Raw genomic sequence first — 72,089 nt, forward strand, 5'->3', positions numbered from 1 at the left:
CTCTCCAGGCCTGATCCACAGACCCCTCAGCAGTCAGTGCTGGGTCACTGCGGCAAGCCAGCACTGACTGCAGGACTGACTTCCTGTCATTCGAGCCTTCAGTCACTATGTACCCTGGGTTTTTATATATTAGGATACTTACCTTTGTTTAGGAGGAAACATATTTTAACTGCCTTGCCTTAACCATAGTTCTAAGAGGAAACAGCAAAATGGAAATAAAAACAGAACTTGAGAAACAAAACTGGTATCTATAAATTAACATGGTAAAACTATTTTAAAATTATATTTCATAATACTTTGTACTAAAAACTAGCAGTATATAGAAATGTCTAATAGAAAATTCATACAGACATGTGGTAGAATAGAGTGAGCTTTGAAAAAAACTTTCTACCCTATAATTCTGTGAATGTATATTGAGAGGCCACTTTTGTAGTCACTGACTGGGAAAAGATTACGGTTAAGAGGTAAATATACCTATCTATCAATCTATCTATCTACAGATAGATAGATACATGTATATGTACATAGAAAAAGTATAATTTTGTAGATATTTGAAGTTTCTATTTTTTATTTTTATTTATTTTTTATATAAATATAGGGCGTAACGTCACAGGAAGGTCATGGTGTCCTGCCACCCGTGAGGAGTAAGCCCAAGTTGCTGTTGGATGTGTTATACACAGGAGCCATTCTTCTGGCACTCTGCTCTCTCCACATCCAATCTATTTCTTTTTTTAGAAGTCACTTCTTTTACCTCAGAAACTCCATGCTTACTGTAATTTCCATATATAATCTATATCTATATCTATATCTATATCTATATCTATATCTATATCTATATCTATATATAAAAGCCTAAGCAACCAGAATGACAGGAACAACTGGAATGACCAGTCACTATGATGTGCACTGACCACCAAGGGGCAGATGCTCAATGCAGGAGCTGCCCCCTGGTGGTCAGTGCATTCTCACAGCCAACCTTCCCTGGCCAGTCAACCTCCCATGGTCCTTCCCCCAGACTGGCAGGCCCAGATCGTCCAATCGGGGCCTGCTAGCCAACCTTCTTTGGTCCCTCCCCCTCAGCCAGCCAACCTCCTGTGGTCCCTCCCCCCATCTGGCCGGCCCTGATCACCTGATTGGGACCCACCCTTGGGCTGGGATGGGGAACTGGGGGTGGGTGGTGGTGGACACAGCCCCTTTCCCAGGGGGGCCAAAGGCCAGCTCCCTTCTTGGGGCTGGTGGCCAACCTCCTGTGCCCCATCCCTTCCCTGATGGGCCCACCACCCACCTGTCACAGTGGCAGTATGGCAGTGAGGGAAGGAGGAGGACGGAAGTGGGGGAGGTGGGCGACCGCACAGTGGCAGGGCACCAACGATGGCGGTGTCGGCATATGGCATCCATTCCTTCTGCACCTGGCCCAGCGACTGTCACTTCCTCTCTAGCCCGGCCCTGATCGTCCTGGCCCCAATTGGCCCTGATTGCCGGCCAGGCCTAGGGACCCCACCTGTGCACAAATTTCATGCACCAGGCCTCTAGTCATTAAAATAATAGGGCAGATTCTTACCTCACAAGTTTATGGAATTAGCCTACTCTGAGTGCTGATGAACTAGGCATTAAAGAAAACAGAAATCTGACTAATATTTCTTGATACCACTATTGTGCATAGAATAAATTTGGGATTTGATAATATGTTGCTTTATATTAACTTGTTTTTATATATTGACTTGGAGCTTATAAACTCAGAAATAGCTAAGTTTTGTATGGAATAATGCTATTCAGATTAAAGGCACCCAATAATATCTTGTTATTTGTTAAGGAAAAAAAAGGTTATAAAAATCTGGAAATGAACAATTTAAGAACATAACCATTGCCAAGTATATAGTGGATGGATAATTTTCTGGTTCCTCCATGTCATGTTAACTTAAAAAAAAAAAGGACACATGTTAATTATGACTATTCACATCTTTTCAGCCACATTTTTCTTCTCATAATTCTTAAGCATATTGGTTTTTGCTACTCCTGATTAACATACTATTTTTTATAGATTACTTTTTTAAAATCAAAAACTTTAAATTCTACTTAAGACTTTCTAACATTTTCTTAGATATTACCAAATCTGTTGAAACTATTCATTTGCTACCTTAGTGCTAATCATTTTATGCCCGGACCATAGTGACAGCCTCCCTGATACATGATCTCTAGCCTCCAACTCTAAAATATCTTCTACAAAACTTTAAAAGTAGGGGTTTTTTAATGGACTTAATTTTCTTAGGGCAAATCTAGGTCTATAGAAAAATTGGCAGAAAATACAGTTCCCAAATGACACCCCACATACATACAAGTACACTCAGTTTCTTCTATTATTAACATCTTGCATTAGTGTAGTACATTCATTACAACTGATAAATCAATATTGATATATTATTATTAACTAAGCTCTTTGTGTTGTAACAAATGCATAATGTCATGCATCCAGCATTATAATATCATACAAAATATTTTCACTGTCCCCAAATCCCCACCACTAAACCCTGGAAACCACTGACCTTCTTAATTATCTCTGTAATTTTGCCTTCTAAATGAAATTTTGACTGTCACTTAAAACCTCAATCTCTGAAGAGATCCATATGTGTGAGAAAAAACAAACTGCAGAATATATGTATACTATCCTATTTATAAAACTCCATATATACACATATTTGATTACACATAGGTAATTTCTAGAAGCATATATAGAAAAATGTTTACTTCTGTAGAAAGGAAAATGGGGAAAGTTGATGAGAATTTTACTTTTAAGTACCTTCTATTTTGTTTGAATTTCTTACCATGTACAAATATTATAATTTAAAATATTTTAATTATAAAGTAAAAAAAGTCTCTGGATGAAGGTTTTTTTACAAATATGAAAGCACTGAAACCACAAAGGAAAAAATTCTAGAGATTTTAATTACATAAAGGTTAAAAAATTCTATACCTTAAAAACGTAATAAAATCTGAACTACCCTATTACTTATCTGTAACATTCTTTAAACTCATATTTTCATACCTAATATTCTCACATGACTTATTACTTCTTGTTTCTTCTTTACATTTTACTAACCTCCCACTCAGTTTCTTGACTCATACTTTAGGTTTAGTTTTGTTTTTAAATTACCCTGCTTTATTTTTCTAGCAAGTATTACCATCTAAAATAGCTTGTTAGTTAATTCATTTTTATCTCTGTCCCCAGTGCCATTTTTCATCACTAGAAAGTAAGTTACACAGAGTAAAACTTTGTCTATCCTATTCACTGCTTGGTAGGTATTTTGTTTTTTTGTTTCTTTGTTGCTTGGTAGGTGTTTAATAAAAATTTGCTGAATAATATAATTGTTTTTTAAATTATTGATTTAATTATAATTTATAATTTAATAATTTTTATAAATTATAAACTTATAAATTTATATATTCCTAGAGGCCTGGTGCGCAAAAATACATGCACTTGCGGGGGGGGGGGGGCCCTCAGCCTGGCCTGCACCCTCTTGCAGTCCAGGAGCCCTCAGGAGATGTCCTCTGCAGGATGCGACCAGGCGGGCTGATCAGGGGACAGCGCCGGTCCCCTCCCCCCCGATCGTCCCTCCACCCACTGCCCCCCAATCACTGTCCCCTCCCTCTGCCCATTGGCATGCACCTTGGCTGGCCTGGTGCTGTCTGCTTGCCAGCCCAACCCCCGCTGACCCATTGTTCCACCGTTCGATTTGCATATTATGCTTTTATTATATAGGATTGTTCCTTTAATCTGTTCCTTTTATTTTGCTTCAATTGGTATATGTTAATTAGCTGTATTATATAGTAAACATACTCCTCAGGTATCCAGATATTTTGATTCACAAACTCATGTTCTCTACTACCTTTTCTGAAAATGGGTATGGAAGAAGAGCAAAAGGGCAGACCTTAGTTTATCCCTTCCCACAAGTTTAAGAATCAGAGAGTAGAGAGCTCCAGGCACCATAGAAGAGCTATAGTGTTCTATTACTGTTTGCTGCTATTTCAGTGGACAACTCCTCTGGTAAGAATTGCCCTCTAGCAGAGGGTAATTGTAATCCACCAGTACCCTGGAGGTTTAGGGAAGCAGTGGAGGAGTGAATGTCCCAATTCTCAAGAGTATCTGGTTAGCCCACACTCTCACCACCAACTCCAACAGGCCCTTTATATTATTTTATAGTGGGAACCCTGATATGTTGCTGATGATTTCTGTATCAATGAGTTGTCCGGCATTGATTGTCCCAAAACAATGTGGGGGAGTGGCAGGAACAATACTTAAAAATGTATCCCTAACCTCACCTAGGGTTTCCTCATGGTTTTTGCTTTCTATTGAGTTCTTTATAGCAGCGGTGTCATTTGTCATTTCTTCTTGGTTCGTTTTCATTTCCTTTTGGTTCTTACACATATTGTTGAATTTGTCTTCCATTCTTTTCAGCGACCTTATGACCAGTGCTCTGATTCCTTTCTCTGACATATTGCTTGCCTCCATTTAATTTATTTTCTTTTCTCATGATGTGTCCTTTTCTTTCATATGCGGGCTGTTTCTTTGTCTCCCCATGATCTCTCTTCTCCGGGTGTCTGGTTATGTAGCTCTCTCTCTCCTTTCCCTAGGTGAAATCTGACCTTTCCATGAGAAGGTGCAGAGTTCGTCCAAGTCCACCTATTCACGCTGCTTGAGATCTGGTGTTCCTGGGTTCTCAGCTGGTCCCTGGGTGTTGTGGTGGATGTATAGGCTTCTGATCACAGCCACTATCCCTTTCAAGATGGCGCAGTCTCCAGTTTGTTGTTTTCTCCTCGTGACGCAGGGGGGTGACAAAAGGCCTCTAGGACGAGATGAAGCGAGGCCTGTGACGCAGGCACCATGAGGCAGTGTCAGGTGACTCCCGACCTCCTGGTGACACTTACAAAAGCACTTTAAGGTTTCTCTTTGGCATATCCGAATCGCCAACACGGCCAGTCTTGCACTTGGGAACCATTATTAAGTAAAATAAGGGTCCCCTGTATGCCAGCATGGAGACACTGTCAGAGTGAACATTCGCTCTGATAACCAAGATGGTGACTGCCCTCACGGTTTTTTATATTATTCTTCAATATCAATTCTTTGTTTCTGTAGTTACTCAAAGTTGACTACAACTTTGTAGAACATCAGTGAGGTTATAGTTGAACTGTGTAGTACCATCAATCAATTAGATCTAATTGGCATTTATTGAATACATACTTCAACCAACAACAGAATATACATTCTTTTCAAAAAAAATTATATGCAAAATAAAAATAACTTGTGTTATTTTTATAACTGGCTGGGTGGCTGAATTGGTTGGAGCATCATCCAGTACACCAAAAGGTTGCGGGTTCAATTCCCCTAGGTTGTTAGTTTGATCCCTGGTTGGGGTGCATATGAGAGCTAACCAGTTGATGCTTCTCTTTCACATTATTGTTTCTCTCTCCCCCGCCTTTCTCTCTCTCTAAAATCAATAAAAATCTTATCCTGGAGTGAGGATTTTAAAAAAGAATAATTAGTTGTGTGCAAAAAAAATAAATTAGTTGCGTGCAAAAAAATAAACAAAATTATTAAGAATATAATAAACTTAGAAAAAATATTTGCAGCGAGACTGAAGATCTACAATAGAGAAAGAGCTCTTAGAAATTCACCAAAGGTAATCACTATTCTGACTTCTAACACCAAAGATTAGGTTTGCCAGTGGTTAATCTTTAAACAAACTGACTACAAAATGTATTCTTATATGTCTGGCTTCTTTCCGTTAACATTGTGAAATTTATCCATGTTCTTACCTACAGCAGTTCATTCATTTTCATTGCTATACAATATCTACTTTATGAATATACCATAATTTATCCATCTATTGTGACAGATATTAGAGATTTTTTTTTTTACTATTATGAATGTTACTTGTATGAACATACTTGTATCGTCTTTTGGTCTACATATGTATGTACTTTTGTTGTGTTCTCTATTATACCTAATGACCTATTTGAAGAATTTTTTGGTCCTAAAACTTTGGAGTTAGTAATTTTGAAGGTCTTAATACTCAAGGAAGGAATACTTCTTAGGAAAAATGATTTCAATGAATTAGGACTGGATACTGCTCACTGGCAAGTTTGGTCTCTCTATCACTAACCATGGGGGAAGAGGTCACTCTATTGGCAGGGGTGAGGGATCTATTTTATTTATTTATTTTTAATCCTCACACAATGACATGTTTTTATTGATTTTAGAGAGGAAGAGGGAGAGAGAGAAACATTGATATAAGAAACATCAATCAGTTGCCTCTTATACTCGCCCTGACCAGGGATCAAACCTGCAACCCAGGTATGTGCCCTGACTAGGAATCCAATCAGCAAACTTTGGGTGCACAGGATGACAATCAACTGAGCCACTCCAGCAGGGTGAGAACTCATTTTCAATGTCAGAAATTTTACTGGATGCTCCTTGCCCCCTCTCCATCAAAACACACAGGTAGTAGTTATATATATTTATATATTTATATATTTACATATATATTTATATATATTTACAGAATATATGTATATGCTATAAACTATAAATATGTAATAAACATAATGCATTTATGTATGTTCATATATATTATCTATACTAATAATCTATATTAATAAAAGGGTAACATGCTAATTAGAACAGACATCTCCCAGACATCCTCCCGGACAAAGCCACGGTGGAGGAGGCTGAGGCAGAAGCGGTTAGGGGCGACCAGGCCAGGAGGGGAGGGCAGTTGGGGGCGACCAGGCCTGCAGGGGAGGGCAGTTAGGGATGACCAGGCAGGCAGGCAGAGTGGTTAGGGGCAATCAGGTAGGCAGGTAAGTGGTTAGGAGCCAGCAGTCTGAAATTATGAGAGGGATGTCCGACAGCCAGTTTAAGCCTGATCCCACAGGCATATCTATACTAATAAAAGGGTAATATGCTAATTAGACTGGACATCCTTCTGGACAAAGCCATGATGGCAGGGGCCAAGGCACAGGTGGTTAGGGGCCAACAGGCTGCAGAGGAGAGCAGTTAGGGGCAACCAGGCTGGCAGGGGAGGGAAGTTAGGGGCAATTAGGAAGGCAGGGGAGGGCAGTTAGGGGCGACTAGGAAGGCAGGCAGGTGAGTGGTTAGGAGCCAGCAGTCCGGATTACGAGAGGGATGTCCAAATGCCGGTTTAGGCCCAATACCTGCAAGATTGGGCCTAAACCGGCATTTGGACATCCCCTGAGGGGTCCCAGAATAGAGGGGGTGCAGGATGGGCTGAGGGACCCCCCCCCACCGTGGATGAATTTCGTGCACCAGGCCTCTGATTTATCTATTTATATAAAAACCCTGGGTATAACATCATGACCTGAGGCTCGACCAACCGGAAGGAAGTCAGTCCTGCAGGGGTTGTCTTAGAAACAGCTGCACCCTCCTGGAGCTGTTTCTAGTAAGGGTGAGGTCTGAGGCAGGAACTCGCCCTTGGAACGTGGAGGCATATCTTTATAAAGTGTGCTGCACCAGCACGGCCAAGGGTGAACCTGAGTGGGGGCAGCTGAAAGGCTTAGAAAAGACAGACAAGAGAATGAAAGCTGGGTCTCGGTGGGACGCTGCTTCTCTGAGAGACAGTGACCATGCCCACAGCCATGCCTTTATTTTATAGCAGATGCCACGAGGCAAAGTAAGGGCGTGATCAAGATGTTTACAACATTCTCCTGGGTTCCAATCCTACTCAACTACATGCATCTGAACTCTATCAAGCCTACATCACTCAGGCATGTGGGGCCACGTGTTTGGACCATAGGTTCAAGCTTACAACTATAGCTGTTGGCTATAATTGTGCTGGGAGGACCCTGCCCTCCAAGCTGGGACTTGCACATGGCAATGAGAGGACTGTGCCCTCTCATCAGTCCAAGGCTTGAACCTGTCCCAAACACTGTAGCGGCTCCCCACAATAAAGTTTTAATACATTATATTAGAGGTTGTGGTGGTACTGTTTTACCCACAGCATCTACAGGATTGGTAAATTGCTGCAAATTTACTTTTCGGTGGAAGAACCTTTCATTCCCAATATAAATGACCAATTCCATTAAATGAAACTTCAATTTCTAGACTTGATATAAACAATGAAGTTGCTAAAACTATTAAAAAGGCCCACCTTCTCATTGGTGAAGGCATCATGGCACCCAGTCATGCTATAAACGCCATAGACAGATTACTAAGAGAAATTATTAATTTGAATGTTGTATTTGGTGGGAAAGTTCTTATTGAAGGGGATTTTCAACAATGTCTCAGTATTGTACTGGATGCTATGGAATCAGCCATAGTACAAATGAGTTTAAAGTACTGTAATGTTCAGGGATGTTTCAGAAAGTTGTTTTGGGTTTTTTTGGTTTTTTTAAAAAAATATATTTTATTGATTTTTCAGAGCGGAAGGGAGAGAGACAGAGAGTCAGAAACATCGATGAGAGAGAAACATCGATCAGCTGCCTCCTGCACATCTCCTGCTGGGGATGTGCCCGCAACCCAGGTACATGCCCTTAACCGTAATCGAACCTGGGACCCCCCAGTCCGCAGGCCGACGCTCTATCCACTGAGCCAAACCGGTTTTGGCCAGAAAGTTGTCTCTTAAAACAAATATGAGATCAGAGGATTCTGCTTATAGTGAATAGTTAGTAAAACTTGGAGATGGCAAACTTGATAGCAGTTTTCATTTAGGAATGGATATTATTGATATCCCCTGTGAAATGATTTGTAATGGATCTATTATTGAAGCTACCTTTGGAAATAGTATATCTATAGATAATAAAAAGTTAATATCCAATCAACTGAATGGCAGAACGACCAGTTGCTATAATGCACACTGACCACGAGGGGGGAGACACTCAATGCAGGAGCTGCCCCTGGTGGTCAGTGCACTCCCACAGGGGGAGCACCACTCAGCCAGAAGCTGGGCTCATGGCTGGCAAGTGTAGCAGTGGTAGCAGGAGCCTCTCCCATCTCCATGGCAACACTAAGGATGTCCAACTGACAGCTTAGGCCTGCTTCCTGGGTGGAGTGGGCCTAAACTGTCAGTTGGACATCCCTCAAGGGCTCCCAGACTTCGATAGGGCGCAGGTCAGGCTAAGGGACAACCCCCGAGTGCATGAATTTCGTGCACTGGGCCTTTTGTCTATAGATAATATTAAAAATATATCTAAACATGTTATTCTTTGTCCAAAAAAATGAGCACGTTCAAAAATTAAATGAAGACATTTTGGATATACTCGATGGAGATTTTCACACATATTTGAGTGATGATTCCATTGATTCAACAGATGATGCTGAAAAGGAAAATTTTGCCATTGAATTTCTTAATAGTGTTACTCCTTTGGGAATACTGTGTCATAAGTTAAAATTGAAAGTGGTGCAATCATCATGATATTGAGAAATCTTAATAGTAAATGGGGGTCTTTGTAATGGTACCATATTTATTATCAAAAGATTACGCCCTAACATTATCAAAGCTGAAGTATTAACAGGATCTGCAGAGGGAGAGGTTGTTCTGATTCCAAGAATTGATTTGTCCCTGTCTGACACTGGCCTCCCATTTAAATTAATTTGACGACAGTTTCCCGTGATGTCAGCATTTGCGATGATTATTAATAAATCACAAGGACAAACTCTAGACAGAGTAGGAATATTCCTACCTGAACCTGTTTGCACACATGGTCAGTTATATGTTGCTTTCTCTCGAGTTCAAAGAGCATGTGACATTCAAGTTAAAGTTCTAAATACTTCATCACAAGGGAAATTAGTCAAGCACTCTGAAAGTGTTTTCACTCTTAATGTGGTGTACAGGAAGATATTATAATAAGTTTAATCACTTTATCAGTCATTGTTTGCATCACTGTTGTTTTTATATCATGTTTTCGTTGTTTTTATATCATGCCTCTGTTGTTGTTATATCCTTTTGTTACTGTTTATTAATAAATTTACATATTATTTTCATATACATTTTACTAATTTCCTTTCATCTCATACATCTATTATAGAGAAAGGGCAAATAGCAATATTAAAATATTTCCATGAATTAATTCCCTTTTAATGTGCATGAATTTCATGCACCAGGCTACTAGTATATAATAAATGTCCAGGTCCCCTGCAGTAACTCTTAGGCATTTGTTACTCAAATAAGGGAAATACTGTTAAAAACAAAAGCATTGTGCTGGCTGTTGTTGCTCAGTGGTTAGAGTGTTGGCCTACACACTGAGGGGTCTTGGATTCAATTCCCAATCAAAGGCACCTACCTGGGTTGCAGGTTTGATCCCTAGCCCCAGTTGGGGCATATGTAGGAGGCAACCAATCAATGTGTCTCTCTCACATCAATGGCATTATCTCAGGAAATTTAAAGATATGTTCAATGGGCCAAAGCAGAGATGAAGTTTTTGACTTTTATTCTCTATACAATCGGAAACCACTGGAAATTTCTTTATTGTGATACCTTTTAATAAAAACTGTGTTTAGTCTGATAGTGGTATGCAACATAGACCAGAGAAGAGGCAAAGAAACTCATAACAATTTACAGTCATAGACCAAATATGAGTTAATGAGAGGCATCATAGTGTAATGAAACGAAGGCTGACATAGAATCATAGGACTCTAATTACTGGTCTGGTCAACTTGGAGAAGTCATTTAACCTTTCTGATTCTCCTTCCTATTTACATGACATGCCAGTCACCTTGTAGGCTTTCAATGACATGAAATATTAATAACTTTAGTTTAACTCAGAGAGTGGTTGTACAAATATAATTGAGTATCTTTTAAAATCCTATATAATGAGTGCCGCTCAGCCAGAAGCGGAACTCACGGCTGGCGAATGCAGCAGCAGGTGGTAGGAGCCTCTCCCACCTCCTCGGCAGTGCTAAGGACCCCTCGGGTTTGACATTGCTGGCTTATACTAGGAATGTCAGGCAACTGAAACTCTTGTCTTTACCACGTGCCTGCTGTTAGGCCAGATTCTCTGAGTGCCTCTTCTTTACATTTGTCCCTAACATGTTTCAGATTGTTTTACACATGACTATTACTCTTTATGAGACTTCTGTATTAATATGCACTAGACCAGTGGTCGGCAAACCGCGGCTCGGGAGCCACATGTGGCTTTTTGGCCCCTTGAGTGTGGCTCTTCCACAAAATACCACATGCGCGCACGCACAGTGTGATTGAAACTTTGTGGCCCATGCGCAGAAGTCGGTTTTTGGCCTGGGCGAGTCTATTTTGAAGAAGTGGTGTTAGAAGAAGTGGGGGGTGTCGGGTCCGTCGGTCAGGGGAGGCATGCGCGATTCATGCAGGAGTTGAGTGAGCCAGCCAGTTAACAGTCTCATTGTGGTTAGTGCTAGTCGCGTCTGCAAATCGCGCGTCGGTGACAAAAGTACCTACTCAAAGCATAAAGTTACTTGTATTTTTCCAACCAGCTGCAAATCCTACAGGTATTTTTATCATCAATTTAAGAATTGTAATTATTTTGTGCTGGTGGCTTTATTATTATAAAATGAAACATTTTTTTAGGTGCCCTGTATGTTGAGATGGTTTGGACATATAGAGAGGATGAATGAAAGGAGATAGACAAAACAAATATACAAGACGAGTGTGGATGGGAGAGTTGGAAGGGGTCGACCTCAGCGAACGTACCTCAATCAGATTGAGGACGTTTTTAGCAAAGGCCAGCTTAGGAGTACCCTAATTAAGTTAATAACAATGTACCTACCTATATAAGTTTAAAAAACTTGGCTCTCAAAAGAAATTTCAATCGTTGTACTGTTGATATTTGGCTCCGTTGACTAAAGAGTTTGCCGACCACTGCACTAGACCATTGGTTTTTTTGGTGTTCTGAACCCTAGGGATATCTACAGAACCTTCTGAGGCATCCTGAGTTGGAGTGGAGACTGGAGGTGAAGGGAAAGTGCGAAAGAAGCTGAGTGGGCAAGGCCTCAGCCTCCAACCCAGGCATTATCTTAGTTTTACAGACTTAAGAATTCCTGGGGAAAAAATAAAATATGAAAATCATCTAAGTTTTATCCATGAGCCATGCTCGGAGCCTGATCTACTGAGTGAATATTAAATTTAAAATGCCCCTCATTTCTTTCTGTACTCCCTTTCTTATTTGGCATATAAACTTTTATTCTGACACTTGAGTTTCTTGAGGTGGGAACACTAATTTCTGAGGAAGAGTTGCTGATTTTACATACACAGAAGTACATTTAGATTCATTTATTTATTTATTTATATTTATTTATTTTAGAGAGAAAGAGGTAGGGGAAGAGAGGCAAGGTTAGGGAGAGAACAACAACATTAATTTGTTGTTCCATTCATTTATGCATTTATTGATTGATTCCTTTTTTGTGGTTGTTAATCTTCACCCGAAGACATTTTTCCATTGACTATCGGAGAGTGGAAGGGAGGGGGAGAGATGAGAGAAACACTGATGTGAGAGACACATCAATTGTTTCCCTCCTGCATGGCGCCCTAACCAGGGCCAGGGACCCAGCTTGCAACCAAGATACATGTCCCCTTGACAGGAATCAAACTCGGGACCCTTCAGTCTGCAGGCCAATGCTCTATCCACTGAGCCAAACAAGTTAGGGCTATTAGTTTACTCTTGTATGTGCCTTGACCAGGAATTGAACCTATAACCTTGATATATTGGAACAACCCTCTAACCAACTGAGCTACCTGGCCAGAGCCCCATTTTCTAAAAGGACAAATTTTATATACATATTCACACATTAGCAATGGAAACCTCTATTAACAAATCCTATGGGTATTATACACACAAAAGGGTTCTAAAGGCTGAGGGGTGGAAAAATCATACAACCACATGGAAAATTGCCCCTACAAAATCATGATCTTCTACCTTAGGCCCTTAACAAGGCTTCCCTTCCCTTCCCTTCCCTTCCCTTCCCTTCCCTTCCCTTCCCTTCCCTTCCCTTCCCTTCCCTTCCCTTCCCTTCCCTCCCCTCCCCTCCCCTCCCCTCCCTTTATTTTTAATCAGTATATTTGAAATTTCTATACCATTTGACACTTGATATTTGGAATGGGTGGTCAGATATCTTTTGGGTGACAAGTGGGAATCAATGGAGGGATGGGAAAAGTTGCTCTTAAACTCAAGTACCCAATGAATTATGAATAGCTATAGTAGCCAGAATAATGTACCCTTCCTTCCCTCCCCCCACCAAAGGTGTCCACATCCCGGTCCCTAACCTGTGAATATGTTATGTTACATAGCAAGGGGGTGAGGCTGTGGATGGAATTGAGATTGCCTTCAGATGGGGAGATTATCCTGGATATCCATGTAGGCCCACTATACATCACAAAGGTCTTCATAAAGGAAAGAAGGCAGAAGAGTGTGTCAGACTGATGCAATGTGAGGAAGACGCAACCAGCCTTGCTGGCTTTGAAGATGGAAAGGGCAGCCATGAGCTAAGGAATGCTGGTGGCCTCTAGAAGCTAGAAAGGGCAAGAAACAGATTTTGCCTTATAACCTTCAGAAAAGAACCAACTCTGTTTATACCTTTAGACCCATTTCAGGTTTTTGAGCTCCAAATCTATGACTGGGGTTTTTAAGTCACTAAGTTTTGTACTAATTTGTTACACAAAGAAACTATGACAACAACCATTTCTAATTTTCCTTTAAAAAATAGTTGAGCCCTGACCGGTTTGGCTTGGTGGATAGAGCGTCGGCCTGCGGACTGGAGGGTCCCAGGTTCGATTCCAGTCAAGGGCATGTACCTTGGTTGCAGGCACATCCCCAGTAGGGGGTGTGCAGGAGGCGGCTGATCGATGTTTCTGACTCTCTATCCCTCTCCCTTCCTCACTGTAAAAAAATCAATAAAATATATTTAAAAAATAAATAAATAAATAAAAAATAGTTGAATCTTGTGACTTTTTCTATCAAGTCTAATTTATTTAGTGGGGGCTTTGGGGTGGTGATAAAAAGGAAACCAGGATAAATAAAATGAGAATTCTTTAGTTCTTTATCCCTTTAACTACTCTCCTGCTGACCTTCATACTCTCAGTTGTTTGCTTATGTCATATATAAACAAAAGTCCTAATACCAGAAATAGAAATCCCTATGAAAACTCAGGGTACAAACTTGCTTTAGGAACAAAAGTATAAGGAAAAATTAATCCTGTGAGATTATACTTTACCATAGTGAACAGAAAACTTGTTGGTTCTTGTTAGGAAGCAATTGATAATCGCAGTGGAGGGGAATGTGAGTGAACCAATCTGACACTGAAAGCGGGCCTCAGAGCCAACCTAAACCATACAGTAACACCCAAGTATAAATGTACAGATTCTTTTTTAAAAAAAATATATTTTATTGATTTTTTACAGAGAAGAAAGGAGAGGGATAGAGAGTTAGAAACATCGATCAGCTGCCTCCTGCACACTTCCCACCGGGGATGTGCCCGCAACCAAGGCACACGCCCTTGACCGGAATCGAACCCGGGACCCTTGAGTCCACAGGCCGACGCTGTATCCACTGAGCCAAACCGGCTAGGGCATGTACAGATTCTTTGGCAACCAATCTCCAACTTTTTAAAGCTTTCATCCAACAACTCAATATGATTTTAACCTAAATCCAGTTCTTCCTGCTTTGCTTGAATACTTGACCTACAGTGGTGAGGAACTTCCATGTGCAGGCCCTATCAATTGGTCTGGCCCTGTCAAGGCAACCGCAGGCGGGACTCGAAATTCCATAAATCTTGGAGCTTTTTTCATAGCAACATAATTTTTAAGTTGATAATTTTATATGGCCTGTGAATGATGTTATAAATATTCAAATGACCGTTGGCAGAAAAAATGTTCCCCACCCCTGCCCTAAAGCATAGGAAGTAACTATTAATGCTTCAAGCTAAGAGAATTTCTTGCTAATAAAATAGAAAGGTAGGATGCCTCATTCAGATGGGCAGAGAGGTGGATCATTCCTGCTGTATCAAGGAAACACCGTGGAACATTTTCTCATAGGCTGTAACACATACAGAAGGGTTGGATTTAGAGAAAAGCCCTTTGTGGGTAGACCTGAAAACATAACATTTTTTATTAGTGTTCTGATCCCTGAACAGGAACGAACCTTGAAATGTATCTATGCCCTTTCTTTCTCCCATTTCTTTCACTTTATAATCCTATTTACTTATCTGTCCTACCTGCCCCAGCATTTCTTGGCTCTACTCAGGAGTCACAAGATCAGACAACAAATTTGACTTTAGGTATGTGACAAAAGGATTTTTAAAACCTCTATATCAGTGTTCCTCAAACTAGAATCTTTTAATTCTCTACCAGATTTTTTTTCCTTTTTGTGATTTATTTCATTAATCTATAATAATTAATATAAGCACAGTCCACATCACTTTGATTCCCACTTACAACCAAGTACTGCCATGTGATTCTAGAGCAGTGATGGCGAACCTTTTGAGCTCGGCGTGTCAGCATTTTGAAAAACCCTAACTTAACTCTGGTGCCGTATCACATATAGAAATTTTTTGATGTTTGCAACCATAGTAAAACAAAGATTTATATTTTTGATACTTATTTTATATATTTAAATGCCATTTAACAAAGAAAAATCAACCAAAAAAATGAGTTTGCGTGTCACCTCTGACACGCGTGTCATAGGTTCGCCATCACTGTTCTAGAGCCTGTGTTATGTTTAGATTTATGATCTTGTTGGCACATGTAATAGTACTTTATCTTAGGCAAGTGAGAACAGAAACAGATAATAAATGCTTCTTTCTGGCAATGTGAAAGCCAAATGACACCAATGAAAGAATGAACAAAGGTCTCCTAAAGGTTCTAGTAGAGAAAACTTGTTATTATATGTGGAACACACAGCATGGTAGAGACATGCCAAATTTTAAAAACCTAAATTGTGGTAATTTTTTGTTTCAAGAGGCAATTTGTAAAAAATAAAAATCCAGTAGCTGATATTAATTTTATTAGTTTATATTTTTCCACATTTAATATGTTAATTCCAATTTAAATTTACCTCCTATACTATGAGTCCTTAGCATCTGCAACTATTAATTATTGCAATTATTTTAGGTCTTTCTTTCAACCACATTTTGTCTAGATAATTTTAATAGCATTCCAAGTGGTCTCTTTGCCTCTAGTCTCTACACCAACACACACTTTCATTACATCTGTCACATTGATATCATAGTTATATTTTTGGAATTAAAATCTGATCAAGATTTTTTTTAAGGTATAGATTCAACACTCCCATCCTGTATCCTTCAGAATATTATCTGAGCTCATTAGCATGGCATGTTAAGGCCCTCAAGATATCCATCCAACTTTGTCTTTCAACTTTTGTCTCATTTACTATTTAAAGTATGTTTTTATTGATTTTAGAGAGAGGGGAAGGGAGAGGGAGAGAAACATCAGCTGCTTCTTGCACACCCCCCACCAGGGCTGTTGTCTCATTTAATTTCTTCTTCTTTCTCTCCCCACCACCAATACCCTCCACCATCGCCCCTACTCTCTCTCTCTCTCTTCCTCCCTCCACCCCTCCCTCTCCCCCCCCCCCCACCTGCTTGTAGTTAAAGTACTTTGTAAACTTACTTACCAGGTCAAGTTCTCTGACACTTGTCTTTGTTCCCTTTGTCTGGGAGCCTTTCTCCCTTTTCTTTTTTCCACCTTCATTTGTTTCAAGATAAACTCTCTTCCACAAGAAACTTTCTCTTACTACCCTCAGCTTACATGCATTTATGTCATCAAACACATTATGGTAATTGTTTGATCCTTAATGGTCTCCCCAATTAAAAGGTGTCCTTTTTTTATATATGTAAGAGTTTCTTTGAGACAAACTGACAACATTGCCAGGAAGCAAGATTTTAAATGCTTTCTAAAAGGCCATTCTTAAAGGTGACATCTAGGTCTTTCATCTATGTATCTTCAGCGTTTAGCTCAGGGTCTGGCACATAATAGGCATTCAGAAAAATTTTAATGAACAATTAGGAGAATGGGAGTGCTTCTATCAACAGATCTCTACTATATCAATCTTCTTCAGCCTGAACCTAAAACACCTCTTAGCTTAGTCAAACCTAAATATCACTGACACACTATGACAGTCTCTTGGTTTTGCCTCAACCTGCAGCAAAAGCAGTCACATATTATAAATGGATGTTTTTTTAAACCTGTATTTGTAAGCAGGGAGGCTTTCTGGAAGGCAGAATGCACTATTATATGTGAGCAATGTTATGGTGACTACATTTCAAACTGGCAAGTACACATAAGGCAATTAAGTTATATGAAACTTAACCACAATGGTGGAAGCTTGAATTCTGTTTCCTAGGGTAGGAAACCTTGTAGTGTTTGAGCAAAGAGGAGGAATAAGAAAAAAAGGGCTTCTTTCTCATTCCCAGTTTCCCCAAGAATAGTGTTAGCCATTGACATTTTCCTTTGCACTTCTTTCTGCATCTCTCAGAGTCTCCAATGTCCTACCACTAAAATGCTCCAAAGTAATCTTCCTCTTCTCTCCATTAGTGAGAAGGAAAACTAGATTCATACAAATCTGTGAATATCTAATTATATCTTAACTCTCCCTTTTTGGGGCCTGACTACATTAGTCTAAGAGAGTTGAATTTCAGCACTGTAGCACCCAGGGCTTTTTTTTTTTTTTAAATGGGGTGTTTTGTAAGATGGGGAATCTGTATCATGCTGTTTCTTACCAGGTACATATGGTAAAGCCAATTTCATTATTATGTAATCATTAACTTTGAGATTTCTCATGCTTTGATGATGGGATATCTGTGAAACTGTCACACTTCTTCAACTCCAAATGAAGTGTAATTTTTTTAAAATGTAGTGTAATGTTTCTTAGTTTCATTCTTTTAGTGCCATGTGTTATGTGCAATGAAAAAATTCAACTGGTACTAGATAGTATATTTTTTTTAAAAAGCCTCACATAAGTGGTTTAGTTAAATCACTTAGATACTATATAGATCTAATTCTTTAGAACCAATATGTACAACATTCCCACAATCATTCCTAACTGTAATAGAAGGATTTTAAATTTATCATCACTACTTTACTAAAGAAATCTTGTATAAGCCCGTAAGTAACCCAATCCCGTCAGAGCAGCAGCAGCCATGTGCAGCCTGCCCCTGCCCGCCTGAGGACCAGCAGCCATGCACAGCCTGTCCCCGTACGAGGAGCAGCAGACTCATGAGCAGCCCATCCAAGTCTGGGGAGCAGCAGCTGCGTGAGGAACATGCCTCCGTACAAGGAGCAGCAGCCCCATGAGCAGCCTGCCCCCATCTGAGGAATTGCAGCTGCACAAGCTACCCATGCTCGTCCAGGAGCAACAGCCATGCACAACCTGCCCCTATCCAAGCAGCAGCAGTCTTGTGAGCAGCCCACCCCTGTCCGAGGAGCAGCAGCCACACAAGCAGCCCACCTCCACCAGCCAGAGGAGCCACCACTGTTGCAAGCAACTGCGCAAGCAGTGCCCACCAGGAGCAGCCGCCGCCCAAGGAGCCACTGCCACCTGAGGAGCAGCCCCCGCATGACTCGACACCTAGATCCTAAGGTGAGAAAAAAAATGGGGAGACAAAGAAACCCCCAAAGGAAAGAAAAGGAAGAATCACCAGAAAAGGAGCCAAATGAAATGGAGGCATGCAATATGTCAGAAAAAGAATTCAGAATAAGTATCATACAGTTCATAAACTGGATGGATGAAAAAAATCAACAACTTATGTAAGAATCAAGAAGAAATAAAGAGCCCTGACCAGTTTGGCTCAGTGGATACAGTGTCGGCCTGTGGATTGAAGGGTCCCAGGTTTGATTCCAGTCAAGGGCACATCCCCAGTAGGGGCTGTACAGGAGGCAACTGATCCATGTTTCTCTCTCACTGATGTTTCTAACTCTCTGTCCCCCTCCCTTCCTTTCTGTAAAAAATCAATAAAATATATTTTAAAAAAAAAAAGAAATAAAGAGTGAAATAGCTGCAATAAAAAACCCTATGGAAAGTTTCAACAGTAGACTAGTAGAAGCGGAGGACTGAATTAGCAAATTAGAAGACAGGGAAGCAAAACAGACCCAAACTGAACTGCAATTGAAGAAAAAAATTAAAAGACAGGAGGAGAGCCTAGGGAGCTTTGGGACAACATGAAACAAAGCAACATATGAATAATAGGGGTGCCAGAACATAATAAGAGGAACAAGGGTTAGAAAACCTATTTAAAGAAATAATGTCAGAAAACTTCCCTGATGTGGGGAAGAAAAAAGCGCAGATAGTCTCAATCAATATGGACCTGAAACGACCCACACTAAAGACACATCGTAATTATGATGGCAAAAGTTTAGGACAAAGAGAGAATCTTAAAGGCTGCAAGAGTGAGACAGAAAGTTATATACAAGGGATCTCCCATTAGATTATCAAATGATTTCTCAACAGAAACATATCAGGCCAGAAAAGAATGGAAGGAAGTTTACCAAGTGATGCAAAGCAAGGGAATTGAATCCAAGAATACTCTATCCAGCAAGACTATCATTCAAAATTGAAGGTGAAATAAGGACTTCACAGACAAAAGAAGGCTAAGGGAGTTTATCACCACCAAGCCAGCAAGGGAAGAAATGCTAAAGGGACTGGCGTTAAAAGAAGAAATAAAAAGGGAAGAAGGAACACAGACACACACACAAATGGCAACAACCAAGTACCTATCAATAATAACTTTAAACGTAAAAGGACTAAATGCTCCAATCAAAAGACATAGAGTGGTTGAATGGACAAGAAACATGACCCATATATATGCTGTCTACAAGAGACCCACCCCAGAACAAGGGACTCACACAGACTGAAAGTAAAGGGATGGAAAAATATATTCCAGGTATGGAAATGAAAAAAAAAAATGAAAAAAAAAAGCTGGGGTAGCAATACTTGTATTTGACAAAATAGACCTCAAAATGAAGGACATAACAGGAAATAAGGAAGACCACTTCCTGATACTAAAGGGATCAATACAACAAGAGGATATAACCCTGGTAAATGTATATGCACCCAATGCAGGAGCACCCAAATACATAAAAAAATCTCCTGGAAGATATCAAGGGAGAGATCAACAACAATACAATCATAGTAGGGGACTTTAATACTCCACTGACATCACTGGATAAATCCTCTAGACAAAAAAAATCAGCAAAGAAACATCAACCCTAAATGACTCACTAGATCAGATGGACTTAATTGACATATTCAGAACATTTCACCCCAAAGCCAAGAAATATATGTTCTTCTCAAATGCACATGGGACATTTTCAAAGATAGACCATGTACTGGGTCACAGGCAAAGTCTCTCTAAATTCAAGAAAATTGAAATCATATCAAGCATCTTCTCAGACCACAATGGCATATTATTAGAAATAAACTACAATAAAAACAATAAAAAAATTCAAACACTTGGAAGCTGAATAGCATGCTATTAAACAATGATTGGCTTACCAAAGAGATGAAAGAAGACAGTAAAAACATCCTGGAAATGAATGACAACGAAAACAAAATAATCCAAAATCTGTGGGACACAGTGAAAGCGGTCTACAGGCCTAACTCTAAAAACAAGAAAAAAAATGATAATAAATCATCTAACTCTAACAACTTGAAGAATTAGAAAGAGAAAAACAAGAAAATCCCAGAGTGAGCAGAAGGAAGGAGATAATAAAGATCAGAACAGAAATATATGACATAGAGACAAAAAACAACAAAAGTTCAATGAAACCAAGAGCTGGTTCTTTGAAAGGATAAACAAGATTGATGAGCCTCTAGCCAGGCTCACCAAGAAGCAAAGAGAGAGGACTCAAATAAACAAAATCAGAAATGAAAGAGGCAAAAAAACAACAGACCCCACAGAAATACAAAGAATTGTTAAAAAATACTATGAATAACTCTATTCCAACAAACTAGACAACCTAGAGGAAATGGACATATTCCTAGAAAAATACAACCTTCCAAAACTCAATCAGGAAGAATCTAAAAATCTCAATAGGCTGATAACTATGGAAGAAATTGAAACAGTAATCAAAAAGCTTCCAGCAAACAGAAGCCCGGGGCCAATTGGCTTCACAGGGGAGTTTTACCAAACATTCAAGGAAGAACTAAAACCTATCCTCCTCAGACTATTCCAAAAAATTCAAGAGGAAGGGACTCTTCCAAGCTCATTCTATGAAGCCAGCATTACCCTAATACCAAAATCAGATAAAGACAGCACAATGAAAGAGAATTACAGGCCAATATCTCTCATGAACACAGATGCCAAAATCCTCAACAAAATTCTAGCAAATCAGATCCAGCATTACATCAGAAAGATCATACACCATAATCAAGTAGGATTTATCCTGGGGATGCAAAGATGATACAATATTCACAAATCAATAAACGTGATAATCACAAACAAATTGAGAGATAAAAATCACAGTCATATCATTGATGGAGAAAAAGCATTTGACAAAATCCAACACCCTTTCTTGATAAAAACCTTCAGCAAAGTGGGAATAGAGGGATCATACCTCAACATAATAAAAGCCTTATACAACAAACCTACAGCCAACATCATACTCAATGGGCAAAAACTAAAATCATTTCACCTAAGAACAGGAACAAGACAGGGATGCCCACTTTCACCACTCCTGCTCGACATACTACTGGAAGTGCTAGCCATAGCAATTAGACCAGAAGAAGAAATAAAAGGTATCCAAATTGGAAAAGAAGATGTAAATCTGTCATTATTCGCAGATGACATGATACTGTACATAGAAATCCTAAAGTCTCCATCAAAAAATTATTAGACTTAATAAATGAATTCAGCAATGTAGCAGGGTACAAAGTAACACCAAGAAATCTATGGCATTTTTATAGACCAATTGTGAACTTACAGAAAGAGAGATTTAAAAAAATTCTATTTACCATCGCACCAAAAAAATTAAGATACCTAGGGAATAAACTTAACTAAGGACATAAAAGACCTGTACTCGGAAAACTACAGGACACTGAAAAAAGAGATAGAGGAAGACAAAAACAGATGGAAGAACATACCGTGTTCATGGATTGGTAGAATCAATGTCATCAAAATGTCCATACTTACCCAAAGCAATCTATAGATTCAGTGAACTCTCCATTAAAATACCAACGATAGCCAAAACCGGTTTGGCTCAGTGGATAGAGCGTCGGGCTGCGGACTGAAGGGTCCCAGGTTCGATTCCGGTCAAGGGCATGTACCTGGGTTGCGGGCACATCCCCAGTGGGAGATGTGCAGGAGGCGGCTGATCGATGTTTCTCTCCCATCGATGTTTCTAACTCTCTATCTCTCTCCCTTCCTCACTGTAGAGAATCAATAAAATATATTAAAAAAAAAAAAAAAATACCAACGATATATTTCACCGACCTAGTACGAACTCTCCAAAAATTCATATGGAATAAAAAAAAGACCCCTGAATAGGTGCAGCAATCCTGAGAAAGAAGACAAAGTAGGAGGGATCTCAATACCAGATATCAAGCTGTATTACAAAGCCACTGTTCTCAATACTGCCTGGTGCTGGCACAAGAGCAGAAATATATACCAATGGAATAGAATAGAGAATCCAGAAATCGACCCAAACCACTATGCTCAATTAATATTTGACAAAGGAGGCAAGAACATACAATGGATTCAAGACAGTCTCTTCAATAAATGATTTTGGGAAAATTGGACAGACACATGAAAAAATGAAACTAGATCACCAACTTACACTATACACAAAAATAAACAAAGGAGTTAAACATAAGACGGAAAACACATAAAAATCTTAGAGTAGCAGTTCTCAACCTGTGGGTTACAACCCCTTTGGGGGTCGAACGACCCTTTCACAGGGGTCGCCTAAGACCATCAGAAAACACATATATAATTACATATTGTTTTTGTGATTAATCGCTATGCTTTAATTATGTTCAATTTGTAACAATGAAAATACATCCTAAATATCAGATATTTACATTATGATTCATAACAGTAGCAAAATTACAGTTATGAAGTAGCAACGAAAATAATTTTATGGTTGGGGGTCACCACAACATGAGGAACTGTATTAAAGGGTCGCAGCATTAGTAAGGTTGAGAACCACTGCCCAGAGGGGTCCCGGATTGAGAGAGGGTGCAGGCCAGGTGGAGGGGACTCCCCCTTGCACCCCTCCCACCTCAGCCATGCATAAATTTCATGCACTGGGCCTCTAGTATTTAATAATATATTTCCAGACTGATTTCACATTTTGGTTTTAATTTTTTAGAAGTTTACATTGAGATTATTCACTCTTTTAAAGTGTACAACTCATTGGGTTTTAGTATATTAAGAGTTGTGTAACCATTACCATTATATAATTTTAGAGTATTTATCATCTCTCCCTAAAAGACCCCAAACTCATCAGCAGTCATTCCCCATTCCCCCTGACCCTAGTCCATGGCAACCAGTAATCTAGTACTTTCTGTTTCTATGGATTTGCCTACAATATGGCCTTTTGTGTCTGACTTTTTTCACTAAGCAGAATATTTTCAAGCTTTAAGATACATGTTGTAGCCCTGGCTGGAGCATCATCAGGTTCAATTCTGGGTCAGAACCCATGCCCAGGTTTCAGGTTGTCCTTGATCAGGGTCCATATTTGAGGCAACTGATTGATATTTCTCTCTCACATCAATGTTATCCTCTGTCTTACAAATCAAATTTTAAAAAACATTTTTTTTTAAAAGATACATGTTGTAGCATATATCAGTATTATGTCCCTTATTAACTAATACTATTATAAACAGATATACTATATTTTATATATCCATTTACCAGCTGATGGACATTTGGGTTATTTCCACTTTTGGCTGTTATGAATAATGCCACTTGAACATTCACATATACATGAAGATTTTATGTGGAAAATATTCCGATTTATTTTTACCTCAAACATTTGTTCATGGTCCATTATGTGCCAAAAACCATCTTAAGGTCAAAATGATGTTCTTAGCATGAAATAAAGTACAGTCTCCTAAACCACATGACTTGTGTTGATCATAAGTATGAGATTCTGAACAGGTAAGCTATAGAATCACATTTGATTTTCATGCAAACAATATGAAGTAACATTTAGCTGAATAAGTTCCAAGCAGAGTATGTAAACATGCATTCTGAATATAAAATCTGGATTCCTGGTCAGGGCACATGCCCCGATTGCAGGTTTGATCCCCAGTAGAGGGCATGCAGGAGGCAGCTGATCAATGATTCTCTCTCATCATTGATGTTTCTATCCTTCTCCCCTTGTCTCTGAAAATAAAAATATATATATTTTTAAAAAGTGTGAGCTTTGAGGCCAGGTTTAAATCCTGGCTCTACTAATTATTATATGAATTTGAGTGTTTCATCTGTCTAACAGGGATTTGATGAGATAATGAGGACCTAGCATACAGTACTTCAAATAATAACTATTAACACTTATTTTAAAAATTTTTAAATATACAGTATTTTAATTTCTTTCAACCTTATTATTTTCCGTTTGTGTTCTTCCACCACATCTTATTTGTGAAGGTGTATAATGAATAAGAATAAGACAGTAAAATCTAAGTTATCCAGAATGCTTGGGAAATGAACCATTCTGGATAGGTAAATTTTCCATAAGGGCACTTTATAGGTATAAAAACAACAACAAACACCAATGGGATAAAACTATTTCCTAAACCTATTACACACATCCATGCCTTCTTTTTTAAAAAATATATTTTTTATTGCTATCAGAGAAGGGAGAGGAATAGATAGAAACATCAATGATGAGGAAACATTGATCGGCTGACTCCTGCACGCCCTCTACTGGGGACTGGGCCCACAACCCAGGCACGTGCGCTGATGGGAATCCAACTGCAACTTCCTGGTTCATAGGTAGACGCTAAGCCAACGAGCTACGCAAGGTGGGCTCATGCCTTCTTGAGGAGAGTATACTGGTGGCAATTAAGCTTTTTCTTTTTCTTTTTTAAAATATATTTTATTGATTTTTTACAGAGAGGAAGGGAGAGAGATAGAGAGTTAGAAACATCGATGAGAGAGAAACATCGATCAGCTGCCTCCTGCACACCCCCCACTGGGGATGTGCCCGCAACCCAGGTACATGCCCTTGACCGGAATCCAACCTGGGACCTTTCAGTTCGCAGGCCGATGCTCTATCCACTGAGCCAAACCAGTCAGGGCTTAAGCTTTTTCTTGATGAATCACAGGAATAAGCCTACTTGGCTCTACCTAACACTTTTTTAACATATAGTTCATGAATAGAAATCAGGATGTGAACCTAGATGTGAAAAAAATTACATCTTTATTTTTACAAATCTCTAACTGAAAATTCACATTTCCTTCAATTTTGAATATAAGCAACAAATCTATATCTGTGTCACCAATAGAATCACAGATACTTTATATCACAACTGTTGCAAACTCTGGAAATATTTATATTCGTCATTTCAAAAATTTGGTCTTTCTAAACCCATCACAAATGTGTTAATAAAGCATTTATTCCTATATCAATTTTTAAAAATATATTTTGTGACTATTTGAAAATGTTTTCTTTTATAATAGTATAAGTTTTATTTTGTACATTTAAAAACATTATTCTGAGAAGAGTTCATGACTTCACCAAACTGCCAAAGTGGTTTTTAGCACTAAAAAAATGCAAGAACTCTGTCCCAGTCCTCTGTGCTCTGTTAGTTCTGAGCATTAACATGTTTTATGATACTTTCATACTGAAGATTGTTTAAATGAAGTAATATAAATTGGCTTCTCCAAGGTAGGAATGTTTCCTACCACCCCTAAAGCCTGGCTTCTGAAAGAACAAAACAAATAGATGGGGAAATGAGTCATATAAAATTAGATTCAGATAGCATTGAAAGTAGAAACACAAAACATCCTACTTTCCTACTTTCTAAATTAAGAGATAATATGAAATCCCATTAATAAATACTCTGAAGCCGAAACCGGTTTGGCTCAGTGGATAGAGCGTCGGCCTGCGGACTGAAAGGTCCCAGGTTCGATTCCGGTCAAGGGCATGTGCCTGGGTTGCGGGCACATCCCCAGTAGGAGATGTGCAGGAGGCAGCTGATCGATGTTTCTCTCTCATCGATGTTTCTAACTCTCTATCTCTCTCCCTTCCTCTCTGTAAAAAATCAATAAAATCTATAAAAAAAAACCCCTACATATTAAAATAAATAAATAAATAAATACTCTGAAGTCAACGGCAATGGGTTCAAATTCTATTTCTGCCATTTATTAGCTGTGTGACCTTGAGATAGTAATTTAATCTCTGCATCAGTTTCTTTATTTGTAAAGGGGGTTAACAAGCATAGTATCTGGTAATGTGCTCCATAAATATTACCTTTATTATTATGCTTACAGATTTATCCCACACTATGGCCAGTTAATGTCTCACTGGTTAGTTTAATAACTTACATTTATACACCACTGCAGTCTACAGTGTCCTTTCACATACATTATGACATCTAAACGACACAATAACCCTGTGAGAAAGGACAACAGCTATTATTGTGCCTAGTTTTGTGTTGAAGAAACTAAGTAACCACACAATAGCACACATATGGGAAGCGACAGAGCCAGAAGTGAAACCTGGATTTCTCCCTCCACTCCAACTGCCTAACGTGTTCCTACTCTATTAGGTTAAAAGAAAGAGCAAGGAAACGATTATTGGTTGGGGGGCGGGGAGGCCAGGAGGCGAGCACGTTAGTGCTTTGGCTACTCACAGTGAGTTGCTCTGACCAGAATAATCTGAGTCACCTGGAGTTTATTAGAAATGTAGAATCTCAGGCTTCATCCTGGCCCAAATCAAAATCAGCATTTCAACGAAACCCCTAGGGGCCTAGGTGATTTCAATAGCGACCGGTTTGAGAAACACTGTTTCACTAATTGCCCTAATGACACTATTATGTTCTCTTGGACAGTATGTATTAGCTAACTTAGCAGACCTATGAAGTTTTTACTAGGTAAGGCATTCTTGTAACAGGAAAACAACTTGCTGTTTCCCCCTTTAAAAGTGTATTTTAAAAACAAGTTTACCTTGCTATTTAATTCTTAATGACCTCCACGTCGTTATTGGGATCATTAAGGACTATTAGAAAACGTTAAGCAGGTCAATGCTTACCTTTAAATGCCTTTTTTAAATTGTCTTACTAACCTCTGCCAGAAAGAAACACTAGAGAGCAAAATGGCCCTCTCCAAACTTCAGACCCGGCAGATTAAAACAGGCCAATCCTGTCCTAGTATTTCTTCCCCTGGATGTTTCACTACGTATTGAGTTTTCAGACCCAAAACTTTGAATTCCTGATTGAGTTTCGCAACGCTGTGGCTAAGGAGTGAAAACCTAACAGGAGGAAAGTAGTAAGTCTATTCCATACCTAACCCTTGGCGGATGGTGTCGGCTGCTTACAGAGACCAGCAAACAGCCCCCCCGCCTCTACCCCCCCTCTTCCCCCATCTACTAAATTCACAGCTGCGCTTGATTCCTAGGCTGCTCAAGTTATGGGAACAGGTCTCTATGGGTCTGCTCTTCCCAGTATATCGATCCTCCCAGGTCAGAAATACATTAGATTTCGGCTGATGGGAGCGCCGATCAGCGGCCCGCTAGGTTCTGTTTTAAATTACGATTCCCACGCTGGGCTGCGCCTCCGCCCAATGGTCAACCGGGCCAGACCCACAGGAGAGTCAAGAGCTCTCACCTGCTCCACCACCAACTTCACAAGTCCGGGTCAAGCCCGACTACACGTATCTCGCAATTAGTCCTCGGCGCCTCCCACCTCACATTCCTGATTGGGCGCGTGAGAGGGCTGTGTCGGCGCGCGCCCTGACCAGGCCGGGGAATTCCATTTCCTCTCCCTCCCACCAGCACAAGCATTCAGGGGCGGTGCTTCCCGGCCGCGGCCCGCCCCAGCGCCAACCGGTGCCTAGTGAGTCTCGCGAGAGTTTGTGGGTTTGGGGGCGGGCCCACATCCGGAAGAGTGCACAAAACTGCCCTTAAGTCATTGCAGAGCTCCAGCTCCGGGAAAGCAGCCACGAGGTTATCGCGAGAACCGCCTCCAGACCAAGTGAGAAAAACTGGGGGACGCTGCTGGGAGGGGCGTGGGGTTCTACGGCGCAGCTGCCGTTTCCTCTACCCTCCTGCTATGGACTCCTTCCGGTTCTCGATGCTTCTCTGAGTCTCAGGGTTTCCGCCGTCCCCCTACACTTCCCCCCCCGCCCCTCCCCAGCCCATGACCCGCCTCCGGCCCCTGCCCTCCCGGTCCAACCTCCGGTCAGTTTTGTAAGAAGGTGCTGTTCTGTGTAAAGGAGGAAAAGTGGGTAGCGCAGACCCTTGGCCCCGGACGTGGGACGCAAACTGTCTCCCCGCACCCTTAGACGCGCCCGCCGCTCGCGACAGCGGCGTTGGCGGACGGATCCGCGGCGGTGAAGAGGCCGGCGGGGGGAGGGGCGGAGCGTGGCAGCTGGCAGTAGTTCCGTCAGAGCGGACATCTTGTGGCTGTGTCGTGCGCGTGAGCCCCGTAGGGCCGGGGAGGCACCCAGCTTCCGCGCGGGGAGGAGGCCGAGGCCGCAGCCGGAGGGAGGCCCCGGCCCCTCAGTACGCGTGGGTGTGGACGGCTCGGGGGCCGGGGAGGGGGGCCGGCTCCCTGGCCGGCCGGGGAAGAGGGGAGACGCAGGCCCCGGGCGGCCCGAGGGGCCAGCCTGCTGGGTGGGGTAGGGTGGGGAGCGCGGAGGAGCCGGGGCCGCTCCTGCTTCAGGGGGAGGGGGAATGGGCGCGTCCTCGCGCCGCCGCCGGAGCCTCTGGGGCTGCCCGGGCGCGTGGTGGCGGGGGCTGGGCGCGGGAGCGCGCTGGAAGGCGGAGTGTACGGTGGCGTCAGGGGCGACACACAGGAGCTGTGGCTGCGGGGACAGCCGCGCACATCTGGCCCCTCTCCCTGGTTCCCTTCCCCTCTCCGGCCGCGCCTCGGAGTGGGAGCGGAGGGGAGCCCGGCGCCGGCCCGGAGCCTCCCCGTCCCCCCTCCCCCGAGCCTTTCTTTGCCCCAGTGACGCCGGCGCAGCGCCGACTAGGCCCCGGCTCCTCCTCTGCTGGGCGCCGGACCCTGCCCCGCACCCACCCCTTTCTCCTACGCCTCTTCCTCTCCCACCCGGTCTCTTCCTTTCGAGAGGCCGGGACGTCCGACTTGTGGCCTCCCCTCCGCTCCTCCCCGGCCCCCCTCGCCCCTTCTTCGGCCCGGAGCACGGCATAGAGGCTGTTGGTGGCTCGGCCGCGCCACCCCACCCCACCCTCCCCGGATCCCGGCGGTTTTGGGGAACCTGGACTCATCGGGGTCTCTCCGGGGCCTGTGCGAGTGCTGATCTGCTCCGTTTTTGCAAAAGGCGCCTGTGTCTGGCAGAGCCGGTGTGAGACGAAGAGACCAGCCTTGCCTGCCGCCGGGGTCATCAAGAGTTTCGGCCGGACCTCCGAGCACACACCGAGATAGTGAGGAGCCAGACGCAAAGCACAGACTATGGCGCTGAAACGGATTAATAAGGTAACCCCCGGGGCCGGCCGGGACGGGGCCGTGGGGGGGGGGGGGGGCCGCGGCGTGTTGGAAGTAGCCTGCCTGGGCCTTCCGTCCTTTGGGGGATGGGGAACGCGGACAGACTTCGTGGAGGAGGAGAGGTTTAAAGCCAGTGAGCAGAGCACTCGTGGCAAGTGGGGCTCCCGCAGATGTCATGGCGCTTCCTGTTCCCAGCGCTTGAAAACTTAATTGTAAGATCAAGGTTCTGGGCTTTCCGGGGCGGAGGAAGGTGGGAAACTCAGCGGGGGGAAGATGGCAGGGATCCGCGGGCCCTGGACTTTATTGGGGGCGGATCGTCTGAGCCCGGAGGGGCAGTGAGCGGGTCTGCTCAGAAACTCCTCATCGCTCGGGCTGGTTACACAAGAAGCAGTGGTGCTGGGAGGCGAGGGGCTGACACAGTGTTGCCACTTCCCGTGGCTCAGGTTTTTCCCCGAAGCTCTTTATCGGAAGCGCACCGGGAGCTGATGGAACCGCTCCCGGGAGCTTGCTTTCCCTGGGCTGGGGGAGGGGGCGAAGGGGGCGATGGCAGGAGGCTAAGCTTAGCTGGACCTATTTTTGCCTCGGCCCATTTAAGAGCAGCCTCTGGGAAGATTGATTCTGCTTCACGTTTGACACTAACCTGTCGGTCTTAGTTGTTGGAAGGGGGGGGGGGGGGCGGTGTTTCAAGCCTCTGGGTGAGCGGAACCTCCACCTCCGGTGGTTTAGTCTCATTTTCTTGCTCTAACTTCTATCCCGCATTTTAAGATGGCGGCTGCTTTAACTGGTTCAGGCTTTTTCCGGCATCTCCTTTTGTAATAATATGAAATTGTATTATTTGTTTAATGTTAACTTTCACATTGGGTTGTACACTGCGCTGAGACCTCCTGCTCAATACTTAGCTATCGTCAAACTCTCAGACCGTATTTCCCTTTTTGTAACTTGTGTATGTGTGATGTGTTTGGTTCTTGCACAATCCAGGAGGGTGGAGTATTTACAGCTAACTTGAAAAAAATGTCATGGAATAAATTCAGCCTTACTAAAACTAGGAGACAGGGGAGGTTGTAGGGTAGAATCTTTTAAAAAGGGTTGTGCATGGAAGGAAATGGAAGTTCTTGGCTTTACTAAAATAGGCCTGGAACTGATTAATTTTACATTTACGTGTCACTTTGGTGTTTATTTGAAAAAACTGCTGTATTTGACGATGAAGTTTTAGATCTTCACTCCATGTATTGATGATTTGATTTTGTTTTAGGTCGTCATTGCATTGTTATTGTTGGTTTATGTAAATATGAACTTAAATCTTTATATATTTGAGAAAATGGAAAAGAAGAAGAAAACCTAGGAATTAAGGCTTAAAGGATTATTTAAACACCCTTTTCTGTGACCCCTTTGAAGGCCAGCAGCACATTGGAGAAGCATAGTTATATTTTACAGAATAGTTAAATACAAAAAACACAATATTTATAGTACAAATCAAAACCTTTTTTTAATCCATGGGTGTTCAGGCCACTGAGATGTGGCATAATTTCAAGTCCATAGCTTTTTATACACGTGGAACAGAACATTTTAAAGGAGGGTCTCATTGATTTTTTTTCTTTTGCAGGTGATAACCAGCTGCTGTGACACCACTTTTAATGATTTAAAAGCTCTAGAGAGGCATTGTAATGGTTAAAAGTGTGAACTTCGGAGCAGAAATGCTCCAGTTAGAATTCTAGGGCTGGGCAAGTTATGTGCTTCTATTAAAATGAATATTTGTTTAATATGAACACTAGATATTTGAGTGCTTAGTCTGTAGCAGGCACTGTTCTAGACACAGGATGCAACAGTGAGCAAAACAAATTTTAGATTTCTAGATTTTGTTTTTGTTTGTTTTGATTTTAGCACTGTATTAAATAGATTAATGTGTGGCTTTGAACAGGCCACTGGCACATGACACTCAAATTATTATTACTGCTATTTTATTATCACTTTAACCTTCAAAACTTTTATTAAAGAACTGTTTTTAGCCTAGTACTCTTTGTACTTGCTTGTCATGTAAATATTTTGAAGGTGTGTATAGAATCTTGATATAATGACACCTAACAAATTGGAAAAACTTTTTTAACTCATAGCAAAGTTTTGACTTGCGTGTGCTTTGGTTGTCAGCAGTTGCTGTCAGAATTACACAGTGAAACTTTAAAAAGAAATTCAGTTCCAAGCAGAATTTTAGAAGTGGTCAATTGTTGAGAGGGTACCTTTGTTCTAGAAATAATGAGGTCAGGTAGGCATTGATGTTTGTATGGTATTTCTTGTGTCATGTACCTATTTATTTTGAATTCTTCTTTGAAACCCTCCAATTCCAAATACTGAGATATATCTTATTATTTTAATGAAGTGCTTATTGTCCGACTATCTAACCATTGATAGTTCATTTGATTAAGCCTTTGAATTTATTTTGTTCTAAAACTTATGATTTTACAATTTTTTGTTCAAATATTTCTTAGACCAAGCTGTCTTATCAGAAAACCTTGTTTGGTTTTTGCTGTATTCTTTATTTTAGACCAGCTGTAGTATGGTCTAATGAAACTATTTATTAAACAACAATAATCAAAAGTAGAAACTCCAAGTTGATTGGTGGTATTTGGGAGCAATACTGATTTTACTACTACTATTAAACAAAATAACTACAGTGCATGTGTTTTGGGGATATTTTCGAGAACTTGGCATAAAATATAATGTGAACCAAGCCAGCAAACATAGCTCATGCTTTGAGTCTTCACAGTGTGTCAGAAATGTGAAACACTTGTGTTAAGTCATTTAATCTTAAAACAACCCAAGAAAGCAGGTACAATTATTGTCCCCATTTTGAGATTAGAAATCTTTGAGACACATGTTAAAGAAAAAACACCCAGGGTTATATCAGAGTTGGGATTAGAACCTAGGCAGGCAATCTGGCTCCACAGGGTGTCCTCTGAACCCCACTACATTGTCATGTCATCTTTTAAGTTCTTGGTATTCAAAAAAGTTTTCTTCATATATCATTCTGCTACTAATAATAGCTTGGTCATAGTATCTACTGTGTACTCAACACTGTTTCTAAACCTGTTGTATCAACTAATTTAATCTTTACAACAACCCTGAGAGATAGATGCTCTTACCATTCCATTTTATACTTAAGGGAACAGGCAAAGAGGTTAAGTTATTATAGTCACACAGCTAGTAAGTAACGAGATACAAATCAATTTACACTCTTAAACTCCATGCTGTACTGGTGTTTTGTACCATTTCATTTTCTGTTTTATAGTTAGATGAGTGTCATGTTAGTCTTGGCTACCTGAAGTAATCCCTTTTTCTTTCATTTAGCATTGAAGTGGGATTTAACTTTAAATACTGTGAAATAAATATTTAGCTAACATGAGTTTTTGAAAGTATGAGTGAATACCTTTTTGGCCTCTCTCTTCAAGGACTATGAGAACTACCATGTGCCCAACTGATCACTTAGGGATATATTGAACTTGTCCCCAGTGAGCCTTGAGGATGGATACATGTGTTTCTTTTAAGATCCTCAAGACTTGTCTATAGCTAGCTAATTTAATTTGTAGGACAGTTGTGTAACTGAAGGATGCTTGATCATATAATGACCTCCATATTTGTTTAATTTGAAAAAAAGTGACTTACTCTTAACACCTTGTGCTTTGGTTTCATCATGTTCACCTGCAGTGTTAATTCTGGTTTTGTTATTTGTACAAATATACAGTTAAAAATTCTTGCTAGCACTAGGGGGAAAACTTATCAGATATGCCTATTGCTAATTTATGTGTTAACTCATGGGTTCAAGTGCCATTGGTTATCTAAGATACAGTCAATTCTTAAGAATTTCCCAAAGCATTTTACTATAATTTCTTTCTATTAAAGAAGAGAGTAGGTTCTGATACTGAGATAAAAATGTTTCAGATTAAATTCTCAAATCCTAGATTGACTCTTGTATTTTATTATGTATGTTGGTTTTGACATACATTTATATGTCAGAATGCTTAGCAGAGTTTTTGAAGTATACAGGAACACAGACAGGGTCTTATCAGACTTAAACTGAGTTATTTTTCTGTGGAAACAGGCATAATTTTGAAATACTCCCTAAGGGCATTTTTGGAGCCTCCCTCTAGTTGAGAACCACAGACATAGGGGATAATCATTTAGTCAATACTCACTGAGGTTTTATTCTGGCACGGTAGTCTAGTCCCAGGGGATAAAAAATAAGGAAGCCTGTCATTACCCATGAGAATCTGCTTTGAGTGGAGGAAATAAGCATTTTAAACACGATTAGATATTTGCACCTTATATAACTTAACTGTTTAAGAATATTATAAGCCAAATAGGGGAAATATTAAGAGAAATTATAAGGGGTATCTTTATTCACATACTAGATTTACCTATAAATTATAGGTTTATCTAAATATTTTTCTCATACTACATTGTCAGTGTTATAGTAAGGTTTTTGTTTTCTAACTATTTATTTCTCCTTTGCCAAAAATGTTTTGAAGTTAGTGAAATCAAATGATTTTCATTTTTTAACTGGAAATTTTGTGTTCTTGATCTGGTTTTGCTATCAGAGCAAAGAAAGTGAATATTTTATTAACCAATTTACTCCATTACGTAAGATCTATTCTTACAACTGTACCCTTGGCCCTATTAGTGGGAAGGGAAAAAATTCTTAAAAAAAAAATTGTTGTTCTACCTATTTATACATTCATTGGTTGATTCTAGTATGTGTCCTGACTGGGGATTGAACCCAAAACCTTGCCACATCAGGAGAACCCACTCTAACCAACTGACCTACTCAGCCAGGTCAAGGAAGGGGAAAATTCAGTGAAGTATTTTATACTTTGCCCAAACATCTGATTTTTATCTCAGTTATACTTTCAACATAATCTTGTAGCATTCAGAGACTTCCAACTAACTTCATAGTTAAATTTGCCGTGTTTGACCTTTTAGGCCTCAGTTGTGGCTCATTGCTGCTTGGTTACTTGTTCATTTTCAGGATGAAATAATTGTTCATGTTAATCCTGGTCGTGTTATAATTACATGGCTAATGTGTAATTGAATATTTTCAACCACTTGACTGCTGTTAAATTTTTTTCCGTATCTATAAAATACCGTATTTGCTTTCATGGATCAAAGCTTAGAATCTAAATTTGGCTTTCTGTCTCTGCCCATTTAGATAGTGCTTACAAAAGAAGAGCTTTGAGTAATCTTAAATGACTTACCTTTAATGGTGACCTAAAGAAAGAAAATGTTAGTGTTATTCATTCAAGCCATTCTTTGTATCTTGTCTAATGAATAAACATGCTTGTCTCATCTATAATCACAATTAAACAGGAAGTTAATATCTTGTCAGTGATGTAATGAGATAGTGTGCAGCACTCACCTCCTAGTCTAAAGATAAACTTTCGGAATTTCTCACAAGTTATAAATTTCAAACTAAAACTTTTTAAAGGATCTATTTCTTTCCATTCTTAAGTCTATGGCTTTATGAAATTGTTCAGATCCCAAAATCTTTTGCCAAGCTTCATTCTTCTGAAGTAATGTCTGATAACCATATGTTTCTTAGATGTTTGTTGTTTCCTTCCTTGCCATTTGTATCTACATAAGGTATGTAGAAATTTCACAACATGAAAGTTAATAAAATTTTGTTTACTTCATAGTAAACATGATCTTTATAAGAACAATTAGAGCAGTTAATATCTTCCTGATGGGACAATTAATTGTACTGCATTTTGGCCTCTCATTGGTCTAAATATATACCCTTATACTGCTAGGTTTTAAGGGTCCTTGAGAGTGATTCTTAAAATTTTTTATAGAGGCATTCTTGTTTCCCACCTCATACCCTCATCTTCCCCAGTTCTTGAGGGTAGTACTTTGTTTCTTAATATAGGTGTAAGCAAAGAGGCCAGGACTGTCTTTATAGTGCTGGTTCACATGGCCATACAATTCTTGTCTAAGTCAAGTGGAAGTTTTTTGTTGTTTAAAAGATTTTTTAATTGATTTTTAGAGAGAGAGAAATGAGAGGGAGAGGGAGAAACATCAATGTGAGATGCATCAGCTTCCTCCTGCACACCCCCTACGGGGATCAAGCCTGCAAGCCAGGCATGTGCCCTGATGAGGAATGGAATTCAAAACCTTCCTCAAACTAGGTTTTCTCTTATGAGCCCCCATTCCAGAAGGAATGGTCAGACTCATTACTGTTTAGTCATGTGTCTTCAGATGAGAACACTCACTGGCTTAAGTGCATCTGTTGGTTGCCTTGTCCAATGTGTCTTTTTAGGTTTTTAAAGGGACAGGAGAAGCAAATTTTCCAGTGGGGGAAGGCGTGAATTCTCACACTAGCCAGGTGTGCAGGTTTTAGGAGAAGCAATTCAGATGAAGGTTATCCCAAAAGAAAGTTTCCCTGAAAGAGCACATCATGGCAAAGTGATGCCTAACCTTCATGGGGTTTTTTAATGGGCAGTACAGTTTTTAGCCTTGTACCCTAATTGTATGTCCTTGATCCATCTTAGTGTTCTTTCAAGGTGAGTGGAGCCTATAGCAATTATTAGTGTGTATCAATTTTCCCCTGCCAGCTACTTTCCTATTTCTGTGGTCTCCATAGTTAGCCAAGAACCCACCTGCTTGGGGAGGGGTGGGGGGGGGGAGTATGAAGACTTTACAGGTCTTATGTGTGTGCTGTTTATTCAGGTGCTTGCCACTGTTCCTCTCTACTATGAAACTAAGAGTTAATTTTAGTTCTTTATATAATTTTTAAAATTGTTTTTGTCTCAAAGCATGTGAGACTTAGGCTCTAAAGTCATTCATAAGGTGAAAACCAAAGACAAAATTGCTTTAGAAAATTACTTTTAGTGGCTTTATTGGAAATTGATCTCCCAATTTAGTAAATACAGTCTCCTCTTACAGTGGAACAGATATTCTCATTTGTCTTTCATTTAAAGGCCATGTAACTTAAAAAATAGGTAACACTAAATTCACACTGAGGGTAATAGGTGCAAACTGAATAGTTATGGAGGAACCGATCCTAGTAAAGCATCAGTTTCCCTTATCTTGTTTAGCCTGAAGCACCTATTTCTTCAGTTGAATAGAAAGTTATGTCGATATGGTTGAAATTTTTTTTCTCCAATTTTGCCAGATGCTATATTAAATACTTTAACTTTGATATATCTTTGTTGGAAAGGACACTTGAGAAAGCATTCTTTTTGGAACCTATCCCTAGACCTATTTTTCAAGTTATCTAGTAGATACACTATTTTGGCCTCCTACCTGAAGCTTAGCATGTCCTACACTTGAACTCAGTCTTTTCTTTCTCCTAATAAGGAGCTCTAATATAAAGTAGAAGTAAGGACTATTTCCATTTAGGTAATGTTCTCTCAACTGAATTGCTATTACAGGTTTCTAATATGATTACCTGTTATTTGTATTTCTTATATTTACTATATATTATAGTACGGATTCCTACAGAATGGGGGTGAGAGGAGCATCTGTGATACTATCTAGTAGTGTGTGAAAATGTGGAGAAATGGCAGAAACCAAATTTGAGATAATGTTAACTACCTCTTGGAGAAAGGCAATGGAATCTGGGTAATACGTGAGAGATTTTCATTTATATCTGGATCATTTATTTATATATATATTTATATTTATATATTTACACACACACACACACACACACACACACACACACTAGAGGCCCGGGTGCAACAAAATTTGTGCATGGGTAGGGTCCCTAGACCTGGCTGACGATCAGGGCGGATTGGGCGGATTGGGGCCTTCTGGCTGCTGGCCGGGGCCTCCCTTTGCCAGCTGCAGGCCAGGGTCTCCCTTCCCTGGCTGCAGCTTTCCTTCCTTCTACCTTGCCCCCTGGTGGTCAGCGCACGCCATAGTGAGCAATCAAACTCCCAAGGGAACAGTTTGCATATTAGCCTTTTATATATATAGATGGATAGGTTTTTAAATATATTTTTATTGATTTCAGAGAGGGAGAAGGAGAGAGAGATAGAAACATCAATGATGAGGGAGAATCATTGATCAATCTGGATCAAGCCCGCAACCCGGGCCTGTGCCCTTGACTGAAGTTGAACCTGGATCCTTCAATCCGCAGGCTGATAGCTCTATCCACTGAGCCAAACCAGCTAGGGCCATTTTTTATATTTGAACAAAGTAGTAAAAATGTTAAGCTTTACTTAACTATCAAGCTGGACACACAAATAATATACATACTTTAGGATATCATTTAATTTAAAAAATTAAAAGAACCGTTTTGGGTGTACTATTGCTAGTATGTTAAAAAACCAAAACATGATTTGTCTTACTCCTGCTTAAAAACTACCCATGACTTCCCATTGTCTTTGAGATAATCTTGGACACAATATTCAAGGCTCTGAAAAGATTCAGCCCTGCTTAATTTTTCTGGCCACACCTGCTGCTCCCTTACTGTACCCTGTTGTCTGTGATATACCAAAATACAATCAAATTTTTACAACCTGTGTTCTTGCACATTCTGTCTTTGAATGAGTTTCTCTATTTAAAATGCTTATCCCTCCATCAGGACTCGGTTCAAATGTCATGTTGTAGTCCCAGGCAAAGCTTTTGAATGCCTTTAAGTGCCTAGGTTGCTGAAATGTAATTTTTTGTTTTTGCATTATGCCTACTTTTATGTTAGCTCAGTCTATTGGGGGTGGCGTTCATGCTTTTTTTTATCTTGGTGTGTTCAGACCTAACATGCTTTACATCAAAAAGGTTGTCTTCATACTAATGAATAAATGTTTTGGTGGTGAAACTTTAGCTAATAGCTAATGTTACATTTTTCATTTTTAGAAATGGGTTTAAATGAATCTCTAGTTTCTGTGATTGAAAGTTACCTCTTTGCTAGACCAGACATGTAACTTCTTCCTGTCACTCCAATTTAATTTTGAGACTTGATTTAGTTTTCTTAAATGTTTTTCAGCAGTACTTCAGCATTACTTGAATGTTTTAGTGGGATAAAATCTGTATAATTGGTAATGGGTTCCATTAGCACTCTGCTTAAATGAGTCTATTTTTGTTTCTGGATTTACTCGAAGGAAAACTGGTAGTAGTTAACAATCAAGGCAACAGGTAGCTATAGGAACCAGACCAAGCTATATCCTCGGAGCCTGAAATTGCCTATCTATATGCCAAATCAGCTTTTGGCTTTCTGTCACCCAATGTGGTCTCTCTTTCTTTGGGTTCGCCATGTAATTTCAGGGCACATGCTTGCCAACAGTTCTGAGCCACATTCTTAATGGGACCTAGTTAGAGAAGGGAGAAATGTTACTTCTAGCTTCAGTTTGAAAAATCTTGGGCAGGTATACATGGACAAACTGATAAAGTCAAGTTTTGGCTTTGGTTACTTTCCAACTCTAAGCTAATCACTGAGGCTGAAGGAACGAATTCCATGATTAGCCCTAAGTAAGTGGTTTTTGGTGGCTGACAGATCACCCACACTATAATCACATGTTTGGAGTAAGGGAAAGTAGGATAAGATGGATTATTGAATAGACAAAATGTCTGCTGCATAGAAGAACACATCTAAGAAGACTTTACTATGCTTTTTTCTCCTCTGCTAAGATATTTTTATATTTATTCGCTTGTGCTATGGACATAATAATGTATGACAATTATTATCTTAGAAGTAAATGCTGTTACCTGATTTAAAAACCTGTTTTGATCCTTAAAATAATTTAGGTCACTTTTTAATGTTCAATTTAAGTAGATTTTAGTACATAAATTAATTGGCCTGATTTCAGGTCTTTTGATTATTCAGAGGTGTCTTGGTCATGCAAAATAAAGCATTTAGAAATTAAGAAATGAGAACCTGCAGTTAATGGGAGTAAAGAGTTGAAATTCGCCCTAACCGGTTTGGCTCAGTGGATAGAGCGTCGGCCTGCGGACTGAAGGGTCCCAGGTTCGATTCCGGTCAAGGGCGTGTACCTTGGTTGTGGGCACTTCCCCAGTAGGGGGTGTGCAGAAGGCAGCTGATGGATGTTTCTCTCGTGATGTTTCTAACTCTCTATTCCCTCTCCCTTCTTCTCTGAAAAAAAAAATCAATAAAATACATTTTTTAAAAAAAGTTGAAATTCATTGTTAACTAGCTGAAATTAGACCTTTACTCTAAAGGAGTGATAATGGCAACATATAAAGGCTTAGTGATTCATAAATATCAGAGTGCAAAAAAACTGTAAGAAATATTTTCTTGATCTAATTCTTAATTAAAATGTGTAACTTTCAAGTAGCATATTAATACAGTATTATAGGTCAACTTATATATTCTTGAACGTTTATTGTAATGAAGTTTTAACATTACTATATTTTGTTAAAACAACTGTCATTGGTTTTTATTTAAAAATAACTGCTGGGTATTTTTCTTCAGGTATTTTTTAACAAGCTCATTATACTCAGAACATAATGTATTTATTCAGTACATAATTTGGGGTAGGTCAATGTAAGAAACTCATTTTTTGTAATAATTGAATTCAAATGCTTACTGGACATTTTTAGGTAGAACCACATGAAATTGCAGTTTCTAGGGAAAAGGAGCTTAGTGTGTCACTTCCTTGGGACCCCCTCCCTACGTGGGAGCCTGTATTTGTTTCCCAATAAATTTCCACCTTTCCAAATAAAAAATTTTGCAGTTTCTGTTATTTAAAATGGTCAAATATTAGTACAGTGGGGCCTTGGACTTACGAGTGTCCCGACTAACGAGTTTTTTGAGATACCAGCTGTCTCTCGGCCGATTTTTTGCTTTGAGTTGACAGAGTAATTTGAGTTAATGAGCTGCTTAATGAGCTCGGTCTCGGAACGAATTAAACTCGTAAGTCAAGGCCCCACTGTAATTTTATATGACTCAGGCTAATAGCATGGTTTCTTTAAGACCCCATCTACACATATTTCTTGAACTGCTGATCTTGTATGGCAGTATAATTGCTAAACAACTGCATTATAGACAGCTAATCATAAAGATTCCTCACAGACAAAAGATTTAAGGGCTAATGCTTTAATATGTAGCCTATTAATGAAGCAATATTGCTTATTAATAAACAAATTATGAGTGCCTACTCAGGATGGGTGGTATGCAAGTGGTCTGCTTGTTGGTGAGTACCTAGTACATCATATGCCAGGTTGTGTGCCAAAGTGCTTTAACTCTCATTCATCTTCTCCAAACTTCTATACAAATAGACATTGCTATTTTAGAGATGATGAAATAAACCTAGGAAATAGCGGGTCTAGATTGGATTAAAAGTAAGACTTCAAAATGATACGCTATTCAAGGAGGACATAATGTTCTTATTTCAGGATGGTATGTTTGAGCATTTGAATTGGATGTGTAAGTGTTGGATCTTTATGTTCCTTAAGCAAAGAGGGAAGTAGGCTGCATAAGTTAGCTTCTGGTTTCTCTTCTTTTTAGTGGGCTAGTTACACAATAGAGTTTATTGTGTAAGTTTTAGAACATAAGAAAATTCTGGGTTCATATAAGACTATGCTTGGTTCTTACAATAAAGTACATATATCTTGAGATGGTGTTAAAGTAGATTGTCATTATAATAAAAGTGGCTGATCATGGAATGCAAATAATTGTTATATAAGACTTGATCTAGCCTGTGAAAAAATCATTTGCCCAATAATGGATAGTTGATTAATTCAAGTTGCCAGTACACTTTTTACTTAATAAAACCAAACTAATACTTATTTCAGAATAAATTGATACTTTGTAAGTTGTTTCTTAAAAGTTGAAATATGGACGGTTTTTCTTAATCTATTTAACCCTGAGATAAGAGTTCCTGTAACTCCTACTGATCAGAATCAAAAGTGTTTGGAATGAATTTATGTTAAACATGAGAGTATACTTATGTAGGAAGCATAAGGGTCTGGTCTGATACTATATCATCCTAGCATTGTGAATCCTGGGATCTTTCTGGCTGTCTTGATTACCTTATAAGCAGTTGTGGTGTGACTTTCAGAAGCAAATTAGCAGAGTGTATCAGAACAACTTTTTCCAGGTTTTATTGAGATAATTAGCATAAAACATTGGTTTGTTGATGGACACATGATACTTGTGGTTATCATTTTAAAATATATATTAACCAAAGGAAAATTCTTTTTTTTTTTTTAATATATTTTATTGATTTTTTACAGAGAGGAAAGGAGAGGGATAGAGAGTTAGAAACATCGATCAGCTGCCTCCTGCACACTCCCCACTGGGGATGTGCCCGCAACCAAGGTACATGCCCTTGATCAGAATCTAACCTGGGACCCTTGAGTCCACAGGCCGACGCTCTATCCACTGAGCCAAACTGGTTAGGGCAAGAAAATTCTTGACTTTTTTTTTTTGTAATGGAGTAAATCCAGACTTACCATTCCTGAACAGTTGGCCATTTTCTTTTGTTTTTATTCCTCACTTGAAGATATTTTTCCAAATATTTTTAGAGAGAGTGAAAGGAGGGAGGGGAGAGGGAAAGAGAGAAACATTGATGTATGAGAGACACTGATTGGTTGCCTCCCACACATGGCTGACCAGGGCCAGGGATCAAGCCTGCAACCGAGGTATGTGCCCTTAACCAGAATGGAACCTGGGACCCTTCAGTCTGCAGGCCGACCCTCTATCCACTGAGTGAAACTGGCTAGGGTTTACCATTTGCTGAAGTGCATTTTGATCATATGATAAAGGCAAATATTTGTTCTAGTTATCTTTAGTTCTCATTCATCTAAAAAAGTCCAGTGTTATCTTGTGGGCCTATCCTATGAGGATTTATATATAACTAGAGGCCTGGTGCACAACAATTTGTGCACTTGGGGGGGGGGGGTGGGGGAAGGGGGGGGTCCCTCAGCCTGGCCTGTGCCCTCTCGCAGTCTGGGACCCCTCAGGGGATGACCACCTGCTGGCTTAGGCCCGCTCCCCAGGGGATTGGGCCTAAGATGGCAATCAGACATCCCTCTGGCAGCCCGGCAGCCCTTGGGGGATGTCCACTTGCCAGCGGGGAGCAGGCCTAAACTGCAGACGGACATCCTTAGCGCTGCTGAGGAGGCATGAGAGGCTCCCACCACCACTACTGTACTGGCAGCCATCAGCCTGGCTTGTGGCTGAGCAGAGCTCCTCCCATGTGAGAGCACCCTGACCACCAGGGGGCAGCTCCTGCATTGAGCGTCTGCCCCCTGGTGGTCAGTGTGTGTCATAGTGACCAGTCATTCCCAGTCCTTCTGCTGTTAGGGTCAGTTTGCATATTACCCGTTTACTATATAGGATAGAGGCCTGGTGCACGGGTGGGGACCGGCTGGTTTTCCCTGAAGGGTGTCCCGGATCAGGGTGGGGGTCCTGCTTGGGTGCCTGGCCAGCCTGGATGAGGGGATGATGGCTGTTTGCAGCTGGTCACACTCCCTTCAGGGTGGGGGTTCCCACTGGGGTGCCTGGCCAGCCTGGATGAGGGGATAATGGCTGTTTGCAGCTGGTCACACCCCCTTCAGGGTGGGGGTCACCACTGGGGTGCCTGGCTAATCTGGGTGAGGGGCTGAGGGCCGTTTTCAGGCTGGCAGGTGACTGAAACTCCCAACCTCTCCTTTTTTCTTTTTCTTTTTTTTATTCTGGGATTTATTTGCCTTCTATGGCTGTCACTGGAGCTGAGAGCCAGCTTTAGCTCTAAGGCTCGGCTCCAGCTCTGAGGCCCGGCTGGCTGAAAGCAGGTTTCTGGGTTTGTTTAGCTTCTGTAATTGCAACATTGTTTCTTAGACTGCAGCTCAGAGGCTGGCAGCTGCAGGCGGGGAACCTTGGCTTTCTCCATCACTGTTCGCTTCAGCTGCCTGGCTGCCAGCCGCCATCTTGGTTGGCAGTTAATTTGCATATAGCCCTTATTAGCCAATGGGAAATGTGTTGGGGGTACAGTTAATTACCATGTTTGTCTATTATTAGACAGGAAATATATCATCTTAATTTTTTTAAAACTTAGTAGTGAACTTTATTTTCACTAGACAAACCACATTTGTTATGCACAAGTCATGGAAGGGCCATGTGCATATCTTTTGTAAATAAAAGGTCAGATGGAATTATGGAAACTGCGTGTAAGTTGCTAAGAGCAGAATTCTACCTAGAGAGGTAGGTTCTTCTGGAGTTGTAATTTTACTCAACCTTGTTTTTTTTTGTTTTTTTTTTACTCAATACTAAGTTGAGGGAATTAAGGAGATCAAACCAAAATGAGGTTTTTTCAAGTGGAAAATGGGTTCTGGGTATAGTTTGATTCAGAAGAACAGAATTTAAGACAGTGAAAATGAAGGCCTCTGAGATGGTCTGGAAAATTCAGCACATGACATGAATCTTGAGAACTGCCTTATTTAGTTCTGAAGCTATGAAAATACCTGATTACAATTTTTTGGTTTGTAAAAGGACAGCTGTTCGGGTAATAAAAAATTTCAAATTGCTGTCTATATATACTTTTGTGAACTCACCTAGCCAAGGTGGTTGTCTTGGATGTGTCCAATAAGTAACCATTTTCCTCTTCTAATAGAGTATATGTATTATTGTGAACAGTGATTGTATGTTTCTAAAAGAATGAGGTGAAAATGAACTGGAAGCATTTGCTATTATATATCATCCTAGCATTGTGACTCCTGCGATCTTTCTGGCTGTCTTGATTACCTTATAAGCAGTTGTGGTGTGACTTTCAGAAGCAAATTAGCAGAGTGTATCAGAACAAATTTTTCCCAGGTTTTATTGAAAATGGGGTCTGGGTATAAGCAAATTGACTCTTTGCTTATTATAATTTGCTTATTATAATTTTCTGCTTTGGTGTAGGAACTTAGTGATTTGGCCCGTGACCCTCCAGCACAGTGTTCTGCAGGTCCAGTTGGGGATGATAGTAAGTAACTTTCAAGTTGATTTTTATGGCTAATTTCATAAAAGCTTTACATTTTTAGATAACTAGAGTTTTTTTTGTTTTGTTTTGATTTTAGTGTTTCATTGGCAAGCCACAATTATGGGACCTGTAAGTATTAACAATTTAAAATGTTGTGCTTAAAATTCAGCATCTATCTAGTTGTAATTTTTAACTTAGTCTTTACGTTTCTTGTATTACATTGTAATTCTGTTTTGAATATGCCATAGTTGTACTTTTCTTTTGAAAGAAAGAGTAATTAAATGAATTAATCATTTGTTATGTATACTATGTGGGTGTCCCTGTGGCCTAGAGTATAGCATCTCTTAACCTACCAAATATCTCTTCACATCAATCTAGTTTTCTTTCATAGCAGTATAAAGCATTGTCACAGAGTTTCCTGTTATTTGTACAGCCAATTAATTAACTGGCTCCAACAGGGTGTTACTCAAAAGATTATTCAGTTAACATCCCCAAATCTAGTTTTAATTGTATTATTTTTATATTTGATTCTTTCTGGAACTTTTGGTATTATACAAAATTTGAATATTTTTAGGTAGAAAGAGATATTTTGAATACAGCAAAATTCCTTTCTATCCTGGGTAGATAAGAAACTGTATATGCTGGATAATTGAATATTCAGAATTATGGATACCATCTAAGAATTTCACAGAATTAGAACGCAGTAAAACATCCTGGGGTAAGACTGTATCTTGAACAATACTTAACTTTTTTTTTTTTTACGTGGAAGGCACTTTCAGATTTCTATTCTATTCTCTGTATGTCTTAACTGAATTTTCTGTTTTCTTCCCTTTTTGATTTAATCTCAACATAAATGGCAATAAGGTATTAGGGAAGATAATGGTCAATAAGTAGATCTTTTTTTCTATCTCAGCCAATGTGAGCCCCCTGCCTGTGTGCTGTTAAGGATACAATAGACATAATTCCTCTCAAGCTTTAAGAAATTTAAATGTACTGGGAGAGGCAGGCAATTAAAACATGAGAAATAAGTAATACGTGACGTGCTTAGTAGGAGAAATAAATTGAGTTAGAGTAATTATGAAATGTTATGACCCTAGAGGTAAAGAGATTAAGAATCAAATCAAACTTGGGGGATTGTATTTAGTTTAATAATTTGAATATATGTGAGTTATACTAATATCTAACAAATCAGGATTATTCATTCCCAATATCAGGAGCAATTTTTACTGCTTTATTTTACTTTTAAAGTGATTCTTTCTGTCTGATTTGGTAAAAAAAATTGTTATATATATTTTTTTCAATATGTATAATTTACTAGCAGCTTTACCCACTTTGGTCCATGAAGTGTTTTAAAAGCTGACAATCTTCGCATTTAAAAAAACAAAACCCTGACTAGGCCCTCATTCCCACGAGCAAAAATGGCTTGGGACAGAGTGGCAGCTGGTTCCCTTTTTAATATGGGGTTTGTCGTAGTTCTACCAGATTCACTTTATTTTGCCTACCTAGATAGAACCTGTAGGCACTTGAAATTGCAATTTCTAGAATTTTCCCATTTTAGATCACCCAATTTTCAAAGCAAAGAATTCAGTAAAACTCATTATCATATCTATCAAATAAAGCTCATCTTTGATCCAGAGGGTGCTTTGAGATAATTTTATTGTAAAAATTAGTTGTCAGTATTAATACCCGAAAGAGTTGGTAATCAACTCTTTGGTGTGCATAATAAACCAACTCTTAAAACCAGTGTAATGTTTTTCTGCTTGACTTGAGATTTCACTTATTATTATTCTTTTCCAAAAGTAAGGAATATACCTATAGTAAAGTTAAAGTGAAACATAAATGAGTAGTTTATGCTAGTAATTTTTCAGCGAATAGAAGATAGAAAATTGCTTACCCTGACAATTTTTTAAACTCTTTACTTCATTGCTTTTATTTGCAAAAAAATCTTCATTTTATATATTTTAGATTATGGCTATTCTTGCTAAATTATTTTTCAGGAGCTGTTTGTTAATCCTCACCCCAGGATTCCCTTCCTCCCCCCTCCCCCCTTTGATTTTTAGAGAGTGGAAGAGAGTGAGGGGGAGAGAGAGGTAGAGAAACATCCTTGTGAGAGGAACACGTTGATTGGTTGCCTCCTGCGAGCCCTGATCAGGTCAGGAATCAAACCTGCAACAGAGATACATGCCCTGGCTTCAGCAGCCTTTTAATATAATATTAGTGACTAGTTGTTTTCTGCTTTTAAAAGGACAGTAATTTGGTTTTCAGAACTATTTAAATATTCCCTGATTAACAAAAGCAAAATATTTAAACCGCAACTACAGTTTTGCTTTGGCTGCATTATTTTCTGAAATGTACTTGTTTTCTAAGAGATTATTTCTTACTACTTGGATAATTTCAGGAAGTAGTCCAAGGTTACAAAAACTCACCCAAAATACCAATCTTGTCCTCTTTATAAGTAAGCACTGAAGTTTAAGTGCTGACTTGTAAGTAATTAATGATTATCATAGATAAAACAGCTCGTTATATTTTTGGCTTTTGATACCATCTTTATGTCAAAACATAATAATTTGACTAGGTAAATATACCTTATTTTGTTAGTACAGTGGGGCCTTGACTTACGAGTGTCCCGACTAACGAGTTTTTTGAGATACCAGCTGTCTCTCTGCTGATTTTTTGCTTTGAGTTGACAGTAATTTGAGTTAACGAACTCCTTAACGAGCTCAGTCTAGGAACAAATTAAGCTCGTAAGTCAAGGCCCCACTGTATGCCTACCTTATATGTGATACAGATGTGACCTAAAAGAACAGGGCAAGTGGTGACGTAACAACCCATAATTGCAGATTTGCTGGAAGAACAAATAGTAACAAAATTATTTTTGCTTGGAGTATTTTTTAGTTAAGTTAAAGTAATGACAGTGCCAAGGAACTCAAGATTTCTGACTTTTTAAGAAATAGAACATCTAATAAGTTTTAGTACAGAGTCACTGTTGAATTTTAGTGGATTATAGTCAGGAATAGCTGTTGGTCATTAGAAGTTACGAGGCAAAAACGTTTGGTTCTAATTGAGAGGTTCTCAACCTGTGGGCCGCGACCCCTTTGGGGGTCAAATGACCCTTTCATAGGGGTCGCCTAAGACCATCGAAAACACATATATAATTACATATTGTTTTTGTGATTAATCACTATGCTTTATGTTCAATTTGTAAACAATGAAAATACATCCTGCATATCAGATATTTACATTACAATTCATAACTAGCAAAACTACAGTTATGAAGTAGCAACGAAAATAATTTTATGGTTGGGGGTCACCACAACATGAGGAACTGTATTAAAGGGTCGTAGCATTAGGAAGGTTGAGAACCACTGTTCTAATTATATGTGTTAGCATATTCTTTTTGAAGGTAACATAAAAAGTAAACCTTTGAAAGAATTAACAGAGCATTGCTTAGTTAGGCAATTTTTAAAACTTTGGCTGGTAATTCCTATTAAGAATTGATGAGTTGAAAAATTAACTTGCCTATTGTTTCTGATATTTACATGCCTGATTTTTCTTTAATTGGAAATGGAGCTGTCAGAAAGATATTTTGAAATTCTTTGGAAAACCACACTGACTTCTACCTAATCTATGATGAAGCCATAGAAGAAAGTACAGGCATACCTCAGAGGTATTGTGGGTTAGATTCCAGACCACCTCAATAAAGCTGATATCACAATAAAGTGAGTCATAATCTTTTTGCTGGTAAGCTGTCTTGGCTTCAATTTGTTTTAAAAAACAAAGTGACATCCCTGAAGTGTAGTAAAACGAGGTATGGCTGTACCATAATTGTGAATAATGTAACCATTGGTAGCCTGAGCAAAATCAGCCACGAAAACCATCTGAAATAATTGGGTCATTGGTATTTTATTAGTTCATTTTCCATTTATATATTAGGTCATTTCTTGAAAAATCTAATGGATACATAAAAACTCTTCCCTTCAGTACCTTGCTCTTTAAGAAGCTTTGTAGCCCTAACTGGTTTAGCTCAATGGATAGAGCGTCGGCCTGCGGACTGAAGGGTCTCAGGTTCGATTCCGGTCAAGGGCATGTACCTTGGTTGTGGGCACATCCCCAGTAGGGGGTGTGTAGGAGGCAGCTGATCGATGTTTCTAACTCTCTATCCCTCTCCCTTCCTCTCTAGAAAAAAATCAATTATATATATATATATATATATATATATATATATATATATATATATATATATATATATATATGTATTTTTTTTTTTTTAAAGAAGCTTTGTAGTCTAGTGGAAAAGGGAACTACAAGTAAATAAGTTACAAGAATGTTGGGCATAGTAACTGTAGAGATGGGGGTATAAGAGAGGGGCAGCCAGCAGATTGGACTATAGGAAGGCAGTATTTAGGTATGGTCCTGCAGATAAAGAAGATAAGGACATGTCAGAATATTTCAAGTAGGGAGTAAAGGACATACGAAGCATACTTATTTATGTGCAGTAATGAGCATATTTTGGAGGAAAATTAAGCTGACTTCGTTGTGGGAACCAGATCATAAAGCACCTCGGGTGGTTTGGACTTTGAACTTTATCTTGAAAGCTGTACTAGATTTCAAGCAGAGTAATAACTTGTATCTTTTAAAAATATATATATTTTAAAGGTTTTTTACAGAGAGGAAGGGAGAGGGATAGAGAGTAAGAAACATCAATGGGAGAGAAACATCGATCAGCTGCCTCCTGCACACCCCCTACTGGGGATGTGCCTGCAACCAAGGTACATACCCTTGACTGGAATCAAACCTGGGACCCTTCAGTCCACAGGCCGACACTCTATCCACTGAGCCAAACGGGTTAGGGCTATAACTTGTATCTTTAAAAGACTACTTCAGCAACAGGGCAAAGATGTAGTGAAGGCAGGAATACCAGTGCCAAGTCATTGCCATAATGGTAGACAAAAGATGTAGTCCCCCGTTTTCCATGGCAGGGAATATCTTCCAAGATCCCCAGAGGATGCCTGGAGCCATAGAAAGTGCCCAACCCTATATATACTATGTGTTTTCCTATGCATACATCCCTGTGATAAAAATTAATTTGTAAATTAGACATTTACAACAGTAATAAAAGAACAATTATAACAGTACTAGAAGCCCGATGCACAAAATTTGTGCAAGGGTAGGCCTTCCTTCCCCCAGCTGCCAGCACCAGCTTCCCTCTGGCACCCAGGACCGGGGCTTCCCTGGCAGCCCTGGCTTCGTCTGGAAGGACATCGGTCTAATTAGCATATTACGCTTTTATTATTATAGTGTAGAAAAAACTATGTGGGTTTTCTCAAAATATCTTATTGTACTGTATTCACCTTTTCCCATAAAAGTGCTTTTGGCTTTACTTTGGCCTATACGAATTGCCACTGTCACCACTTTTGCCCTTTGGGCCCTTGAAGTAAAACAGATTACTTGAACACAAGTACCACAATACTGTGACATATCTGATACTAAGTGACTAATGAGCAGGAGATAAGCCTAGGTATGCTGGACAGAGAGGGATGCTTCATGTTATGGGTGGGATCGAGTGGGACAGCACACCTTAAGAACTGCATGCATCCCTAGCTGATTTGGCTCGGTGGATAGAGCAATCGGCCTGCAGACTGAAGTGTTCCAGGTTCGATTCCTGCCAGGGGCACATGCCCAGCCCAGCTTTCGGGCTCGAGCCCACAGTAAGGGGCGTGCAAGAGGCAGCCAATCAATGGTTCTCATCATTGATGTTTCTATCTCTCCCTTCCTTTCCCTTCCTCTCTGAAATCAATAAAAACATATTTTTTAAAATACTGCATGCAATTTAAAACAAGAATTGGTTATTTCTTGTCTTGAATTTTTCATTTAATATTTTCTGACTGGGTGGGTAACAAACTGCAGAAATGAAACCACAGCTAAGGAAGGGATCACTGTAGTAAGATCTTGAGCTAAGGTAATAGGGGCAGTGAGCATGTCAAAGGAGAGTAGGATAATTCAAGAGATTTTAAGGCTCATTACAATTTGTAACTACTTTGAGGAGATGAGACAGTCAGTGATGAGATCCTGATTTGTAACTGCTATTGTCATTTCAGTTTTGGACATATGAGACATCTAAGTAGGAATATTTGTAGGCATTTGAATATATGTCCTGGAATGAAAAACATCAGAGCAAGACTCAAGAGTATGGGTCAGGAGATAAAAGCAGAAGATGAATCTGTGTGAATGTTAACATTTTAGGCTTGCCATAGTGGAAGAGTATAGACACTGAGAAGGAGCAACTTGGCCTGATAGGAGCAAACCAGGGTAGAAGGTGTGGTGTCTAAAGCAGAGATTCAATAAAAATCCTGGGTTTCTAAGATTTGGGTCAGTTTACTGATCAAAGTATTCCTTTTTTTTTTTTCTTTGTTGTATTTTCTGTTTGACAATTTGGTAGAGAATTTCGGGTTTTTTTGATGGCATAGCTTATTACTCTGAATCTTGTGGTTATACCAGTTTTTCCTCTTTGTAGAATTTTAGTGTTACATTGTAACCTTGAAATATTTTCATTTCACGAATTTTTTTTTTTTTTTGAACAAATGAAATTTGGCTTTGCCTAAATCTCATCATTAGATTGCCTTTTCAGAAGCAGTCAGATAATAGCACTTGACTGTGAAACTTGGAATGAAGGCTTAAAAAACTTTTGGACTTGGATTTTATAAGAACTTTTTAGGATTATCTTTAAATTGTTAATTGTATGAAGTATAGACTAGATAGTACAAAAAGGAAAGAGTTCGGAGTACAAAAGACTCAGTTTAAATTGTTCTTTCATTTCCAATTTGCATGTTTCTTTGAACTTGATTTTTCATCAGTGAATTGATTTATTTTAAACCCCAGGTATATCCTGTTCAATTTTCCTCTCTGTAACATATCTCATTGCATGTCTCTTTACCAGACTGTAAGTCCATCAAGATAAGAAATTGTTCTGTCTATCCCTTATACATACCTCCTGTATAGAAGGGAGTTAGATTAATTCAACTAGTACTTAATTATTTTACAGAGCGCTGTGGGTTAAATGAGCTATATTAAAGTGTCAGAACTATAGAAGTTTTTATTTGCCTAACACCCAGAATGGGCAAGTGAAAAAACTCATTTTACGCTATGTACATACTCTAGTCACTCTAAATTTTCAAATAACATCTATGTCTATCCAAGGGCAATTAAGCAATTTTATGTTTTCTATTAACTTAAAATCCTGACTCTGTCATCATTCTTTGATTGGTGTTGATCAGTGGTTTTCATAAGATCTGGATTTAAATCTTGGTTCTGTGATACATTATTTGTGCACTGGAGAATTTTAAATTACTTCTTTAAGCCCCTCTTTATTCATCCATAAAATGGGGAACAATGATATCTTTTTCTTGGTATTGGTTAAATTAATGTCAAGTCCTAGCAAGTAGTTTCATGCAAATGTTGCTTCATACTAATGTATGTAATACTTATTTGCTAAGGGAGTTCTTCACAATCAAATTCTAATAAGCAAAACAACAAAGGAGAAAGAATACTGCTATAACTTGAAAATTTGTTTTCTGTTGAAATGTAAGAACAAATCCACATTGTTTTCCAAATCTAGTAATCCTGTGAATTGATTTGCTGTGGAGAATTCAGTATGCTTTTGAAGAAAAAACTTCCATGGTGTTAAGTGAGAAGTTTGAGGGGCCAATTTGGAATTAAACTGTCTTTAAAAAACCTATTTATTTCTGTTCTGCTTCTAGTGAAGGTAGTTGTATGTTACCTGCAATAGCTAACATTTTGGTTTGCCCGTGGCCAGGATGATACAAAACCATTTGTGTGTATATTACTATCATTCTACAAATGTAAGAATTTATTTTCAAATTATAGTTTGTTTAATAATATTGCATATTGACTTTATTGCTAAGTATATTTTTGTGAAAATCAAGACCTAGAACATCTGTTTCTGGATAAATTTTTAAATTCTTTGGTGACTTATGTAAAATGGGAAGTAGTAGGTAATTTTGTTTTGTTATTAGAGAAATGCTTAGAAAATAGAAGTGTTACATTTGGATTATTTAACAGTAATGTTTTAAGTATCAGTTAAGCATATTTTTTTCCCCACAGAATGACAGCCCATATCAAGGTGGTGTATTCTTTTTGACAATTCATTTTCCTACAGACTACCCCTTCAAACCACCTAAGGCAAGTATCTCCTCTCCCTCCCCCCAAAAATCTGTTAGTGTATAGATTTATATTTTATTTCAGAGGAATAAGAGCATTCTTAATAATAGAGAACAGACTGACAGCTGTCAGGGGAGGAGGGTTATCTGGCTGGATGAAAAAAAAGGTGAAGGAATTAAGAAAAAATAAACCTTGTAGGCACAGACAACAGTATGATGATTACCAGATTACCAGAGGAAAGGGGGGATGGGAGGAGGTAGAAGAGACTATAGGAGGGATAAATGGTAATGGAAAGAGATTTGGGATGGTGAACACATAAGATAATATATAGATGTTGTATTATAGAATTGTACACCTGAAACAATATAATTTTATTAGCCACTGACACCCCAATAACTTCAATAAAAAAGGAAATTAGGGTTTTGCATAATTAAGGCTAAAATTGATGTAATATATAATGGATAAGAATAATTGAGGCTGAATATATATATATATATATTAAATTGAGTCATTGATAAAGAATGCTGACTCTTAATCTTCAGTTAAAACAGAAGCTAGACCTGGATTTGAATTTTGTAAATGGAGGTAAGGAATACCTTATCTTTAATGTTGTCAGGCTCAAATACGCCATGTCGGATCCCCCCGCCCCCTTTATTGTTTTTATACAGATTTCAATTATTAACCCTACTATCTTGTAGTAGTAAGGTTTCTGGTGTTCAGTTACAGAATCCTTGTGCACATATTGCTGCAGCTTATACTATCACTGTGTTGGAGTTTAGGCAGAGTATAATTACTTTGGGAATTAGAGTTGCTTAATGCACTGACTGAGGTGGGCTGGTTTACAGGTGTCAGAAACATGTTCCTTTACTTTTCAAAGCAGTTGACACAAATTCAACCTATGCAAATAACTATAGGAGATAATATACATATAGAACATTGACACTTCACTATGACCATCTTCATCTTATGGGTGCAATATGACATTTACTTTAGATGAAACACCTAGGTGATATTCAAAGGTGTATACTGTATTTTATGTACAGTGGAAATGCAAAGTCAAATCTATACATTTGTAACTTGATACCTTAAATTAGCTGGTCTATAAATTTTGGTTTACAATCAGCAATTTCTTTATTTTTTAATGAGTGTTAAAATTAAATACTCTTCAAGTTACTCTTTGATACTTATGACATGGTAGGACCAAAGATAACCTTCGGAACATTCACTATTACTATTGAGACTACAGTGGACCTCATTTCTTGAACATCACCCATCTCGAACAATTCACTTCACAACATGATAGAGAACCCTTTCATGCTGATACCTGTATGATTAGTCACACATCTTTCAAGTTACAAAGAGAATATGCACTCAAATATGAGTTAAAATCTCAGGATATTAATTTATACTCTGAATATTTGTGTGCTTTTTGCTTATAATTGTTAAATTTTCATTTATTGTACATTTCCTTTGTTAGATTTTCATTCATATTTCATGTCCTTTTTGTTTTTTTAAGATTAAACAGTACAATAGACATGTACTGTATATAATAAAGATTAAAATGGAATCATTTGAGGCTCTGGGACATACTTAATTTACATTATTTCTAACAGGAAAAAATGATTCTGTTTTCGAACAGCCTACCAGAATGAATTAATTCGAGAAACGAGGTTCCACTGTAATACTCTTGCCCCAAAGTTATATTTTTCATTGTAATTAAAAAAGAGGGAACTCTTGAAGGATTTTTGATCAGAATATAAAAATCAGTTTCTGTAATTTTTGGTCTTTTTATGTATATAAATTAGGTTTTAGCGACTTGATTTTTTAAAACTATGATATTTTAAGCCTTGCTAAAAGTCTTCTACAGAACCTCTACCTAAGTTAGGATGCTTGTTTTTATTTAGGAGAAATGCCTAAAGGTTTATTTATTTATTTTAGGTTGCATTTACAACAAGAATTTATCATCCAAATATTAACAGTAATGGCAGCATTTGTCTCGATATTCTAAGATCACAGTGGTCTCCTGCATTAACTATTTCTAAAGGTAAACTAAAGGAATTGTCTTGAACTGCTCTGATTTTCTAATAGTTAAAGGAGTTTTAGTTTTGCACCTACTTGTCTGCGTATTATCCTGACTTTGGTAAGAGATGGGGAAGGAATAAGTTATATCATCTTTGCTCTTTTTGCATTATTGATTAAAGAGATTTGTGGGAAGAAGGTAAAATTCAAATTAGGGTGTTGGGGCATTGTTTTCAAATAATAAAAGCAAAGTGATTTCTGTAGTATTTTTCAGTCTTAAGCTACTTGTACTTCTCACTTGCTTGCTTACTTGCTGTCTTTGAACTAAAACGGCATACCTAAATTTAATAGAGCTTTTAAATTTTGAGGTTTCCAGTACAAGATAATTTTGATTTTGCTGTCATGTGTTTATTATTTAAGATTAAAAAACATTTTGATAAACCTTTATTAAGCCCTTTAAAAAAAAATTTAAGGTATGTGTTAGGAGAACATGATAGTTTGTTACTACTTAATAACAGTTGAAAATTAGAGAATCTTCTTGGAAATCTCTCTAGATCAGTTCTGCTTTTCTACCTTTAATAGGGATTTATTATGTGACATCTCTAATAGGTTGTCTGGTCTTTGTATGAATATTATAGATGGAGATATGGAGTATCTCTCCATCTTTATCTCCTTTTTTTATCTCACTTTTCACCCCACAGATAAAAATCACCTACCACAAAACTACTTAATGGGAAGGAAGTCTGCCTTCAAGTAATTTTCAGTTTTTGGTATTGGCTTAGCATTCCTTAGGTACACAAAATTAGGTTTTTAATGTTGTGAGTATGATAAATGCAAACTGAACCAGGATTTAAGACAGGATATCATAAATTTTTTCATATGTTTGTATAATGCATTTGAATCTCCTTAAGGGGTAGTACAGGATTTCTCAAACTTTTAACTAGAATCACTTTTGGGGGGAGAGAAGAACAATTTGCTGCCACAATTTTTTCAAGTGTGACCTAATTTTAAGACCTGTTTTCACCCTCTTGGAGGCATTTCCATTTTCTTTCAAGTTAGGCTCTCTTACCCACCTGGTACGTGGTATTTTGATTACCTTAAATAGTAGGTCCCAAGTTTTTTGCCATTGCTGGGAATGCACTATTATATTGAACATTATGTTTCTATGAAGTACAGGCTGAGTTTTATATCTCCTCTCTTGCACTTGGGTTTAAAATTATATTTTCTGTAATAATATATTACATTGATGTTTTTTTATGGTATTTTCTTTGTCTTCATCTAAAGATTGTCATACCCACTTCAAGTTTTTATATCTGAAAATTGCATAACACCTTGCACAATGTCTGGCACATCCTAGGCATTTAAAATGACAGATTCAATGATGCTTGGCATCTTCCATGTTGAATAGGATATGGGAAAGAGTTAGCATTGAAAGCTCATTTAGTAATAGACCACGGTGTTGTTTCATTTAGTCCGTACTTTTAGGTATGTGGCCTCTACCTTGTAAAGTCAAGGGAAGGAAACATAGTCAGTGGAGCAGTTAGGAGTTTTTGTGAAACTTAAGGGGAGGGCAGGATAGAATGGATTTTATTTTTTATTATACTGTACAGCTAAGAATAGTATGGTACGGATGTTCCCCAAATATATTCCTATTAAAGCTATTTTTCTCCCTCAGTACTAAGAAATTCTAGAGACTTAAATTCTAATGCCACCTAGTTAAAGAATAACAATGGCATTATTTGACTCTCTTGGAACTCTGGAGTTTGGCAATATTTTTATAGCTAGTACTAAACCCAACAAAGCTCTATTTTTAGCATGTTGTTTTTTTTTACCAGGACCTTGTCTCCTGTGAAGCAAAATATCTGTAAATATTTTTCTCATTAAGTTGAAGATATAAACTAATAAAAATCTTTTGAAGATTTAGGTTTATAATAGCTTTTGATTTCTAGTTTCATACTGTTGTGGTCAGAAAAGATGCTTTATAAAGTTTCAGTCTTGAATTAATTGAAACTTGTTTTATGGCCTACAGTGTTACCTGTCCTAGAGAATGTACCATGTACACTTAAAAAGAATGTGTATTCTGCAGTTTTTAGATGAAATGTTCTTAAATATATGTTAAGATCATCTGGTGAAATGTGACATTTCAAGCCATTGTTTTCTTACTGATTTTCTGTCTGGATGATCTATCCTTTGATGTAAGTGGGTATAGTAATGTTTTTAAATGCACTTTTAAAAATTCAAAATCCCGATGCTGGGTAACCACATTTGTTTTCTTGCAGTTCTTTTATCCATTTGTTCACTGCTATGTGATCCAAACCCAGATGACCCCCTAGTGCCAGAGATTGCACGGATCTATAAAACAGACAGAGATAAGTAAGTATATAGTAGTTTGTAATTTTTCTGGATGAGTTAGGTTTATACTCTGCTGTAAGTTGTGGCAATGCCAAGAAGACTTGGTGCTAATTTCTGGTAAGATGATAGTCATTAGTAGGTTTTAGTTATGTGACAGTGAATAATAGCCCCTATAAATGTTTTATTTTCTAACATGTTCAACACTTTGTCACTTTAATTATTAAGTTTTGGGGAAGAAAGCAAATTCTTCACCACAATTATGTTTTGAAAATAATATTGGTACTATTTTAAAACTTTGGTCTAAATTTCTCAAATATCTGAACTATTTTTATGTACAACTTTACCATTATAATTTTTGTATTTATAATTAACACTAAGTATACTTGTTCAATTAGGTACAATAGGTTAGCAAGAGAGTGGACAGAGAAATACGCTATGTTGTAGGGTAAGAGGATCTGCACTCTATGGTGCGCTTATTCATGGTACTGCCAGCACTTGAGTGCTGCATGCTTTAAGGCACTGTATTAACTAACAAACGGTAACCAATGTGGCAGTTTTCTGAAAACGGTTCTTTAACTGCTTGATCTCTGTTTAGCGTGAAAGAATACCCAGTAGTTATTGCTTGAGAGTATTTTTGCATGACAAAGTCGTTATATAGCACTAGTAAGAAATGGAAATTTAAATAATAATCTTTCAAACCTCCATGGTGTTTACATTTTAAAATTGGTATGTTTTAAACTTTGTACCAATACTGTATGGAATGTAATGATGTAGTTTATATTTTGCTGAGATAATAATGTAAGGGGGGAAACTTTTAATTAAGCCTATGCCTTTAATTAAGCCTATGCCTATAAACTAAATGTTCATTACTGACATGCATGCAGTAGTGTTAGCTCTACTTTGTGGCTCCGTATATGCTAAGTGAAACCTTTGTTTAAAAGTGCTGGCTTTTTGAGAGGGTATCCTTAAAGTAACCATGAATTGGTATAAAGAACTTCTATATGTTAAAGTTGAGAAAAGTGCTTGAACCATGTTTAGTTCTTGTTGAAATGAAGATAGTTAATACTTTATAAAGTTCAAAACTGTAGATATCTAAAAGTTCTGTGCCTTTTGACATATATTCATTTCTTAAGGTTATCATTATGTTTTTTGTTGCTAAGTAAGACTATGGAATGGGTGTAATGGAGAAATTGATGGCATTTATCAATATTAGTGATCTTCCTCAGCATAAATAACCTTGCTTTTGTGTGAATTACCTGTTGATTTTTTTTAAGCGAAGTTATTTCCCGTATAGAGGTCCTCAAACTTTTTAAACAGGGGGCCAGTTCACTGTCCCCCAGACATTCCACACATGCACACTGCGGGCCCAGGACGAGTCTGCTGCTAAGCAGGACAGGCAGCAGCGGCAAAAACACCCTGCGGGCCGGATAAATGTTTTCGGCGGGCCGCAGTTTGAGGACCCCTAGAGATTCCAATTCATCAGGTCTCAAGTGAGGCTTGTTATCTCCAATCACCGCACTATTTGAAAATAACCCACGTGGTTCTAATTGACACATACCACTCACACCCAGCTCTTGAAAACTACTCTTTTACCATCCTCTCCAATGTCTTAATCTTCTGCCTGTGCTTAAGTCTTTAAAGGCATTTTCTGATAATACTCAGGGTCAAAGTCTAGGATTCGAATAAAATGGTTTAGTTAACTGTTTTGTTCTGGCTTTGATGGAAATTTCTATAGATGTACAGAATGTGTGTGCTGTTCTGACAACTCCACGATGAACTGTAAACTTTTTTAAATGTTAAAATTAGTTGGAATGGATACTAATTGTAGATTTTCTATGAGAACGCTAGCTCAGTTGGTAGGGCAGATAAAAGGTCTTTGATTTTTGTTAGCTTCCCCAATCTCAGTGCCACTTTGTTGTGTTTATTAAAATACTACATTTAGTATTCTGGAGGCATAAGGTTCTTATTTTCCACAGTGCTTTGAATACCAATACTATTTCTCCCTGTTGGCTTTATTCTAATCACAGCCATTAAATGACTTTAAAATGAGTCTGGAGGTAAAATAGAAGTCTTTCCCTTTTAAGTATTAATTCTTTAACTTTTTAAATAACATGTTCTTTGTTTACAGGTACAACAGAATATCTCGGGAATGGACTCAGAAGTATGCCATGTGATGCTACCTTAAAGTCAGAATAACCTGCATTATAGCTGGAATAAACTTTAAATTACTGTTCCTTTTTTGATTTTCTTATCCGGCTGCTCCCCTATCAGACCTCATCTTTTTTAATTTTATTTTTTGTTTACCTCCCTCCATTCATTCACATGCTCATCTGAGAAGACTTAAGTTCTTCCAGCTTTGGACAATAACTGCTTTTAGAAACTGTAAAGTAGTTACAAGAGAACAGTTGCCCAAGATTCAGAATTTTTTTAAAAAATGGAGCATGTGTATTATGTGGCCAATGTCTTCACTCTAATTTGGTTATGAGACTAAAACCATTCCTCACTGCTCTAACATGCTGAAGAAATCATCTGAGGGGGAGGGAAATGGAGGCTCAGTTGTCGCATCAGAGGAAACAGCATTATTCTAGCAGCATCCATTCTTGTTTAAGCCTTCCACTGTTAGAGATCTGAGGTTACATGATATACTTTATGCTCATAACTGATGTGGCTGGAGAATTGGTATTGAATTTATAGCATCAGCAGAACAGAAAATGTGATGTATTTTATGCATGTCAATAAAGGAATGACCTGTTCTTGTTCTACAGAGAATGGAAATTGGAAGTCAAAACACCCTTTGTATTCCAAAATAGGGTCTCAAACATTTTGTAATTTTCATTTAAATTGTTAGGAGGCTTGGAGCTATTAGTTAATCTATCTTCCAATACACTGTTTAATATAGCACTGAATAAATGATGCAAGTTGTCAATGGATGAGTGATCAACTAATAGCTCTGCTAGTAATTGATTTATTTTTCTTCAATAAAGTTGCATAAACCAATGAGTTAGCTGCCTGGATTAATCAGTATGGGAAACAATCTTTTGTAAATGCAAAGCTGTTTTTGTATATACTGTTGGGATTTGCTTCATTGTTTGACATCAAATGATGATGTAAAGTTCAAAAGAGTGAATATTTTGCCATGTTCAGTTAAAAGTGCACAGTCTGTTACAGGTTGACACATTGATTGACCTGATTTATGCAGAATTAATAAGCTATTCAGATAGTGTAGCTTTAATATGCTGCACATGATACTGGCAACCCTGGAGTTCATAGATGGACTGGGGACCCAGCAGTTTTAAACATGTATATGGAGTTGAAGAAATTTATTTTCCAGGTGCAACCCCCATCTAACTAAATTTTTCTTCACCTTGTACACTTGACAGCTAAAAAAACCATAACATGGGAGTAATAATGGGTTTAAATTTACAAAATAAAGTACTGTTTGGTGTGGGAGTTGTCATGAGGCTATGTTGAAGTGACTTAACTATGTGGGACATTGAGTATCCATTGAAATGGGTTTGTTCAGCCATTTACATTAATGAGCATTTAAATGCAACAGATATCATTTCAGGTGACCTAACATGAATGAATAAAAGTCAATGCTATTGGATAATTTTTCGTTTGACAAGTGCTATGTGTGCCACTAATTTAACTTCTGTAGCAACAAGGGCATTATCATTCTTCACCCTTCCTAATTCTGACCATATAGTTTTACCCTTTTCCTAGTTACTTTGATTTGTCCATTGCTTTCTTATAATCTGTATCTGATTTCTAGCACGTCTGACCTTTCTCCACTTCCACATTTTTGCACTGCTTACACTTATGTGCAATCTTATTTCTTGTCTGCACACATGTGGAAAGCTAGATATAAAATAAATGTTAAAGCTTGATTTTTATAAACATTTTAATATGTAGTTTGGACATGATTTATTGACTGAGATTCTCTAAACTGGAAGTGAAATGCATGCCTTCCGAACATGTTCTGGCTTTGTTAATTCTGTAATAAGCATTTCATTGAGAAATATCAATCTAACGACAATTTTTTCCAATGAGTGATTTTTTTCAATTTAATTTTTTTGCTTAATTGACTCCTTAAGGGTAGGTGTCATACATTTCATACATTTAAAACTTTTGGATTCAAATTACAAATGAAAAGTTAACATACTGCTCTCTACAAGCTAAGATACACTGTCCTTTGGCTCTATTTTCAAAATATTTACTTTTGAGAATCTACTCTAAAAATAACAGCTTTAGTGGGCATATCATTATTTGAAAGCCAACCATCAAACACCTGCTGTTGGATCGCTAATTGGCTTTCAGATTGACCTTCTTAGCCATAGACAACTCTTAAGTACTGATAGAGATGACTTTCTTACACCATTGATTATTTAACATTAGATGTGTCCAGTTCTCTGTATCTGACTTGATTTCTACAACATTTCTATGTCACTTCTAAAGGAATGAGCCATAAAGGCTTCTCCAGGCTTAAGAGAACAGTAAAGTGCATACCTGGAAACCAACATTTTTGAGTGTATGGACACTGGACTTGAGATCATCTCCAATGAAACCTTTAAAAGAATCCAAAAATTTGCCCTTTTATTCCCATTTACGTTACTAGTGCCATGTGTAGGACTCACTTGAATATTGGCAGATTAAAAAATGATTTTGGTTCTTGTATATTTCCTATATCTTTTAATGCACAAACTCAAGTAGTTTCTGTAACCTATGAGAATTACAGTCCAGTGGACTTGCTAATAGTAAATTATATTGTGAGTGGACTCATTTTTGTTCCTGGGCAAGTTGGCAATGTGATACTCAGATTTTTTTTTTTTTTTTTTTAGAAATTCTAGTTTGTTTTCTCGTGTGGGTGTACTCACAATTTTTTAAAGTATGAATCACAACTAGTGGTCTCAGGGGTAGTGAACACTCACTTTTTTTTTTTAAAATGGCTTAGTTGAAATATGCTTCAGATACTTATGCTGTATTAGTGGTTTGGGGGGTGACTCAAATTAGCCATGTTTTGTATTGGCATAACAAAGCTGTTAAATGATTGTTGGTTACACTTTTAGGTGAATTTGTCTTCTATTTTATGAGGAACCCAGTGCAAGTCACTAAATATTGTCTAGTAACATCTGCATAACACTTGTAATAGCTAAGGTTAATTGAGCTTAAAGAAATTGTTACCATTAAAGTCTGTTTAAAGACACTTTGGTCTTACTCAGTAATTCCAGCTAACATGAAATTCACACTTTAACTTAATATTGTTTGTAAATTCTGTTTTGAACTTAGAAATTTAAAAGTATAAAGAATTTAGGATAATGATTCTCAAAAAGTGATCCCAAAACCAGTAATACCAGTATCATCTGGGATTTTTTTAATCTTCCCCTGAGGATATGTTTCTATTGATTTGAGAGAGGAACATTGGTCAGTTGTCTCCTGCAGGAGTCCTGACAGGATTAAACCAGCAACCTTTTTGGTGCACAGGACAATACTCTGACTAACCAAGCCACCCAGCCAGGGCCATTTGGGAAATTCTTTACAATGGAAATTTACTAGATGCCACTGCAGGACTATTACTGATTGAGAAACCATGGAGTGGCACCCAGTAGCCTGTTTTAAACCAAGCAGATTAATTCTGAAGTTTGTTCCTAGCTCTCTCCTTTATAATAATTCAGTAGTCCTTGGACCCTAGAGTTATTTTACAACTCCTATTTCATGGCTACAAGAACTTAGATTGTATGCCCAAGTAGTACATTTCCATATAATTGACAAATTTGTACTTTGAATTACAAATAATGTAGGCTGATTGACATTTAAAATAATATACTGTAATCTGAGTAACAAACATCCTGACGTTCAAATTCATAACTAAGACCTTGGGGGGAGCGGCAGGGCGGTATAAGTAATTCAATCAAGGTCTGGATAGTGTTGAAAAAGCAACTGAAAGTGCTAAATGTTGGTTATCTAGCTGAACAAGGATTTGAACCCTGCCCCCATTCTGTGGTTTTTACATTTTTTTTTTTTTTAACTGCAACAGTGAGTTGTCATGTTAGGGGTGTTTGCAGTGTTACTGAAATTAACATTAAATATAGCTTAAGGCAGTTGGTAAAACCTTTCAATGTAATGGGAAAAGTAAATGGTAAAGGTGTTCGGAAATGGGATTTAAAAGCATGGCAGCTTCTGCCCTGCCAAGTGATGGAGAAACTTAAAAAATCAAAACTACAGTTTTCTAGAAAGGCTAGAAAAGATTGAAGTTGGCTGAACACTTGTTTTCTTTAGGGCTTTAATAATGACCACCTGCATTATTTTCTGCTAACCTCTAAGTACTTTGTTGCCTCATTTTGAAGAATTTTTTATAACTCTAGAACAGTGCTTCTGATAATTATCTCCAAGTTGTACACTATTTCTAGATGAACTTTTTATTTTGAGCCCTCTTGATTTTTTCGTGTATTGTAGGAAATGGTTTTATGAATAACACTTTCATTTTTACATTTTATTGTCTGAGACTTTGTGTAATCTCGATTCCTTGTTTATCATATCAAATTTAAATGTCAAGGCCAAACAGTGGGAGTACTTTTATGCTCTGTTTACTTAACACAGTTAACCAACTGTCATTTGCTGACCCCCCAGCCATCTCTCCTGAACTGCTACCTGAAAGGGTACCTTTAAGATGTCTAAAGCTGACTTGATATCTACATACAGACATGTACACATGCATACCTGTTCTTGGCCTCAATAAATGACATTCAGTTGCACTGGCCCCAAAACTAGGTATCAACCTTGATTTCTCCACTCCTGTCAGTTCTAAATTGTATTCAGGACCTATCTGTTTACCATATTCACTGCTGCACAATGGTCTAAAGCTCCACCATCTCAGATTATTGCAATCGCTTACTGGGTGGTCTCCCAAATTCTTCCTTCACAGCAATCTACCACACAACACCTGGCATAATCCTTTTAAACTATGTCATATCATCCCTTTGCTACAAACCTAATGGTTTCCCATCTCATTCAGAGTAATAGCCAAAATATTAATAGCAATTTACAGGCTGTATTGACTTCCCACCACTTAATTTCTAATCACTGCTTGCCTCCACACCTTCCCCAACTCCCTCAGCTGTCACACAGGCCTCTGCTGAGACTTGAGATGTTTGCCCTTGTTCTTCCCTTGCCTAGAATGATCTTAACCTTAGATATCATATGGCTGTCTCCTAATTGTTAGGTCTATGTTCAAATGTCAACTTAGAGTGGCTTTTGACTATCCTATATAATAAAAGGCATATGCAAATTAGCCTGGTCTGGGAGTTTGACCAGGGGGTGGGGCTGGCCAGCCAACTCCCCACGGCCCCTCCTCCCATCCGGCACCGGCCCCCCCAACCCCATTTGGGGTAGGCTGGCCAGATCCCACCATTGCATGAATTCGTGCACCGGGCCTCTACACTGAGTGGCCAGATTATTATGACCACCTGACGTTTGTAGGCAACCTAGCTATAATTTTGTGCTGAAGTTGCCAGAGGGCCAGATCATTATAAACGTCTGAATAGCACAACATACCTAAGTATCGTTGCTGATCAAGTTCATCCTATCATGTGGATGGCGTATCCCAATGTAGATGACTTCTTCCAACAAGACAATGTGCCATGCCACGGTGCTCGCATTGTGCAGGAGTGGTTTCAAGAACATGAGGGAGACTTTACCTTGCTTAGGACGCCCCCACAATCACCAGATTTCAATCCAATTGAGCATTTGTGGGACGAAGTTAAAAGAGCCATCAGGCAGCTGGTTCTACAACCATCAAATCTCACAGAACTGGACAGTGCTATTCATCAGGCATGGTGTCAGACTCCTCACATCACCTTTCAACATCTCGTGGAGTCAATGCCAAGAAGAATCGCCGCAATATTGAAGGCAAAAGGTGGCCCAACGAAGTACTGATGGGTCACAATAATCAGGCCAGTCATAATAATCTGGCCACCCAGTGTAGTTCTACATAAAATAGCAACACAGCACCACCATTATAGAGTGCACCATGGCATATTCAGTATTAGCCACCTTACATGTAATATTTATTGTTTGTTTCTCCTCAACTTCACCCCAGAAGACAAAGTATAAAAACAGGGTTTTGGTCTGTGTTCTATATTCCTCAGTGACTAGATGAGGACCTTGCACATGGTTACAGTGCTCAGATATTTAATAATGAATGTGAGTTGCCGGGAGCCGGTGGCATATGGCGCCCGAACAGGGTTCCCCTAGGTAAGCGCCCCACACTCGGGACGGATAGGACTCCACCGTAGGAAGATGGTGGATAGTCTTCGCCGACTCCGTCCACACCTTTGGGAAGCCCTGGAACAGGATTCCCTTAGGTAAGCCCCCCCTCATTGAGAACCCCACACTCGGGACGGATCAGACTCCACCGTAGGAAGAGGGTGGATAGTCTTCGCCGACTCCGTCCACACCTTTGGGAATCCCTGGAACAGGATTCCCTTAGGTAAGCCCCCCCCCCTTGAAAACCCCCACACTCGGGACGGATAGGACTCCACCAGGGTGCTACAGACCCCCCTATAGAGGATAAATAGGGTAAGAAGGTGGATAGTACAGAACTTAGATTGAGAAGATGTGCCATACTGAGTCCAAAGAAAGAAGACTCTGTATTGATCTTTAGATTAAGAAGATGTGCCATACTGAGTCTAAAGAAATAAGACTCTGTATTGATCTTTTAACACATATGCTTGCTAGCAGAGGAATTAAGGTTACTCCCAGTCAGACAGAACGTTTTGTACAACAAATATGTCCATGCTTTTCTGAGGAAGGAAAGGTAAATGTAATGGCATGGGAGAAGGTAGGCCCAAGGAGCCTTATCCTTAACCCCACTGCAGCCTTTCTACCCTGGGAAAGTGCAGGATTGGCAAGCTCTCCCTGGGATGATAGATCAGGACTCAGGTAATAGGAGAAAGCGCCAATCCTACTCTTAAAATGGATACAAGAGAGCGTTTGAGGTTTTTCTTTTTAATGCCTGCTTTTAAAAAATAAAAAAGGGGGAATTTGCCGGGAGCCGGTCCATGCTTGCTGTTTCAAGGGACCTGGCATATATGGCATACTGTTCTTAATATGTTTGCTCACCTTCTTGGCACTATGTGTTTTAACCAAGGTCTCTGAGAAAGGTTGTTTTCCCCAGGTAGGGATTTTCCCCTGAAGTTAGGGAGGGAATAAAACCCCTCAACTAAGTGCCAGGCGGGTAATTAATCCCTTTAACTACGAGCAATCATGCTTAAACTACATAATCTTTTCTCCCTGGAATGGAGATAAGAAACGCCCTAACCTTTGTAATAGAGATTGATAGGATTGAATCAACTGGTATAAATACAGTTGTAACAAGACAGAAACACTCAGAACTCAGAACAAGACAGCAAGAGACAGAACTCAGACAGGGCTTGGAAGACAGGACCAAGAGAGACAGAGCCTAGGCACAGAATCTACACAGAACGTTCTCTAGAGACAGAAGGACTTCGCTGGAGAGAACATGGCAAAAGATCGTGGACTGAACCTGACTACAGAAATTGGCAAGAGAACCTGACTAGAACCTGGTGACTGAACCTGGCTGGAGATCTCAGACAGAACCTGGCTGGAGAACCTAGCGAGAGAACATGGCTACAGAACCTCGCTGGAGATCCGAAGCAGAACCTCTCTGGAGATCCGGGCTAGAGATCCTGGCTAGGCTGCTGATCAACTGAACGCTGTCTCCGTGTCATTCCTTCTTCGCCGACTCCGTCCACACCTTTGGGGACCCCTGGACCCGCTGGGGTTAGACCCCGGCAGTGAGTTTAATGGTAGACTTTGCCAAATGTATTTCTTGGCAACATGCTATAGAAAAAATAATAAATGGAACATTCTTTACTCTCTACTACAAGTTAAATACCACTGTAGCAAATAGATGGACATTTCCATTTCTATCAGTATGGATAATTACCCTGACCAACTGTCTTGTGAAAAAGCAATAAATCATGCTGAGGAAAACTTTTTAAATATATTTTTATTCATTTCAGAGAGGAGGGGAGAGGGAGAGCTAGAAACATCAATGATAAGAGAGAATCATTGACTGCCTCCTGCATGCTCCCCACCGGGAGTCGAGCCCACAACCTGGGCATGTGCCCTGACCAGGAATCAACAGTGACCACCTAGTTCATAAGTTGACACTCAACCACTGAGCCATGCTGGCTGGGCAAAAAAACTTTAAAAGGGAGTCTATAATAGGAGTACTGTCAAGCCAAAAATAAATTGAAACCAGTAACCCAAAGAGGAAGTAGAATATAACCAGAAGCCAGCTTACATCTTGAAAACAAGTCACTTAAAAAACTAAGTGAACAGTACCTTAATTTTTGCGACCCTAGCAAACCCCAGGATGCATCCAGAGTAGTGTCAAACAACAGAAATCTATCCCTAATATATACAAAGCAAAATTTGTGTAATTTGAACCTTAGTGGCAGGAGAATATGCAGCTCTCAGTATTTGTGAAGATTTGCAGCCCTAACCCAGAAAACTCAAACAGAATATTTAAAGTCCCAAATCAGAGCAACAATAAGCTGCAAGGAACTCGCAGTTGGGGCGGGAGGAGGGTGGAGGGGGGGAAGGGAGGGAGAGAGTACAAGGGAACTTAGCTTCATGAGTGGGAGCCATCTGACTTGTAAATATTGCAGACTTTAAAAGATTATCCAAATTGGAAAGGAAGAAGTAAAACTATATTCACAGATGACATGATATAGAAAATCCTAAAGAAAATAAAATTCTGGAGGAAATTGAATTCAACAAAGTTGCAGGATACAAAAGTCCATACCAAAAAAAATCAGTTTTATTTCTGTAACTATTAATGAACAATCCAAAAATGACATTAACAATAGCATCAGAAAGAATAAAATACTTAAGAATAAATTTAACCTAGGAAGTGCAAAACTTTTATACTGAAAACTACAAAACATTTCTGAAAGAAAGGAATCCTAAATAAGTAGGAAGACATCAGTCTCCGTTTTTGGCTAGTTGGGCAATCAGCAGAGGCAGTTAAGTAAGATCACCCTTGGTGAGAAAAAGCCCATGTTGTTAGGTCCATACATAGCCTCCATCCCTGCTCCAATGACCATTTTCTTCATGTGCTCAATGTGAAGTGCTGGAGTGGAGCATAGAAAGGCTGCCTAAAATCCACAGGACTATCTTTTTGTGTACTTGATTGTCAAGAGCCTGCTACATGGTACATGTTCTCTTGTGAGCATTAATGTGAGACACAAAGAAACTGATACATTGTGCCTACTCCGATAAGTGTCCATCCATATAATATCCACCCAGACCTCAATGTCACTTGTCTTCCAATTAAGACTTTCGGTTCTGCCAAAGAGTCAGTATATAACTGTAACTCAAACTACCTCTCCTTTCACATGAATTAAAAAATTAAACGTATGTCTCATAACTGTGCACTGGGAAAATTTCCCTTCACCAGTGTCATTCAAAGCCAATCCTAGGTGGAGCAATTATGTGGCAACAGTCTATTTATGGCTAGTTCTAATATATATCGCACTAGCCCACAGGTGAACCAGGCATAGATAGGTGAGCTGGTCATAAGGAACTCCCCATGAGGTCATCAGTGAGATCACCAGTGCAACAGAGATAAGTGACCCGGAAGGTTAGGTCACCTATTCATAGAATTCACATGGCTCTTCTGGTCTTCGCTTGAGTCTCAGTGTATCACTTCCTACATACACGGAAACGTTGCTGCCCTTGCCCAGCTTTATTACTTGGTTGACTGGATAATCCTGCAGAGTCACTTAGTGTACAGTGGTCAGATGTTTGGTCTTTACTAAAACCCAGTAGCACACTAGGACCAATTTTTTTTTTAACAGAGTAGTTCACTATGGTGAAATGCATAGCCTTGCTCCAGAATATAAGGGCCTATATCGTGACTCTTCTACTGGAGCTTGCCTCAAATTCCATATATCTCTCATGGATATCCAGCACTATCAGATCTTCAGGATCATATGACGTAAATGTGACTTTTCAGGCCTGACCATAGACAACTACAAAGGCTTTCTTTACCTGAGAGGCCTCGTAAGGGCAAGCTGTCCTTCCCTCACCAGACCTGGTGCACAGCCCAAGTATTATAACTTCCAAAGGGAGTAGTAGTGAAGTACTATTGATGACCCTCTGCCTGCTCATGCTTTTCACATATTTACCTTCCTAGCCCCAGTGCCTTCATTACGAGGTAGCTTTATCTGAGGCATTAGGCAGGGGTCTTCCTCAGGTGTTTCGGCTGAAATCTCCTAATGGTGGAGGAAAGTGGAAAACGTTGAATACATTTGTCCCTACTTAGACTCAGGACCCAGTAATTTTCTGCTTCTGGCCCTTCCTCCTCATTCTTCACACCTCCACCCCCACCCATTCTTCACACCTCCACCCCCACCCCAGGGTCTATAAAACAGCCGTGACCTTTTGTTAAGGGCTCTTTCAACAGTGAACCAACCCCCACATCTGTGCTGATTCACCTGACCCTTGACCAGTGTGCCTGCCATTTTACAGGGAAAATGAAACAGGAGAGTTGGCATCTTATCCAGTTTTTAGCCTCCTGCTTATACTATCGCAGTAAGGGAGTCATGGCTTCACTATTACTTTTATTTTTTACTCCTTGTTGCTTTTTTAAAAAAAATATTTTATTGGTTTTTTACAGAGAGGAAAGGAGAGGGATGGAGAGTTAGAAACATCGATCAGCTGCCTCCTGCACACCCCCTACTGGGGATGTGCCCGCAACCAAGGTACATGCCCCTGACCGGAATCGAACCCGGGACCCTTCAGTCTGCAGGGCAATGCTCCATCCACTGAGCCAAACCGGTCAGGGAACTCCTTGTTGCTTTAATTAGCTGCTCCACCACCTGACAGCTCAGCTCTCCCTCCCAGCTAAAAACTAGCTTTTGATAAGGTAGGGTTAAACCTCCAACTTTGTTCTTCTTCTTCAGTATTATGTTAGTTATTCTGGATCTTTTACTTTTCCATATAAACTTTAGAATCAGTTTGTCAAATCCACAAAATAACTGGCTTGGGTTTGATTGGGACTGCCTTGAATCTAGAGATTAAGTTGGGAATAGCTGACATCTTGACAATATTGAGTCTTCCTATCTGTGAACATGGAATGTCTCTTAATTTATTTGGTTCTTCTTTCATTACTTTCGTCCAAGTTTTGTAGTTTTCCTCATATATTTCTTATACATTTTTGTTAAATGTATACTTAAGTGTTTCATTTTCTTCTGGGGTGCTAAAGTAAACAGTGTTGTGTTTTTAATTTCAAATTCCAATTCTTCATTGCTGGTACATAGGAAAATGATAGACTTTTGTGTATTAACCTTGTATGCTGCAACCTTGTTATAAATTGCTTATTAGTGCCAAGAGTTTTATTGATTCTTTCAGGTTTTCAACATACACAACCCTGTCATCTGCAAACAAAGTTAGTTTTACAACTTCCTTCCCAATCTGTATACTATTTACTTTCTTTTATTGTTTTATTGCATTAGCTAGGGCTTCCAGTATGATGCTGGAAAGGAGTGGTGAGAAAGGACATAGTTGTCTTATTACTGATCTTAGCAGAAAAGCTTTTAGTTTCTCACCATTGAGTATAACAAGTGTAGTCTTGTGTAGATATACTTTATAAAGTTGAGGAAAAGATTAATAAAATCAATAAACATCTGGCCCTTTATTCCTAATTTGCAGAGAATTTTTATCATAAATGGATGTTGAGTTTTGTCGAATGCTTTTCCTGTATCTACTGATATAACAATGTGATTTTTATTTTTTAGCCTGTTGAAGTGATGAATTACATTAATTGATTTTGAATGGTGAATCCGCCTTGAATACCCAGAATAAATCCCACTTGGTCATGAGTGTATAATTCTTTTTATACATTATTGATTTCCTAGTATTCTGTTATGGATTTTTCCATTTGTGTTCATGAGAGATCTTGGTTTGTAGTTCTCTTTTCTTGTAATGTCTTTATCTAGTTTTGGTATAGGGCAATGCTGACCCCATAGCATGACCCAGGAAGTATTCCCTCTGTTTTTATCTTCTGGAAGAGACTGTAGAGAATTGGTATAATTTCTTCCTTAAATGTTTGGTGGAATTTAGCAGTGAACCCATCTGGGTTTGATGCTTTCTGTTATTGAAGGTTATTAATTATTTATTCAATTTCTTAAATAGATAATGGCCTATTCAGATTACCCCTTTCTCCTTGTGTGAGTTTTGGTATGTTGTGTATTTCAAGGAATTTGTTCATTTGAAATAGGCTATCAAATTTGTGGGCATAGAGTTGTTCATAGTATTTATGTCCATATCTATGTGATCTGTAGTGATGTTATTTCTTTCATTTCTGAAATTAGCTATTTGTGTCGTCTATCTTTTTCCCCTTAGTTAGCTTGGCTAGATGCTTATTGATTTTATTAATCTTTTCAAAAAAACAGATTTTGGTTTTGTTGATTTTCTCTGTTGATTTGCTATTTTCTATTTCATTTGTTTCTCCTCTGATTTTTATTATTTCTTTTCTTTGGCTAACTTTGGATTTAATTAGCTCTTCTTTTTCTAGTTTTCTAAGGTGGAACATCAGATAATTAATTTTAGATCTTTCTTTTTTTCTAATATGTGCATTTTTCAATTATGCAAATTTCCCTCTAAGCACTGCTTTCACTACATCTCACAGATTTTGATAAGCTGTATTTCTATTTAGTTCAAAATACTTAAATTTCTCTTGATTATTCATCTTTGAGCTATGTGCTACTTAGAAATGCGTTGTTTAATTGCACAGCATTTTGAGATTTTCTAGCTATCTTTTGGTTATAGATTTCTAGATGAATTCTATTGTGGTCTAGGTGTATATATTGTATAATTTCTATTATTTTAAATATGCTAAAGTGTGTTCTATGATCCAAAATATGGTCTACCTTGGTAAATGTCCTGTGTGAACTTGAGCAAAATGTGTAACTGCTGCCATTGAAGAAAGTAGTCTATACATATCAATTATATCTAGTTGAGTAATGGTGC

General features: G+C 38.8%; 1 protein-coding gene and 1 non-coding gene across 15 annotated transcripts; one reads left to right on the forward strand and one right to left on the reverse strand.

Annotated features, from left to right (window-relative positions):
• Window positions 1–590: 590 nt before the first annotated feature.
• LOC132225166 (small nucleolar RNA SNORA11) lies at window positions 591–717 on the reverse strand. The gene has a single exon (XR_009450804.1). It is a non-coding gene; the product is annotated as a small nucleolar RNA SNORA11 (small nucleolar RNA).
• A 27,252-nt stretch (window positions 718–27,969) lies between these two features.
• On the forward strand, window positions 27,970–60,642 carry UBE2D3 (ubiquitin conjugating enzyme E2 D3). 14 transcript variants are annotated; one of them, XM_059664241.1, is made up of 9 exons: window positions 27,970–28,125; window positions 29,435–29,589; window positions 44,423–44,486; window positions 44,581–44,612; window positions 52,575–52,682; window positions 54,600–54,705; window positions 56,960–57,053; window positions 57,428–57,477; window positions 59,161–60,642. In XM_059664241.1, the coding sequence occupies exons 2-8, from the start codon at window positions 29,566–29,568 to the stop codon at window positions 57,474–57,476; spliced, it is 477 nt and encodes a 158-aa protein (XP_059520224.1). In that variant the 5' UTR covers window positions 27,970–28,125; window positions 29,435–29,565; the 3' UTR covers window position 57,477; window positions 59,161–60,642. The 14 variants fall into 14 exon arrangements, 12 of the variants coding, with proteins under 12 accessions (XP_059520224.1, XP_059520234.1, XP_059520265.1 ...); XM_059664251.1 differs by lacking the exon at window positions 27,970–28,125 and having other exon boundaries at window positions 29,449–29,589; window positions 52,581–52,682; XM_059664282.1 differs by lacking the exon at window positions 27,970–28,125 and having other exon boundaries at window positions 29,449–29,589; window positions 52,605–52,682.
• Window positions 60,643–72,089: the final 11,447 nt, after the last annotated feature.

Source organism: Myotis daubentonii, chromosome 1, assembly GCF_963259705.1.
Source record: "Myotis daubentonii chromosome 1, mMyoDau2.1, whole genome shotgun sequence".
Classification (NCBI taxonomy): domain Eukaryota; kingdom Metazoa; phylum Chordata; class Mammalia; order Chiroptera; family Vespertilionidae; genus Myotis; species Myotis daubentonii.

Coding starts and splice junctions, on each gene's coding strand:
- UBE2D3 (XM_059664210.1), top strand. CDS start 29,769: ATGTCATGGCGCTTCCTGTTCCCAGCGCTTGAAAACTTAATT. Junction 44,487..44,580: donor AGGTCCAGTTGGGGATGATA/GTAAGTAACTTT, acceptor TTTTGATTTTAG/TGTTTCATTGGCAAGCCACA. Junction 44,613..52,574: donor AAGCCACAATTATGGGACCT/GTAAGTATTAAC, acceptor TAATGTTTTAAG/TATCAGTTAAGCATATTTTT.